The 60,948-nt window shown below is 35.5% G+C and overlaps 3 protein-coding genes and 3 pseudogenes across 3 annotated transcripts in view; 1 reads left to right on the top strand and 5 right to left on the bottom strand.

Annotated features, from left to right (window-relative positions):
* The first annotated feature begins 200 nt into the window (after positions 1-200).
* Positions 201-8,257, top strand: LOC110258862 (olfactory receptor 6C68-like). The gene is made up of 4 exons (XM_021082101.1): positions 201-728; positions 4,392-4,484; positions 5,624-5,705; positions 8,115-8,257. The coding sequence occupies exons 1-4, from the start codon at positions 201-203 to the stop codon at positions 8,255-8,257; spliced, it is 846 nt and encodes a 281-aa protein (XP_020937760.1).
* A 224-nt stretch (positions 8,258-8,481) lies between these two features.
* On the bottom strand, positions 8,482-10,090 carry LOC100151915 (annotated as a pseudogene).
* A 9,570-nt stretch (positions 10,091-19,660) lies between these two features.
* Positions 19,661-22,246, bottom strand: LOC100157159 (olfactory receptor 6C2-like). Its single transcript, XM_001928730.4, has one exon. It carries the CDS (start codon positions 21,390-21,392, stop codon positions 20,454-20,456), a length of 939 nt encoding a protein of 312 aa, XP_001928765.4. The 5' UTR covers positions 21,393-22,246; the 3' UTR covers positions 19,661-20,453.
* A 12,901-nt stretch (positions 22,247-35,147) lies between these two features.
* LOC100513857 lies at positions 35,148-36,384 on the bottom strand (annotated as a pseudogene).
* Positions 36,385-50,656: 14,272 nt separating this feature from the next.
* On the bottom strand, positions 50,657-51,580 carry LOC100155510 (annotated as a pseudogene).
* An 8,420-nt stretch (positions 51,581-60,000) lies between these two features.
* LOC100155959 (olfactory receptor 6C2-like) overlaps positions 60,001-60,948 on the bottom strand; it is a 1,089-nt gene continuing 141 nt past the window's right edge. Inside the window, exon 1 of the mRNA XM_001928759.3 lies at positions 60,001-60,948. This exon is cut by the window's right edge and continues 141 nt beyond it. Within this exon, the coding sequence (XP_001928794.3) occupies positions 60,001-60,948 (948 nt within the window).

The raw sequence follows: 60,948 nt of genomic DNA, 5'->3' as shown, positions 1-60,948 counted from the left end.
TTTCCTAAACAAAAGTCATTCAAAACATTTTTCTCACCCTCTTCTCAGGTCTTACCTTCTTCAGTTTTACATGCAGATTGGGCAGAACTCAGGACCCAGCAATGAGAAACCACACGTCACTAACCCGTTTCATTCTCCTAGGATTGACAGATGACCCACACATGCAGATTTTGATTTTTCTATTTCTCCTTCTCACCTACATGTTGAGTCTAACTGGCAACCTGATCATCATCCTCCTCATATTAGTGGATTCTCATCTCAAAACTGCCATGTACTTTTTTCTCCAAAATTTTTCCTTCTTAGAAATCTCCTTCACTTCTGCCTGCATTCCTAGATTCTTGTACAGTATATCAACAGGTGACAGGGCCATTACCTATAACGCTTGTGCATGCCAACTATTTTTCACAGACGTGTTTGCAGTAACAGAATTTTTTCTCTTGGCCGCCATGTCTTTTGATCGCTACGTGGCCATCTGCAAACCCCTGCATTACGTGACCATCATGAACCAGAGGGTCTGCCAAAGGATTGTCTTCTGCTGTTGGATGGCCACCTTGTTGATCATCTCCCCACCGTTTAGCTTCGGACTGGCCCTGGAATTCTGTGACTCTAATGTCATTGACCACTTTGTCTGTGATGTTAATCCACTCCTGAAGATCGCCTGCTCAGAGACAAGGTTCATTGAACAGATGACTCTTGCTGGCACTGTGCTGATCTTTATCCTGACTCTAGTATGTGTGGTTTTGTCCTACGTGTATATCATCAGAACAATTCTAGGATTCCCCTCTGCCCAGCAAAGGACAAAAGCCTTTTCTACCTGTTCTTCCCACATTATTGTGGTTTCCATCACCTACGGCAGCTGCATCTTTGTCTACATCAAACCTTCAGCAAAAGATGAAATGACCATTAATAAGGGAGTGACGATACTCACTACTTCCATTTCCCCCATGTTAAACCCATTTATTTATACTCTGAGGAACAAACAAGTGAAGCAAGCCTTTAACGACTTAGTCCAAAGAATTATATCACTCTCAAAGAACTAGGGGAATGTTGAAGTCAGGATCCCTAAGAAATTTTCTTGTGTGTCTCTCCTATCGTGTCTCTCTCTGAACTAGATTTAGTCTTCCGTTCTATATTGATTTTGATCAGGTCACTCCTGTTCTCTTCTTATAAACCAAACTCTTTCAGGATTATAAACTTTATACAAAAGAGAAAACAGTTGTTTCAGGAAATCTAAGGATGACCCCACTCTCAACTTTTCCTCATCAGTGCTGAAATGATTGCACATCATTTTTCCAAAAAAAAAAACCACCAAAAAACCCAAAAAACTTAGTGAATTATCCTTCCTTACAGAGAGAAATAATATTAAGAAGAAATAGTACTTTTAATATTAAAAAGAAACTAAGTGTGACAAGGAAAATAGTTATAAAAATCCCAAAACGTATTTTAAAATTAGGAATAAGTATAAAGATTTAGGATTTCAAAACAGCATTTACTACTGAGGAAACTTTAGAATCACAAGTTACATATTTATTGAATGGATCCAATTCAATACAAAAGTTATTCAAAAATTATTAACAGGATATGTATTAAAATAAATAATCAGCAAATCAGATATACGGGATGGAGAAAAATATTACAGTATAAATACTAATATCAATGACATTCTCTTTTTTAAAAAAATTGAAGGGTACTTGGTTTATGATGTTTCAGGTGTACATGTATGTCATTCAGTTATAATATGTACAGATATATCTATTCTTTTTCAAGTTCTTTTCCACTATAGGTTAATACAACATACTGAATATAGTTCCCTGTGCTATACAGTAGGTACTTATTTTTTTAATCTATTTTGTATGTAGTAGTGTGTATCTGTTAATCCCAAATTACTAATTTATCCCTCCCTCCTTTCCCACTTTGGTAACCATAAGTTTGTTTTCTATGTGTGTGAGTCTATTTCTGTTTTGTAAATGAGTTCTTTTGTATCATTTTTTTAGATTCCACATATAAGTGATTTCATGATATTTGTCTGATTTATTTCACTTAGTATGATAATCTCTAGGTCCATCAATGTTGCTGCAAATGGCATATTTTCATTCTTTTTTATGGATAAGTAATATTCCATTACATATGTGTATCACACCTTCTTTATCCATACATCTGTCAATGGACATTTAGGTTGTTTCCATGTCTTGGCTATTGTGAATAGTGCTGCAATGAATATTGGGTTGCATATATCCTTTTGAATTAGAGTTTTCCTATTTTTGATATATATGGCCAGAAGTGGGATTGCTGGCTCATATGGTAGCTCTATATTTAGTTTTTTAAGGAATGTCTGTACTGTTTTCCACAGTGCCTATACCAATTTGCATTCCCACCAAGTGTGTAGGAGGGTTCCCTTTTCTCCATACCCTCTGTAACATTTATTTTTTGTAGACTTTTTTTCATGATGGCCATTTTGACTAGTGTGAGGTAACACCTCATTCCAGTTTTGATTTTTATTTCTCTAGTAATTAGTGATATTAAGCATCTTTTCATGTGCCTGTTGATCATCTGTGTCTTCTTTGGAGAAGAGTCTATTTAGATCTTCTGCCTCTTTTTCAATTTTTTTTTTTTTTGAGCTGTATAGGCTCTTTGTACCTTTTGGAAATTAATTCCTTGTTGGTTTTATCATTTGCAAATATGAAATGATTTCCTTCTTGAAAATGAAAACTATAGTCATTTCAAATTTTCACCCAGTGATAGTGCTCAAAGAAAAATTGACACTTAATTAGTTGTTAAATTCTTCACCAACTTGAACTTCTATAGGCCAGCATATTTAAACTTCCTTTGTCATTGCTCTCTTACTTGAGCCTCCTGATCATACCATGGCCCTGGTAGGCAAGAATTTTCCACTTATTTCAAACACCCAATCTCAGGGTCCTCTGGTTTAAATGGCATTGCCACAGGGGCTCTTCGGTGTCCTTGTGTTACTAATCCTCTACCAACACTACCAGAAAGCCTGGATTAGTCCTACTCATCCACATTTACGTTATTGCTTATCTGCTGCTCTCATATCACTTAATTTCATGGTTGCTTACTTATCCTTATTCTACTTTAATATAGTAAATAGCTTAGAGAAGTCTATCTTATATGCCAAGTTCTAGGATGTTTTATGCTTGACATTCAGACAAATATTAGTTATATAATAGATAATCTTTTGACATGAAGTTTGATAATTTTAAATTTTTTGTATTAAAGTACAGCTGATTCACAATGTTCTGTCACTTTTTGCTGTATAACAAAGTGACCCAATCATACAAAAATATGATGTTTGATGCTTCTGATAATGCAAATGAGAATTTTTATATGAAGATCAAAAATAAAAAAGTTAATGCATGACATTAATCTGTGAACAAAAGAAGAAAGGAAGGCATGGGAATAGTATCTGTCCTGTTAAAATGTTTATTTTTAAATTTCCTTAAATTTAAGTTGAAATAGATTAAAAGTCAAAAGTTATGAAAAGTCATAATAATAATTAACCTGAAAATTACCCTAAAAGTGATTTATAGTCATAAAAGTCCATTAAAAAAGTGTAGAGAAATAAAAGTTTAGAAAAATGAACTATTGCTAACAAGTAGCATAAGTAGGATCCAAGATTCATTTTATTGATTTTGAAAGGAAAAGTTTGTTCAGCTAAATGTATGTGCTTCTCCAGAGACATCACGAGTATTTCCAGGAACAGCCCAAGAAATACCTCCTTGTACCACAGTTCCTGTTGTGGCTCATCGGGTTGAGAATCCGACCAGTATCCACGAGGGTGTAGGTTCTAATCCTGGCCTCGCTCAGTAGGTTTAATGGCAAGCTGTAGCTTAGGTTGCAGATGCGGCTCAAGTCCTGCATTTCTGTGGCTGTGGCATAGGCCAGCAGCTGCCACTCTGATTTGACCCCTAGCCTGGGAACTTCCAATTGCCACAGGTGTGGCCTGAAAAAACAAAAACAAAACCAAAAAACCCATCTAGTCCTAAAATTAAGCAAGCTGCATATTATAAAGCAACTACAAAGATAAAATTAAAATGTAATGCCTTTATACACATATATTATTAATACTATGATAATAAATGGTATTAATTATAATTGAATAATATACAATAAAACTGTGATTATATTAAAAAAATAAGATTACCAATACTCAGAATTAAAGAGCAAGTGAAAGTGAAAAATAAAGTAAAAAAATAAAATAGGAAAAAAAATAAAAATGGCCTTGTAATTTGGACCTTCAAGCTCACTGAGAAAAGTCTGCCTTCAGGCACTTTTTTTGGTGCTAATCATCTGTTCTCCTATGACACAGATGTCTACTGTGAGTCCATCAAGACACTAGAAAGCTCTCCAGGAATTTCTCAAAATCTTAACAGTGCTTGAGGGTGGCCTTCCAAGTTCAGGCCCCTTCTGACCAAAAATATTCGGTGGCATTCCAGATTTCAACCAGAAAGAAAGCATGTGGGCAGGTATCCTAACCTTGTGCTTATGGCTGTAGTTTAATTTCAGATTTCTAAAATATTTAGCTTCTCTGATTTTTTTTCCCCCTTAGAGCTGCACGTGCAACATATAGAAGTTTCCAGGCTAGTGTACAAATCAGAATGGCAGCTTCTGGCCAACACCACAGCCACAGCAACACCAGATGCAGGCCGCATCTGAGATCTGCACTACATATCATGGCAACACTGGATCCTTTAACCCATTGAGTGAGGCCAGGGATTGAACACATATTCTCATGGATACTTGTTGGATTCTTAACCCACTGAGCCACAATGGGAAATCCTCTGACTTCTTTAACCAAAGGGGCAAAATCATTTTTCACACAAGCCTGCTTTATCCTCGGTGCTCACAGCTTAGTCAAACATGTACATCGTATCCATATTAGTTTTCTAAAGGATAACAAGGCTGTTGATTGGTATTATTTAATCACACATTCCTCAGTATGAGTTCAGAACAAATTGAGAACTAGGCACAGGAGTCAAATAAGTCTAAATAGTTGTTTCATTCTTGATTAATGTAGATCGAAGAATATGGTTAAGATGAGAGAGTTTTCTTAAACTGGCCAAATTTACCTGCCATGTTAGGAACCAGACACTTCTGCCTCAGCCCTAGAGATGAATCAGTGCAGATGGAGGGAAGAAGACAGTGCCTGTTCACAGGGCACCAGCCGTGAGCAGTGATGTTATCTCAGTCTCGACTAGCAGGTACATTTGCTAGAAAATTATTCAGTCATCCAAATTTTTAAGCCATTTTCAAATGTCATTTTTAAACATTCACAGCAGGAGACCAGATGTAATGAACAGACAGGTACCCATTGTCTAGATTCCATAATGATTAATTTATTAAAATTATTGTTCTCTATCAAGCTCTGCTCTTTTATTTTTGAGTATCATTTTACCTTACAGCATTCATTTTATTTCACTCACAAGTTTATCAGTAAGTGTATCGAACTGAAAAGAAAATTGTCTTTTACACACCACCATCAAGCCATTGTCCCACATATCAATATTATCAACAAATTGTAATAGACTCTCCTATTCAGAGTGTCTTCATATTTCCCTGGTTTACATAAAGATGCTTTGTTTTCTGTTTCTGTTTGTTCACTTAGTTGTGTGGATCAAATCCAAACGAAGTTCACATCACCTTTGGTTTCTACGTTAATTACAACATTTTTATTCTTCAGGGAAGAGGTAAAGATTTTGTGACTGCCATATGGCTGATTTCCTGTTTAAATTCTTACCACTTTTCCTGGACCAACTTTGAATTGGATTACTATATGTTCACATCCTTTCAATCATTAATTCCTGAGCCAGGCTTCTGTGACTCAGGGGATACCTGGAAGATTACAGCTTTTCTACAAATCAGAGGCAGGCAGAGGACATGGGGGAGGGATCCCCTGAGTCTCCTGCTCAGTTATATATATATATAGTGTCTATATCACATTTTACTTTGCAGAATCAGCACCTGTTTGACTGCAAATACAGGGTGATCTTGGACTCAATACTAGAGTATACATACTTCCTTGTATCTTACATAATAACACTGCCCTCACTGTTACTATATCTGTTTAGTTGACAGTCCAACATGCAGGTTTACTTGCTACAAAATGTGAATTTGTCCTAACCTTCCTAGTTTTAAACAGAGACCTTGGACAGCTATTTTTAAAAATCAAATTGTGTCTTAATCTCTAGCGTCTTTCAATTCTAGTCTCATGACAATTCTAGGCATCTTTCTCTAGTCTCATGATTTTAGTAATCAATCTTGGAATAATTTTAGGCATTAGCTAAGTATGTTGGCTATTTTTTCTCAGAATAACCAGTTAGAAAAACACTGTTGACTGAAAAAAAAAAAAAGCCACAACCTAAAAGTTGAGATTTATGCTTTATTTGGTGGCCTTACTAAGGACTATAGTCAGGATGCAGGCTCTCAGATAGCTCTAAGGAACTGTCCAAATAGGTAAGGGAGGAGCCAGTATTTTTTTGCTGGAAAATAGAAAAAAAAGACATGTAGTTTTTTGTTCAGTAATCAAAAAATGACTGCTAGTTGCAACAGCAGACATCTCAAGTTACTGATTTTAGTGGTTTTCTATATGTGGGAAGATGCAAGAATCTGGGCTTATTTAGCCTATTCCATTGACATGCATTTTTATCCTATGGGAGGGCTGCAATGGCTGATGGCTTGATGACTGCAACATCTCTTGTTTACTTAAATGCCAGGTGGCATTCTTTGTCCACAGCCTTCAAGTTTAAAGCTTTAATTTTGACAGGCATTTTATATGTTAAATCTGTAGATTCTTGAGAAATATTTTGCATCTTATCTTTATTATTGACTAAAATATAGAGTTATAGTGTGAAATACTTTTTCAAACTCATCATCATATGTACATCATTTTTGTTCTATTAATAGAGCCAAATCTGTTAAATTTCACATAATAGTTTTCCAACTTACTGAATTGAATAAATCTGGGAAACATTTTTTTCCCTATTCTCAGATACTCCTATAAACCAATTCAAAATTCCAAAGAAATATAAAGGAGAAAGATTATATTATAACACATAATAAGGGTGAAAAAGTAAGTTGGTATATATATGGCAAGCCAGTTCTCAGCTGGATTTTAGAGAAAATTCAAAAACTTATCTCTGTCAGAGACTTGGAATTTGACTTCTGGCATTCATTTGATTGTTCCTTCAATGAGTTGCAAAACTCACTGTTTGTCTTATGGAATTTTAACTCAGGTATTTACACTTTTTTTTTTTATAAGGTATAGCAATAGTTTACTTTAAAATCAACTTGGTTAATAGAAAGAAAAAAAATTCTACTGACTTCACTGACCTTGCTGAGATTTAGCCTGTATTGCGATCATTACCAGTAACATCACCATGTGCTCAGCGAACTAGACTAGACTATTAAAGTGCAATTTAGTATTATATGGGAAAATAAGTGTTACATTCTAAATAGGAATGTTTTAGATAGAGAAAATAGCTTTATTCAACCGGGAAGATTCTGTGGAAGAAGCAAAACATACTTTAGGCTTTGAAGTAAGGCAATGAAGTAATTTCTTACATTGTAATTCAACTCACAGGCATCTATAGATGATATCTGTTTAATAAATTAAAAAACTTAGAATTTTAATTAAAATATTTTCATTTGTGGTCATATAGAATTTGATTACTTTTTTTCTTATCGCATAAACAAGGACTGTAATTTATTGTCTAACTGAATAAAAAAGTATTTCGTAAACTAAATTATTATAAACTATATCTCCAAATTCTTAATTTGTACAATCTGCTAACACATTAAAAATAAATGCAAAACATTTTCAGAGCATAATGTTATGTGTAATATAACTGAACTTTTTTTTTACTATATAATTGATTTTGTGGTTTCTGTCAAATGGTCATTTTTTTTCCTAAAAATATGATTCCGCATACAAACATTCTGTTTACATGCCAAGTTCCAAAAAGGTATCCAACTATTTGCATAGCAAAGTCTCATAAACTTTTATATTTAGATTTGTTCTCTTGTTGTTGTGGTCTCTAAGTTAGATTGAAGAAAACCAGAATAAATTTTTTTTTGTCCTGGTTCTGTCTGTTCATAAGGTGACAGCTATTGCAACGCAAATGATGTTCCCAACGATTTTTCAATGAAAAGTCATCATTTCAGGTGCTATGCATTTAGTTCTGTGTACATCTTTCTGCTTGGACTATACAGCTATGGAAATGAGGCTGCTTCTGTTCAGTAGAATCCTTTGGAAAATTGTGATCAGAGTCTAGATTTGGAAATCAAACCTCTTAAAGCATTTTTAAAATGGCATCTAACACACAAGCTCATATAGAGCCTTATTGAAAACATTTGTATCACACAAATTTTAGATTATATAAGATAATTTTATTATTATATAATTTTATGTTAGATTATATTATGCTAATAAATCTAAAAATATGTGCAGAAGATGACATTCTAAAACAAGATTAAAGGGGGAACATTTTAATTCATTTTTTTCCTTCATACTTTTTAGAATTTTCTCATTTGTTTGAACCAAATAAAAATTTTTGGACCATGTCCTTAAAGGCCTGTTTCACTTGCTGGTTCCTTAGGGTATAAATGAAGGGATTCAATAGAGGGGCAACGGAGGTGTGGAGCATAGCTACCCCTTTGCTTAGAGTCACTCTGTCATTTGCTGATGGTTTTATGTACATGAAGATGCAGCTTCCATAAGAAATGGAAACTACAATCATGTGGGAAGAACAGGTAGAAAAGGCTTTGGTCCTCTGCTGAGCAGAAGGGATTTGAGAATTGTCTTGATGATAGAGCCATAGGAGAGAATCACTAATGTCAATGTGACCATCAGTGTCACCACAGCCAGGAGAAAAGACATGAGCTCTAGGAAATGTGTATCTGAACAAGAGATCTGTAGGATGGGAGAAGAGTCACAAATAAAATGATCAATGACATTTGAATCACAGAATTCCAACTTGAGGGCCAAGATCACTGGAGGAAAGATGAGCAGGAATCCAGTTGCCCAGGAGCTGAGTACAAGTTGGTAGCAAACTTTGCTGCTCATAATAGTGGTATAATGTAGAGGTTTACATATAGCTGCATAACGGTCATAGGACATGGCAGCCAGAAGGTAAAATTCAGTTACTCCCAAAAAGAAATAGAAAAATAACTGAGCCATACAACTCATGTAGGAAATAGTCCGATCCTTTGTCACAAGGCTCTTCAGGAACCTTGGAATACAAGAGGTTGTGAATGAGATTTCTAAAAAGGAGAAATTGCGTAGGAAGAAGTACATTGGTGTCTTAAGGTGGGAATCCAGCAGAGTGAGAATAATGATGGTTAAATTTCCAGTCACACTCAACATGTAGGTAACAGATAGAGAGAGAAAAATTACAATCTGCCACACAGGGTCATCAGTCAGACCCAAAAGGACAAACTCTGTCTGCACTGAATGATTCCTCATTTCTCACTTATGGTCTAAAGTAGACAAAAAGAGTTAAAAAAAAATAATGGTCAGGATTAACTATTAGAATCAATCAGAAAGAACGAAAAAGACAAGAGAGAAGCTAACATTCGTTGATCACCGACAATGTGCTAGGAACTGTTTGGAGATGTACATGAAGTTTCTTATTAATATCTCCAAAGACTCTCTTTGAATAGAGTATTACCATCCCCACCTTGTGGAGAAGAAAACTGAGGCTCAGATTAAAGACTTTGTTTGGGGTATTATATCTAAGTGCCAGCATTCTATCAGAAAGCTGGTGAATCTTTAAACATAAATACCCATGACACAACCGATATAATCCATTTGAATCCCGTGGGTGAGTTCTAGGCATTTGTATTTCTACAAACTTTTCAAGTTCATAGCAAAATGGAGAAGTACTGCATTATTAATTTAGCTCAAAATTGAACTTAAAGCCTTGTATGTTCTACATCTTTGCTCTTTTTTAACTTTATCATACCAAATACAGACTGTAAGATCTGGGCCTTGAGCACATGGATAGATTTCAGAATGTTTGTGAACGCCCTTAAGTTCTATGGAAATGATGATGAGGAGGGGACATATAAGGGTTTTTTGTTTTGTTTTGTTTTTTGTTTTTTGTCTTTTGTCATTTTAGGGTCGCACCCGCAGCATATGGAGATTCCCAGGCTAGGGGTCTAATTGGAGCTGTTGCCGCCGGCCTATGCCAGAGCCACAGCAATGCCAGATCCGAACCGCATCTGCGACCTACACCACAGCTCATGGCAATGCCGGATCCTTAACCCACTGAATAAGGCTAGGGATTGAACCTGCAACCCCATGGTTCCTAATCGAATTCATTTCTGCTGCACCAATGACGGGAACTCCAGTTTTTTTTTTTTTTTTTTTTTTTTTTTAATAAAGGCAAATGACACACAATATGTTTAAGACTCACTACCATATATATTACTGCTTCAAGAATGGCAACGACAAGAACATAATTCAAAATCCATCTCAGGTGGGTGCCAAATCAGAAAATTGCAGACTGGACTTAAAATTCATAAAACATAGTCACAGCATCTAAGAGAGTTCATAGGTAATTTTTCTAATCTTGACATAAAGATAAAATTCTCTCTGCAAAATGAAGAAAGATATCTATTTACCAAGGTTTTACTTTTAGGAATGCAATTATGATAGTTAATAGATTTTACAAATAAAAATATAGAACATAAATATAAATAAAAGGGAGAAATCCTGCTATACATTTGGAAACAGACATAGTCTTGCAACCACATTTTCAATAGCAGTTTTCAATTCCCTTAACATAATTTTGAAATCAGCTGCATTATTTGTAAGACCTATATCAAGACTTTTCTTTGTTTTCAGAATGTTTTGTTAGCCAGATTGCATTTGACTTTGGCTTCTTCCATATGGAGTTCACCATTAACATGATTCCTAAGAAACATAAAAAAACCCAAAACACAAATAAGTTAAAAAAAAAAAGCATTTTCTGTTTTTTAGAATTATCTTTTTTTATCTGTGAAACTGAATTGCTGGTGACTCTTTTTCTCAATATGGTCAACTCTTCAGTTGTTTTCTGAAACCTATCATAGACCTAAAATTTTTATATCATTTTGTTTTATTTCCTTTTCCCATGGCAAAATTTATGCCAGCTCAGGACAATTACACATTGCTTCCTTAATAGTTTTCTCCTAGTTTGATTAAAAAAATAAAATTTGACCTGGTCCAGAGGGTTTATCTGAATATCCCAGTGATTTCCAGAATCAAATTTAAAAAGACTTAGAATAATTAAAGACAGTGTATGTGTCTAAAGCTGCTTTGTGTTTATTGGCCACCAAACGAAAGCAATGAATTCCTTCTTGCATCTATTCTTCCATAACCAGAATCTTGATAACTTCTATTTATTTATTAATGAATGGCAAATATATCTCTAGGAAGATATAACCAGGTGAAAAGAAATTGATAATTAAAATGTGGCAAAGTTATGACCAAAGAGAAGCTTTCTGTCTTTTGAGAGATTTTATTAGTCTTCTATTTTTTTCAATGTATCCATTCTATGTTAAATGTAAACAATCAATCAGAAAAAGCAATGAACAGATTTAGATGTATTTCATGAATAGGAACCCTTTATGCATTTTATACATTTATACAAAAAAAGATGTAAAACCATTAACCAGAAAAAAAAATCAAGCTGCTTATAAATATCTGCCTTTGATTTCCACAAAATTACCTTAATTTACAATTAAAAATAGAAGATCCAAACTCCAAAGCACTTACCTTAGTTCCTGTATTTTCTTCTAGGATGTGAAAGGGAGAAAAAAAATGCTAGTAATGAATTTTGAGTGTACTCAAATCTAGACAGTATATCAGGAAGAAATGGAATGAGAAATTACTTTTAAGTTTCACTTCAATGCAAAAATGTGGATTGTGCTCTGTGCTTCTCTAAAATTTTCACCTCCCACCTCACTCTTTATGTAAGTTTGAACTTAGGCCAACATTCTAGACTTGGGCCATAGAAACTTCTTTATTTTGTTCTATCTCAGGTAAGATAAGTTATCTAGCATTTACTGTGAATATATCCAAATGGCATCATAGGCTTTATTGATACAATACATTCTTATATTCTTTGCATTTGGAAATGGAAGTAGAAAAAAATTCAGGGCTATCTGATGGAGTGTTAGCATATCCTCCAAGTAGGGAGATATTTCATAGTTGATTTTGCACTGTGAAAAGTAAGCTTTCTTTTATTGCTTTTTTAATTGCATACTTAAGGGACTCATTGAGAAAAGAAAAAAGAAGAAAAACAGCACAAAGGAAAACTTTCCCCTGGGGTTTATGAACAGAAGACATGGATTATGTGTAATAAAACTGACTTGTACAGCATGCTGTAATAGAATGTGAAAGGTCAGTATACTTACAGAGAATTGAGGTTATTAAAAATCTGTAAAACAGTGATGAAGAGCAAACGGTGGGTCAGGATCACATTCACGTTACTGTTCAAAGATTAACTTTAATATTTCAGTGTAAGGGTATAAAATTCCATTAAATTTGCCATATTGAACAAAATTTTTCCCTTCAAAAGTCCTTGGTGAGAAGGTTGACAAGTTACTGATTTATCATGAATTGTGGTCTTCGCCAAGCTAATTAATTTGGGGATCAGTTGCCTCAGTATATAAGACCCAACCCAAGGAGACCAGTGCTTAAGACCCCAAAGAAATGTTACTGAAAGAAAATAAGCCTAAATGATGATGTGAGAATTATATCAAGGAGTTTAAAGTAGCATAGGGCACTTCCAGTGGCTCGAGAAATGACAGTAAGACATTCATAACTTTCAGGTATTTCTCTCAAGTATGTGAAAACTATTAGAAGAAAGGATGTTCCATCCATGGACTTGCTATATTTGAAAGAAATAGAAAACTCCTAAAGTGGAAAAGAAATGCAGCATAATCCCACTGACATACCTTAATAGAGCTGGCAAGGGCTGGATATCCCTATCCTGCCCCTCCCCCATTCCCTCTCACCACTGATAACCGCTAGTTTGTCTTCTATATCTGTAAGTCTGTTTCTCTTTTGTTATAGTCATTCATTTGTTTCATTTTATAGATTTCACATACAAGCGACAATATATAGTATTGCCTTTCTCTGCCTGACCTATTTCACTCAGCATAAAACCATCCAGGTCCTTCCACAATGAGAATCACTTTGCATCTATAGGAAGAGCCATAATCCAAAAGACCACAGATAAACCTTGGTGAGGATATGGAGAAAAGGGAACCCTAGTACACTGTTGCTGGGAATGTGAAGTGGTGTAGCCATTATGGAAAACAGCACGGAGATGCCTCAATAAACTAAAATTAGAATTATCATACAATCCAGCAATTCCACTTCTTGGTATTTGTCTGAGGAAAAGGAAAGCATTAATTTGAAAAGACACAGGCACCCCAATGTTCATAGCAGCATTATTTACAATAGCCAAGACCTGGAGGCAACCTAAGTGTCTATCAAGAGATGAATAAAGGATATGTGGTATACATATACAATGGAATATCACTCAATCATAAAAAAGAAAGAGATTTTCTTTCAAATATCAGTATTTGCTACATTTCAGAAAATCAAATTGAAAGATATTTTAATCTTTTTTTCTGAACAAATTTTGATATCCAAGGGGAGGGCAGGAGGGTGGCAGGAGGTGGTAGTGAGTTGCTTTGTTCTTTCTCAGGTTTTATTTTTTCCAGCTTTATTGAGATATAATTGACACATAAAATCATGTAAGTTTAAGTTGTACAACATATTTATTTGATACATTTATAAATTGCAAAATGGTTATAACCTTAGCATTAGCTAACACATCCATCACGTCACATAATTACCACTCTTTTTTGGTGGTGGGATCATTTAAGATGTTATTCTTTTAGTAACTTTTAGTATTATACACTATTATTAATTATAGGAACTATCCTGAGATCCTCAGAACTTATTTGTTTGATAACTGAAATTTGTCTAACTGATAATGCAAAATTTCAGTTATTTCTTCAGTTTATTTCTTCCATCTCCCTTGCTACCATTCTATTCTCCTTTTCCATGAATTTGGCATTTTCAGATTCCATGTATATGTGATATCATAAGGTATTTGTCTTTTTCTGACTCATTTCACTTACCATAATGCCCTCAAGGTCAATTCACATTGTCACCAATGGCAGGACTTTCTTCTTTGTCATGATTTCAAATGTATTTCAATCATGACAAAGAAGGAAGTCCTGCCCTCTTCCTCAGTCCACTGCCCTCTTCCTCAGTCCACTAGGTGCTCCTCTACTGAGGTTTCTTCCAGTGACTAGCCAAGTCACATCACATCTCTCTGTTATCCCACTTTTGGCAGAGAGTGATTGAAAAGTTTCCATGGCAGATGAAATGGGTGGGGAAAAAGAGATGCCTTTTTACCTTTCGTATAAAATTATGAAGAATATCTTGATGAGCTGCTGTGACAAAGTTAGCTTTTCCTGCCCAGTATTTTCCATATTTATAGCAACTGAACCCCAATTTTACTAAGGGTGTAAAGTACCCAGATATAATACTACCCAGCCCCCTTACAGTTTGTATGATCATATGACTAAGATTATGGCCAATGATATAAGAGCTGATGTATCAAGTGTATTTCTGAAAAGGCTTTTAAGATGAGGTCAGAACTGGGATGTGCTTTTTTCCCCTTTTCCATTTCTCCTTGTTTACTGCAATGTGGACACAATGTCTAGACCTCTGGCAACCACCTAGGACCATGGGGTAACTTAGGACTGTGAAACAGAGGCTAATGGAAGATAAGAAATGTAAGAGGACTCTGGATTCCAAATGACTGTTAGCCTACCTTCAGACTTCTCCATGAGATGAAAAACTAATTTCTAATGTGTTGAAACAATAGCTATTTGTGTTTTCTTCTAAATGCAGCTGAGTGATACTCCTACCTGTTTTTGGATGTGGGCTATGACTGAAATATCTCCTTCTGTGGAAGAAATATCATGTATTCATTGCTTGTTTCAAGCTTCATCCGTGTCTATCTAAACATTTGTTTCATGTCTCAGAGTCCCAGTCTTTGCAAAGAGTTCCCTTACCTTGGCATAAGGTACCTGGTTAAGTTGCAAATTTATTTTATTCTTATCATTATTATTATTATTACTACTACTAATGTTATTATTATTATTATTATTATTACTTGCTTTTCAGAGCCACTCCTGTGGCATATGATTATTCCCAGGCTAGGAGTCATACACCATAGCCAGCCTACACCATAGCCAGAGTAATGCCAGATCTGAGTTGCATCCACGACCTACACCACAGCTTGCAGCAATGCAGGATCCTTAACCCAATGAATGAGGCCAGGAATCAAACCCCATCATCATGGATACCAGTCGGGTTCTTAACTTGCTGAACCACAACAGGAACTCCAGGTTGCAAATTTAATTGTAGTTGAAGCTGCAATAACTTTAAAGAATGTCTTTGCAACCGCTGGAAATTTTATTTTTGTTTTCCATTCATGCTTTCATTTGTCTTTTTCTCAGAATGTCCTTAGGGCCAGACATCCCTCCCAACCCACAATTACATGTATATATATGAAATTCAGAGGTCTCCAGGCCAAGGATGGAATGCCTGCTACAGCAGTGACCTGAGTCACAGCATTGACAACACAAGATCCCTAAGCTGCTGCACCACCAAGAAACTCTCAATTTATTTCTATTTTAACTAAACTTTTGATTTGATATAATTGTATATTTGCATGCATGGACTTGTATGTGTAGATCAAGTAATTATTCTGGTAGTTACTAATGTGTCCATTTTGATTTTTAGATACGCAGCAACCACAGAAGTAATTACTAGGTGGAACTGTAAATCCTTTGGATCCACTGCAAAATGATTAGACAAGATTTCATCACTTGGCCTCCAAACACACAAGCTATAGGGACATTTGTTTTCTGTGGTGTTAGAATCAGTTCCAATAGAACTGAAAAGTCAATTTCAACAGAACTTGAAAGAATTTGGGAGTCCCTTTTTTTTAGGTCTAAAATTACTCTGCTAAGTGATCACACCTCTTTGGGGAAGGACTGATAAATTTGTCTATATTTTCTGTGGCTTTGCAGCATCCTTCCTCAAGAAGACATGATAGATTTGGTAGTTGGAAACTGGCTCAGGTATGAAATTGAGTTAGAGACTGAATTTCCATTGAGATGGCCTCCCTCAGCTTTCTTGAACCTTCTTGATTATATAGATCAAAAATACCTTCTTTTCTGCCCATGTCAGTCTTATGCTATTAGATGTTGCCATGGACACCTGCAAGACAATGACCCTGGATTACCATTCCTTGGTAAACAAAATTAGGAAGATGGAGTCCACTTTGCTCTTGACAGTTAAATGTTGTTGGCTGGTCTCTGGCACTCTGAATCTTGCCATTCGTAAAGAACAGGCTCTCTTACCCAAATCCTTGGTCTGCAAAGAACAGTCACTACTGAGTTCCCAGAGATGCTGGTGTTGTCTCTACCAGAACACTACTTACTTGCTTTGTGAAGGGAATTTCCTTTGGCTTCTCACAGCTGGTGTGTTCTCTGGTTTTAGTTAGTAAAGCCAGTCTAGCATTCCTAAGTCTTTGAGACTTTTTGCACCATTTTAAAACATGATGTAAAGCTGTTGTAGTTCATTTCCTGCAAGCTCCGGTGTGTCCAAACTTCAAGGACTGAGGATATAGCAATCCTTGCTCTGGGTGTTTTTGCCAGGATGCTAAGATATATCAATACTTTCTCCCTTATTCAGCATTTTGCTTAACCCTCACTCAACTCTAGCACCTTCACGATCCATTCTTAAATATGTTATCTTGACTCCTGCAGTACATGTTAGCTTTTTTGGTGAATAATTATTTCCCTTCTGTAAAACGAAAACTGCTTTCCTAGAAAGGCCAAGTTGAGACCTGGTTCTAGGTATTGTTATAAAAGCCATGGCTTGAAGTGAGGGCAGATTTTAAGGAAACTAAGTATTATCTTCCAATGCACTTGCCTCAGGTGAGGACTTTCATATATATTCCAAGTAGAAGGAGGCTGCTATTTTATAGCAAGGAAGAGGGGGATTGAAGATTCAATACTTGCTTCGGGTTTCTCTATGCTTTTTGCATAATCAATAATCACATTCATCCCTAAAACTCAATTACCAGTTTTCTCTTTTTTTCTTTACAACTTCTTATACCTTTTGAGCAAAACTTTTACTGTTTTCATTTAGGAAACTTGTGGTTTAAATAATTTCAGCATTATAGTTGAAGTCTGCGTGATCTCTATGTAATTTCATGAATTGCTGTTTTGGTTGCCTTTCGGGTAAATTTTCCTCTGTCGATGGACATTTATTTAGGTTGTTTCCATGGCTTGGCTATTGTAAATAGTGTTGCTCTGAACACAGGGGTGCATGTATCTTCTTGAATTATGGTTTTATCTGGAGTGGTCTTTTTTTTTTTTTTTTTTTTTGTCTTTTTGTCTTTTTGCTTTTTCTAGGGCCACTCCCACGGCTTATGGAAGTTCCCAGGCTAGGGATCTCATCGAAGCTGTAGCCAACGGCCCACGCCAGAGCCACAGCAACGTGGGATCCAAGCCGCGTCTGTGACCTGCACCACAGCTCATGGAAACCCCAGGTCTTTGACCCACTGAGCGAGGCCAGGGATCGAACCCACAACCTCATGGTTCCTAGTTGGATTCATTAACCACTGAGCCACGACGAGAACTCCTGGAGTAGTCTTTTTGATGATAGCCATTCTGACAGATGTGAAGTGATATATCATTGTGGTTTGATTTTCAGCTCTGATAATTAATGATGGTGATCATCTTTTCATTTGCCTGTTGGCCATCTGTATGTCTTCCTAGGAAAATGTCTATTCAGGTCTTCTGCACATTTTTTTTAATTGGGTTATTTTTTGATGTTCGACTTTGTGAGCTGTTTATATATTTTGGATATTAACACCATATCAGTCATGTCCTTACAAATATTTTCTCCCAAGTAGGTTGTATTTTTGTTTTGTTGATGGTTTTCTTTGATGTATAACACTTTTAAGTCTAATTAGATCTCATTTGTTTATTTTGCTTTTCCTTCCTTTGCTTTAAAAGATGGATGCAAAAAAGAATATTGCTAGGATTTAAGTCAAAGACTGTTTTGCCTTTGTTTTCTTTTAGGAGGTTTATGGTTTCCAGTCTTAGAAATTTAATTTGAATGGATTTCAGATTAGGAAAGAACAAATAATTTTAGTAACTTAATGATACCTGCTTTGAGATGCTAATGTATGAAAACTTGAATCATCAATTTTGGCATTCCTTTTCTTCTTGGAGAAGGTGATTCTTTTGATTGGGTCATTGAAAGCTTGTTTTTCTTGCTGGTTTCTCAAGGTGTAAATGAAGGGGGTCAACAGAGGAGCAATAAAAGTAGTTAGTTCAATTACAACCTTATTAATAGCAACTGATTCCTTTGCTGAAAGTGTGCTGTGGATGAAGATACAGCTGCCGTAGGTGATAGAAACCACAATCACAAGGGAATAATAGATAGGAAAGGCTTTTCTTCTTTGCTGAGGCGACAGAAATCTTATAATAGTCTTGATTATGCATATGTAGGAGAGAACTACAAAAAGAAATGTTGTAATGAAGGTCAGCACATCACAAACTATAACCATCTGCTCAATTACCCATGTGTCTGAGCATGAGAGTGTTCAGAAAGGGAGAGCCATCACAGAAAAGGCTATAAATGACATTAGAGCCACTGAATTCCAGATTTTGGCTCAAGCTAAATGGTGTAAGTATGATTAACAAGGCAGCCATCCAAGAACAAAACATGAGTCTTCTGCAGCCTGGTGCTCATGTGGTGGTGTAGTTCAGGGGTTTGTAGATGGCAACGTAGTGACCACAGGACATGGTGGCCAGAGGGAAAAATTCAGTTACCACCAAGCGTTTAATAAACAATGCTTGGATGGTACAAGCACAGTAGGTTATACAAGTATCTAGGAGTACAAGCTGATGTGAATAAGATCTCTTAGAAGGAAAAACTATGTAGCAAAAAGTACATTGGTGTTTATGGTGAGAATCCACTAATGTAAGTAGGATTTTAGCCAGGTCCCCAGTTACAGTCAACAAGTAGGTAATGAGAAAAAGTAAAGGCAGTTGTGGATCATCTGTTAGTACTAGCAGAATAAATGTTGTGAATATGGTTCCTCAAATTTGACTTCTGATTTTGGTCCAATCTTTATGAGAAAATCAGTGATTTTGTTAGAACAGAAAATGTCAAAATCCGTTGGTGATAAATAATGACAGGTAACCTTGAGCAGGAACACATAAAATGTATTCTTTAATTTTGTGATCAATATTGTAACTATACTGGTGGACTTTCTATCATTTTTACAGCTTTTAAGGATAAATTTCTTATAGATCAGTTTAACTGTATCACAATATAATAATTTATAGATTCTGTATCTCCATTGCATTTTTCCAAATTTATTTAAAAATTTTGTCCATGTTCTGGATTGGTTTAATTGACAGTGTATTGTGATGCCATCAATAATAATTTTTTTTTTTTTTTTTTTTTTACTGTTCTACCTTCTTACCTATTTTGAAGGTGAAATCTTAGAGCTCACTAACTGTTTCCTGCCATGGCTGGTAGCTTGGTCCTTGATAAAACACAATTACACAGTAAATAATTTGGACTCACTATAGAGGCTCTCCAAAATCCATTCATTAATTATTATTTTATATTCAATCCCTATAGCAAAATATTGATTTTTATATCTGATTTTAATATATGAGTATGCATCTGTGTGAGGTAAGTCTCCTGGAGCGTAGAAAACAATGGAAAAGGATTGAAAATAGATCTGGATAGGCCTAGAGAAAATTCCCAAACCTTCTGGAAGGACATGTCCTCTGCCTATTTTAATGCTGTTGTGTATTTGGCCATCCTCAATCATCAAAACTTATTGGCCAGGATTATGATAGAGCTTAGTTCCATCCAACTGTGTCTAAAATTTCATGTATGCATGGCTGAGGTAGTGGTGCTGAGTCTTTATTTTTTTCTTTTTTAGATTCAGAATACAACTTTCTTGTAGTAATGTTAATTCGTTTTGAACACATTTCTCATAAGTTAGGCAGTAATTTTTGTTTTGTTTTGCATCATGTTTGTTTTTCACCATTTAGAAATTTTGTAGTTTTGGTTAAGTTGGAAAGAAGGTAAAGTAATTAATAAATTTACTATGAACATATAGTTATTTTTTGATAAAGTGGTTAGCTCGTTTATAAGAAGAATAAAGAATAAACTGATATTGGTCTGAAGTCTAAAGGATGTTTTGAGGAAATTAGCCTAGATTAGAGCACAGATGAGAAAGACAGGATAATTTTGTCTTAGTGAATTTATATTTAGGAACCTCCATCTTTTGAAAACTTCATTCCTAGATTTCAGCATTCTTTTACTTCTTTGAGGGGAATGTGATTCTTTTGAATGAGTCCCTGAAGGCTCGTCTCACTTGTTTATTTCTCAGAGTGTAGATGAAAGGGTTCAGCATGGGGGCGATGGAGGTCATGAGCAATGTCACAGCCTTATTAATAGCCACGGATTCCTTTGCTGAAGGCTTGATGTAGATGAAAATGCAGCTGCCATAGGTGATGGAAACCACAATCATGTGAGAAGAACAGGTAGAAAAGGCCCTTTTCCTTTGCTGAGCAGAGGGGAACCTTAGAATGGTCTTGAGAATGTATACATAGGACAGAACAACACACAAAAGTGTTGTGATGAAGGCCAGCACAGCACAGGCTATCACCATCTGCTCCAAAAGCCAAGTGTCTGAGCATGAAATCTTTAAGATAGGAGATGCATCACAGAAAAAGTAATCAATTACATTAGAGTCACAGAATTCGAGGTTTACTATCATGATAAGTGGTGGGAGTATGATCAGCATTCCAGCTGTCCAGCAACAGAGGACAAGCCTTCTGCACACTCTGCTGTTCATGATGGCCACATAATGCAGGGGTTTGCAGATGGCCACGTAGCGGTCATAGGACATGGTGGCCAAGAGATAAAATTCGGTCACTCCAAGTGCATCAATAAAAAACACTTGAATAACACAAATATTATAAGTAATTGACCGGTCCCCTGTGGCTATGTTGTACAAATACCTAGGGATACAAGCAGATGTAAATGAAATTTCTAAAAAGGCAAAATTCTGTAGGAAGAAGTACATGGGGGTTTTCAGGTGAGAGTCCACTAAAGTGAGGGATATGATGGCCAGATTCCCAGTTACACTCAACATGTAAGTGAGAAACAGAAACATAAAAATTGGAATCTGAAGTTGAGGGTCATCTGTCAGTCCAAGGAGAATGAAGGCTGTTATTGTTTGGTTTCTCATCATTGATCTCCAATGTCTTTATTGCTTTCAAGAAAAATTCAGCAAGATTTCAAATGCATAAAGGAGTATCAAAGGCAAGAGGGGCAATACTCTCCCTTGTCAGGCTGTAGAGTCACACTGTTGATTCCTCCTCTATGACCAAGACAGAACAGATTAGTAATAAAATCATGGTTAAAAAAATCCTCTCAGGAGTTCCCAATGAGGTGCAGTGGGTCAAGAATCAGACTGCAGCGGTTTGGGTTGAGGTGGAGGCATGGGTTTGATCTCTGGCCTGATGCAAGGGTTAAAGAATCCAGCATTGCTGCAGCTGTGACCTAGGTCACAGTTGTGGCTTGGATTCAGTCCCTATGTTGTGGGTGCACCATAAAAAAACAATCCTCTCAGAGAGCTGAGGATCCAAAGACATCTACATGAAATAAACTATAAAGTCTTACTCACTTCCTGGGAGAGGAATGACCCTAAACTATCTGCATCTATAGCAGAGTTCTTAAAAATGAAGGGATTTGCCATAGGTAAGAGAACAAAGGAACCAGCCAGAATGTTAATACACTTATAGTGGCTGCATAAGGGCTTTTGTGTAGACAAAATTTCAAGTTTCCCCAGAGGGAATATTCACTTACCCCTTCCCACAAATTCACACTAGAGGTATTATATCAAAGTTTCAGAGGGGGAACAGATATTGTCTGAAATATAAATAAAAAGTCCTCAGAATACATTTCAAATGCAGGATAAGGAATGGGACAGAGAACTGAGAAAAACCCTTCCAAAATATGGCACATCTACACAGGATATGGGATAGCCTGTTCCAAAACTGGGACAGTTTATCAAGGCAGAGGAAAATCCTCCTGGAATCCAGAAAGCTGGAAATGGACTAAAAAGCAAACTCACCAAAATGAGGTCAACAGAATAACATCCTTATCATGCTGAAAAGAATAACAAAAAAACTGTCAATCTAAAATTATTTGGGAGTTCCTGTCGTGGCACAGTGGTTGACAAATCCGACTAGGAACCATGAGGTTGCAGGTTTGATCCCTGGCCTTGCTCAGTGGGTTAAGGATCCTGTGTTGCCATGAGCTGTGGTGTAGTTTGCAGACGCAGCTCAGATCCCGCGTTGCTGTGGCTCTGGTATAGGCCGGTGGCTACAGCTCCGATTCGACCCCTGGCCTGGGAACCTCCATATGCCGCGGGAGTGGCCCAAGAAATGGCAAAAAGACAAAAAAAAATATTTGTATAGTATCCAGTCTTGAACTTAGGTCTTTAATCTCTTTTGAGTTTATTTTCGTATATGGTGTTAAAGAATGCTCAAATTTCTTTCTTTTGTATAAATACTTCACATTTATCATAATTATGTCAGTGGAATTTCCAGGACAAGGATATTCCTAATTTTAAAGCATTTGAACAATGTTACCCAAGTGACATCCATAATGTTTTTATTAATATTATACATCTGGTCCACTATATGAATGCTTGATTTTTTGCCTAATGAAAATCACTACTGTGTTTTACTGAAACAAAGTTTTAAAGTGTATTGACACTTGGTTTGGAGTAGGACTTGTTAGTGGCTCTGACATCACCCATGAAATATTTCTTATTATGTCTGTGTGTAAAACTTTCTCATAAAATAGACCAGTACAGAATTTTTTCTCCTCCTACCTTCTGCAGATAAAAAAGTTTTCCTTGGAGTTTTCTCTTTGTTGTTTCCAATTATACTTTATCAATGCATTCTTCTGTAAGAGACTAACAAAACAAAAGCGTAAGGGCCTCATACAATGGGGTTTTGGACCAGACTGTTCCATCATAGTAAGTTATTACTAAATATTTATAATAGCAGCTAATCAAAAATTTCCAGTGGCCATAGTTTTCTTAAATTGAGAGTTTAAAGAAAATTTCCCCATTTAGTTTGTTATGTGAATGGTTTCAATTAGTTTCTTTAAAACACTGTCTTTGTATCGATATTGAGCTCTGTCAGTTCCCACTTTGTATACAGTTCCCACAGTTAAAACTGCTGTCCTGTTAGGGAGAGAGGACCGACCTAGGGCCATAGTTTTCTGCGGAGCTGTTAGGCTCACCAGCCTACTCTTGTGATGTACTTGATGGCACTAGGTCTGCAAGCCACCCATACTCTCCATCATCCTATCCTCAACCTAGACGTTCCTAGAGCATCATGTGAAAATGTTCTCAACTCTGAGTGATCTGGGCAATATCCAACAAACTTTTCTTTTCCTTTTCTTTTATTCTCTTACTTAAAACCTATTAAAAGGAGACTTTTGGGAAAACAACAGACCCCGAAATGTGACTGTTGAGTTATTGGCTTTCAGAAATTATTCTCATTCTAAAAATGTTTGTGGGTCATTAAATAAAGCAATTCTTGTCATATGCTTTTATATATCTATCTATATCCGTATCTATCAATCTAATGAAATCATAATGTTTTGGTGAACTATCTACACAAATATCATGCACCCTTGATGAAAACTTGCCAATCAATAAAGCTTTTGATTGTTTAAGTACAATTAAATAAGTACAATCATTTAAGGAGCTTTTTCATTACAATATTGGTGAAAACAGATACAATTTGTTGCTCAGGAGAAACTGTCGTCTAGATTTCTCAAAGGGAAAAGTGAGGGAAATTATAAGCATCATACTTACTTTTCCAAGTGCCAATACTAGTGTCAGCTGATTCATCACCCACAGTAGCCCCGAAGGTTAAAAAGATAAAGAGAAAAATGTTAAGTAAAACACTATTCAGAGGCTTTTAAATAATGATGAACTGTTTTTGGTTGAAGAAATGATAATTCTCATTGCTCTAATTTTATACCAATAAGATTGCCTTTTCTGGGAAAAGAGCTTTGCTGACAAAACTGAAACTAAGTATATAAACATGATTTCTTAGCGTCTTAGGGTAAGGAATCACTAATGAATCCCTTGGGTAAGCCACTCAGCAAGACGCCTGAAAGAAGCAACAGTGGGGACATTTCCTTAGAGACACGAATTCAAAAATAACATCAGACACACATTAAAAGAGTGAAAGTCTGTTGATAAGGAACCGGATAGACTTCTCTTTGTTTTTGTATCATTTATAGCAGCTAAATTATCACAAAAGACCTTTTTTTCTTCTTTATTATTTTTATTATATTTACTTGAAAGGTAAAAATACAGATAATTAAGAAGGGAAAATATAAATAACTGCAGAATGGTATACTCATTTTTAATATTTTTCAATATATATTTTCAATAATTTTTTTAAAACACACATTCTATGAACAAGTTCAAAAATGTAATCGCCATTCTGTTGGCATTATGCTGTAAGGATTCTACTGCATAGATGGTTATATGACACTTGAAGGTAGACGGTGGTAAATTGAAGATATATACTATAAATCCTAAATCAAATACAAAAATAATGAAACCAAGTGTAGTAGCTAGTAACCCATCAAGGAATATGTGGTAGGCCGATAATCTCCTCCAACCTCCAAAGATGTTTTTGTATGAATCCCAAAATTATTAATATATTAACTTACATATTAAAAAGTAAGTTTATAGATGAAATTATGGTTGTTAATTGTCTGCCTGTAAGATAGGGAAATTATCCTGGATTATGTAGGTGGGCCCAAAGCAATAACGAGGGTCCTTAAGTGAAAGAGGAAGGCATAAGAGAACAGAGATATTTGATCATAGGAACGTTTATAGAGAGACATGATGTTGCTGACTTTGAAGTTAGAAGAAGGTGTCCATAAGTTAAAAAATTTGGGCAGTCTCTTGAAGCCGAAGAGTCAAGGAAAAATATTCCCCACCCTAGAACTTCCAAAAAGGAACGCCTTGATTTTAACCCAGTGAGACTCACATTGGACATCTAACTCAAAAAAGGGTTAGATGAAACTTTTGTGTCATTTCAAGCTACTAATTGTGTTATTTGTTACAGTTACAGTAGGAAACTAACACAGGAGATGAAAGCAAAACTACAAAATTCACTTAATCCAAAAGTATGCATAAAAAAAGAGCAAAAAGGGGAGTTCCCTTCATGACTCAGTGGAAACAAATCTGACTAGTATCTGTGAGGATAGGGGTTCAATCCCTGGTCTCACTCAGTGGGTTAAGGACCTGATGTTGCCATGAGCTCTGGTGTAGTTGGCAGATGTGGCTCAGATTCCGCATTGCTGTGGCTGCGGTGTACTCTGGTGCTCCAATTCGATCCCTAGCCTGGGAACTTCCATGTGTCATGGGTGCAGCCCTAAAAAGCAAAAAAATAAATAATTAATTAATTAAATAAAGGAAAGAAAATAGGTAAGAGAAGAGATAGTACACAAAACAAAAAGCAATTGGCCAGGTGATAGATTTAAACTTGGATGTATAAAAACTGGATTAAATGATCTAAATATCCCAGCTAAAAGGCACAGATTATCGTATTGGATAAAACAGCAAAACCAATACAAGTTGTATGAAAGAATTCCCTTTTAAATATAAAGAGCATAAAATTAGAAGGATAATAGTGCATATCCCTTCCTAATACTAATCAAAAGAGGTCTGGAGTGGCTATATTAATATGAGACATATTAGATTTTAGGGCAAAGTTTACCAGAAATAAAGAAGGTTATTTCACAATGACTAAAGAGGTGAGTTTATTAAAATGACATAGAAATTCTCAAATTTAATGCTCTTAATAACAGAGTTTCAGAGTACATGAAGCAAAAACTGATAGATTACAAGAGGAAATAGTATTTCAACTACTATTATACATTTACAGTAGGATATTTAAATAAAATAATTGGTAGAACCAATGAACAGAAAATCAGTAAGAATATGGAATACTTGAGCAAAACTGCAAACTAATGACTAATGGATAAAACAGAAGATCAATATGGAAATTGAATACTGGAAGAATTCTGTAAACCACTGAGACCTAACAGGCATTTGTAGAACTTCCCACACAAAAATAACAGAATATATGTTCTTTTCAAGTGCAAACTGAAAATTTGTCAAGAAAAACCATATTCTGAGCCATATGATAAATCTCAAGAAATGTAACAGATTCAGTTCCACAAATAGTGTTTTCTGACAACCATAGAATTACACTGTAAATAAAGAGAAATTTCCCCAAAATTTCCAAATATCTATAAGGTAAAAAGCACACTTAAAAATGAATTTATGTTTCAAAAAAGAAATCTAAGGGAATATTATATAGAAGATGGCTTCACTGATGAATTCTACCAAATATTTAAAGAATTAAGGCCAACCCTTCTCAAATTCTCCCAGAATTTGAAGAAAGGGAAACACTTTCAAATTCATTTTACAAGGTATTATTATCCTGATTATCAAACTAGATAGAATACTACCAAAAAACTACAGGCCAATATTTCTGCTGAATATTGATGTAAAAATCCTTCACAAAAAATACTACTAAACCAAATTCACCAGCACATTAAATGGATCTTACACCATGTCCTAGTGGGATTATCCCTGGCATACAAGAATGGTTCAATATATAAAAATTAATGTGTGATACATGTTGTATTGAATTGGAATTCTCAATGTTGTAAAGACATGAATTTTACCCAAATTGACCCATATATCAAATACAGTCTTAAATCACTGAAGAGTATTTTTTACTTGCTTAGAAAAATTGCCAACATTTTTAAAGTGTTATGAAAAATAAAGGGCCAAAAAGAGCCCAAGTAATCTTAAGGAAACAGAAGAAAGTTGTTTGAATTACAATACTGACTATAAAAACTTATTTTAAAGCTGCTATAAATAAAACAGTAGCATACTGATTCAAATATAAGTATATCAGTGGAATTAAATGGAAAAGACTCATTCATGAATCAATTGGTTATGACAGGCTTGCCATTGGATGCAAGGAGAAAAGATCAATGGTCATTCTTTTCAGAAAATAATTGTGAGTTACTTGGATAGTCACGTGAAAAAACTGAACATTGTTCCCTACCTCAAGCCTTATATAAAAGTTAATTTCAGATGGGCAATTAGCCTTCATTTGTAAATACATGAGTGAAAATTACAGTCTAGAACATTGAGGTATACCTCCCTGGTACTGGGTTCTGCAAGGATTCCTGAAACGAAAAATAAAGAGCCCTAACAGAAATGAAATCATGAATTGACTTCACTACAGTTAGGAACTGGAGTTCAGTTAAGAACCCGATATAGTGTCCATGAGGATATGCGTTTGATCCCTGGCCCCACTCAGTGGGTTAAGGATCTGGCATTGCTGCAGGCTGTGGCATAAGTCACAGATGCAGCTTGGATCCGGTGTTGCCATGGCTGTGGCATCGGCCTGCAGCTGCAACTCTGATTCTGCCCCTAGCCCAAGAACTTCTATATACTGCAGGTATGGTTGTAGAAAAAAAAAAAATAAAAACAAAATTAGGAACTTTTGCTTTTTAAAGTCAAGATAAAAAACAATAGGAAAATCAAAAGAGAGATAATCAAAAATATGTCAGTACATAACCCTGACAAAGGACTGGTATATAGAAGATCACAAAACTCCAAAAAAAAAAATTAAAGAGGAAAGAAATCTAATAAAAAGTACACATTTTTTGAATAGGCGTGTCACAAAATAGGAAGTCTAATATCCAAAAAGCATACAATAAGGTGTTCAATATCATTAGTTAAAATATGGCTAAACTGGAAAAGTTACATGTTAGCAAGAATGTGGAGCAATTATTACCTTTATCCATTGCTGATAGAAGAATAAATTGGCACACTATTTTCAAAAATTATTTGACAGTGTCAACTAACCTGAGAATATGGCTACAATATAGCCTATCAATTCTACTGCTAGTTCTATATTCTAAAGACATGAGTGTGTATGTCTGCCAAAAACATGTAAAGGGAATTCTTAGCAGCCATTATGACTCATACTAGGAACCAGCCCAGATATCCATGAAGAGAAAATGATTAAATTGTGTTGTATTTTTATAATCGATTACAACATAAATTAAAAGAATAAACTATTGCTACAACTTGTCACAGACATAATGGGAGCAAATGAAACCAGACTCAAAAGAGCACATTCTCTGCATTCCTATTCATACAATGATCACGAACATACAAAACTAATCTGCATTTTATGTCAGTATAGCAGATTTATTCAGAAAGATATTGAACTGAAGAGGCATGAAAGAGGTTTCTGTGAGGCTGAAAATATGCTATATCTGGGTCTGTGTGATGGTTACATGAGTAACTACACTTACAAAAATTCAGCAATCTGTACACATTGAATTATGTTCCTTTTTTTTTTTTTTTTTTTTTTTTGTCTCTTTGCCTTTTTTAAGCGGCTCCTATGGCACATGGAGGGTCCCAGGCTAGGGATCTAATCAGAGCTGTAGCTGCCGGCCTATGCCAGAGCCACAGCAATGCAGGATCCGAGCCACCTCTGTGACCTACAACACAGCTCATGGCAATGCCAGATCCTTGACCCACTGAGTGAGGCCAGGGATCGAACCCACAACCTCATGGTTCCTAGTCGGATTCATTAACCACTGAGCCAAGACCGGAATTCCTGTGTTCTTTATTATAGATTTCATATATGCTACAACTTCATGTTTTAAAAATATTTATTCTTAGAGGTACATACTGAAATATTATAGGTGAGATAATATGTGTATCTGTTTCAAATAATCAAGTAGGATTTGTGAGGAATGGACCAGTTTGTAGATGAGACAAGATTGGCTATAGACAGATACTTGACAAGGTGATGGGTACAGCAGGGGGCATTATGCCGTTTTCTCAATTTATGTAAGTTTAAAATTATGAGAAATAAAGTATCCCCTTAAGCCATTGCCTGGCAGAGAGTAAGCACTCAAAAGTATGTTTTATTTTTTTAATTTTTTAATTTAAAAATTTTTTTAAATTTATTTTTATTTCTCTGCTCTACAGCATGGGGGCCAAGATACACTTACATGTATACATTTTTTTTCCACCCTTCATTCTGTTACAATGTAAGTATCTAGACATAGTTCTCAATGCTACTCAGTAGGATCTCATTGTAAATCCATTCCAAGTTGTATCCGATAAGCCCAAGCTCCCCATCCCTCCCACTCCCTCCCTCTCCCCCTGGGCAGCCACAAGTCTATTCTCCAGGTCCATGATTTTCTGTTCTGTGGAAATGTTCATTTGTGCTATATTAGATTCCAGTTATAGTGAAATCATGCGGTATTTTTCTTTATCTTTCTGACTTATTTCACTCAGTATGAGAGTCTCTAGTTCCACCCATGTTGCTATAAATGATATTATGTTGTTCTTTTTTATGGCTGAGTAGTATTCCATTGTGTATATATACCATGTCTTCCGAATCCAATCATCTGTCGATGGACATTTGGGTGTTTCCATGTCTTGGCTATTGTGAATAGTGCTGCAATGAACATGCGGGTGCACGTGTCTCTTTTAAGTAGAGTTTTGTCCGGATAGATGCCCAAGAGTGGGATTGCGGGGTCATATGGAAGTTCTATGTATAGATTTCTAAGGTATCTCCAAACTGTTCTCCATAGTGGCTGTACCAGTTTACATTCCCACCAACAGTGCAGGAGGGTTCCCTTGTCTCCACATCCCCTCTAGCACTTGTTATTTGTGGACTTATTAATGATGGCCATTCTGATTGGTGTGAGGTGGTATCTCATGGTAGTTTTGATTTGCATTTCTCTTATAATCAGCGATGTTGAGCATTTTTTCATGTGTTTGTTGGCCATCTTCCTTGGAGAACAGTCTATTCAGGTCTTTTGCCCATTTTTCCATTGATTGATTGGTTTTTGCTGTTGAGTTGTATAAGTTGCTTATATATTCTAGAGATTAAGCCTTTGTCAGTTGCATCATTTGAAACTACTTTCTCCCATTCTGAAAGTTGTCTTTTTGTTTTCTTTTGGGTTTCCTTTGCTGTGTGTGCAAAAGCTTTTTAGTTTGATTAGATCCCATGGGTTTATTTTTGCTCTTATTTCTGTTGCTTTGGGAGACTGACCTGAGAAAATATTCATGATGTTGATGTCAGAGAACGTTTTGCCCATGTTCTCTTCTAGGAGTTTGATGGTGTCCTGTCGTATATTTAAGTCTTTCAGCCATTTGGAGTTTATTTTCATTGCTTTGCATGCAGCTGTCCAGGCTTCCCCGCAATGCCTGCTGAATAGACTTTCTTGTTCCCATTTTATGTTCTTGCCTCCCTTGTCAAAGATTAATTGACCATAGGTGTCAGGGTTTATTTCCGGGTTCTCTCTTCTGTTCCATTGGTCTGTCTGTTTTGATACCAGTACCACCCTGTTTTGATGACTGTGGCTTTGTAATATTCTTTGAAGTCTGGGAGAGTTATGCCCCCTGCTTGGTTTTTGTTTCTTCAGGATTGCTTTCGCAATTCTGGGTCTTTTGTGGTTCCATGTAACTGTTTGGATTGTTTGTTCTAGTTCTGTGAAAAATGTCATAGGTAATTTGATAGGGATTGCATTGAGTCTGTAGATTGCTTTGGGTAGTATGGCCATTTTTACAATATTGATTTTTCCAAATCGTGAACATGGAATATCTTTCCATTTCTTTACATCTTCTTTAATTTCTTTGATTAAAGATTTATAGTTCTTGGCATATAAGTCTTTTACCTCCTTGGTCAGGTGTATTCCAAGGTATTTGATTTTTTGAGGTGCACTTTTATAAGGTATTGTATTTTTGTATTCCTTTTCTAATATCTAATTGCTGGTATACAGAAATGCAACTGACTTCTGAATGTTAATCTTGTATTCTGCTACTTTGCTGAATTTATTAATCAGTTCAAGGAGTTTTGGGGTTGGTCCTTAGGGTTTTCTATGTATAGTATCATGTCGTCTGCATACAGTGAGAGTTTTATCTCTTCTCTTCCTATATGGATGCCTTTTATTTCTTTTGTTTGTCTAATTGCTGTGGCTAGGACTTCCAAAACTATGTTGAATAGCAGTGGCACTGGTCAGCTGTTCCACAGGAGTGCAGCACCCCCCAAGGGCGGGAGCAGCCAGCTGGGCCGCTGAGAACCCATGGGGCTCTTCCCCAGGGCAGCAGGGATTGGCAGGATCACAGGACAATGGAAGTAGATTTGCACAGCCAGGCCAAGCTTGTACTAGCTTTTCTGGGCTGCGGGCCTTTTCCTGGGGGCTGGCGGTGCTGGGTGCTGCTCTGTGGGGGTATAGCCCCTCCAGAGGGCAGGCAGGCCAGGGCAGGGAAAGTTCCTGCAGTGGTTGGCTTCCTGCAAATGGTGAGGCCAGTCTTCTGGGGTGGCATGCAGCCTCAGGTCCAGCACACTGTGCACAGGGTCGGGGGAGGGGGGATGCACTGGGAGTCAGAGCTTTCTGATAGCTGGAGGGCAAGTGAGCTCATTGTGGTGTGGGGAGTATTCTATGGTGTCCCACCACTCCTCCTCTCCCCTCCCTAGCACTGGTGCCTTGTCTCTCCTGCAGATCCAGCTCTTCTCCCAGGTTCCCTCTGATGTGGCTTTCCACCCCTCAGCCCTTAGCGTATTGCGCCCTGCATCCACAATGCTCAGCTTCTAGTCTCCCAGGCAGTCTCTGCCCCGAGAACTGGACAGACCGGTTCCTGGTCCCCAAGTAGTCTCAGCACCGCCCATCCCAGCCTGTCCCATTCCCGGGGACTAACCTCCGGAGCCGAGGTCTCGGTGCCCAGCCCCCACCCAAGCGTCGGTTTTTGCTGACTGTGCCAGTAGTTGAAATCAGACTTACTGCTGCGCTCTTCTCTGCATCTGGAGATCCCTCCGATTCGGTTGATTTTTCCGTGGAGTAGGTGACTTTGCAGGGTGCGGGAACACTTTCTCCTCCACAGTTCCCTTTCGGGAGCACCCATCCAGCCCCGATTCCCCTTCTCTCACTCTCCTCTTTTCTCTTGTTTTACCCAGTTATGTCATGAGATTCTTGCCGTTATTGGAGTTTAGGTTCCTCTGCCAGCAATTAATTGCTGTTCTGTGCAAGTCGTTTAACTTGTAGATGTGGTTTTTTTTCTTGTTTGAGGGAGAGGCTGAGCGTGTCCTCCCACTCTTCCGCCATCTTCGAATTCTCTTTTTAATTTTTTATTTTTTTGGATTTGCCATAGTAGCTCAGCAGAAATGAACCCAACTACTATCGAAGAGGATTCAGGTTTAATCCCTGGCATCACTCAGTGGTTAAGGATCTGGTGTTGCCACAACCTGTGGTGTATTTGCAGATATGGCTTGGAATTGGCTTTGTTATTACTGTGGCTGTGGCCGGCCACTGGAGCTCCAATTTGACCTTAGCCTGGGAACGTCCTTATAACATAACTGTGGCCCTAAAAAAAGAAAAAAGAAAAAAGAAAAATCTGTTTTTGATATTATTTTTAAAAACACTTTTGGACATTAAATGCAACTTAGGAGACTAGTTGTCTGGCATTTTGGAACAAGGCCTGTAGAAGAGTGACTTTTCAATCTGGGCCCTCAGGTAAGCTCTTAGTGGGCCAAGAAGAGCAGAGAAAGGACTCTTATTCCTGCAGTGCAGGCCTCCTTCAAGACACCTGTTTCAAGATAGGTGAGGGATATTATTGCAATCTAAATTTCTAGAAACTTAAACTTTTGAATAACTCAGTAGTCATTAAGTTCACTGATGTCTACTTGGAGATACCCAGTGTGGGTCAGATCAGGGATTTAGGACAAGGAAAATATAATTGCAAATATTGTCAAACAAGCAGTGAGGGCATGGACTAGGCTAATTAAGGGAATGTAAGAAGGTTGGGCAAAGACACAGAAAAGATGTGGAAAAAAAATGAGTCACCCAGAGAGAGCTTTTGTAGCAGAAAGAGAAAGATACAATTTATATTAATTGTATCTTTTCAGTTGATACAAAGAATTGCCAAAAAGCTCTACCTGCATAGGAAAAGTTTCCCAAAGTCTCCCAACTCATTTCACTCTGGTGCTCTTTCTAACCACTTAATACAATGAGCGTTGCTCTAAGCAGCAGCATGGCTCAAACATTCAGATTCCCATTATTTATATTAATTTATATATATTTAGAAGTTCAGCTCTTTTTGAAGGAAAATTAGAGCTATTCTAGTGTTCATAAAATTTTCATTCAATAGCTCTTTCAGTTTTTATTCCACAGATTAATTTCATTTTTTCATTTTCAGTCTAATATTAAAAAGATGTATTGCATTTCATAGTTTAATCTTAACATTTTTCTTATTTTTTTTACTTGTAGAAGTTTTAATACATGTAGAGTTTGCTTGAGGATCTTTTTGAAAATATATTGCTCAGAGTGTTTCTCTGGTAAAGCTCACTTAAGTCAAAAACAAAACCTTGGGTCAAAAATACAGAATGTGAATTTTGGGTCTAGCAACCAGCTTGGTTAACTGAAGCATTTTAATATAAACAGAACATGAGCCATACCATACGTGTAACTTAGAATTTTCTAGTAGTCATATTGTAAAATAAAAATGAATTGATTTTAGTGTTATATTTTATAAAATCCAACATATTAAAATATGATTATTTCAACCTGCTACTGCTATAAAATACTTTTTGAGATGTGTCACAGTCAAGTTCCTTGAAAGGGTACTGACATCTTGTTCTACTTGCGTGTTTCTCAAGGTATAAATTGTAAAAGTTAATAAGAGGCAAACTCAACCAAAATAGAAGCAAGGAGACTTGAATGGGGTTTCTTAAGCCCTAGGACAATAGCAGAGCCCAACAACAAGAAGAAAGACTTCCTCTTCTTGCCTGGCCAGAGCTCAGCCAATGAGAGAGGGTCAGGACTCAGCCAATGAAAAACCGTGCACTCCTTGTTTACTACAGTCCTCCCAGCTTCCCTTCCCCTCTTTAAAAGCGTCTTCCTCTTCTTGCTGTGTGAGGACTTGCATGTGGATCACCATGGTTGCAGACCACAAATCAAAATTCTTCTTTTTTTTTTGCTGGAGAAATAATTGGTAGTCTGTGTATGTCAACAAAATGAAGTTCAGCATAGGAAGTAGTAAGCGCTAGTCACACCCATGGAGTTGCAATCATATTTGTGCCAAATCTAGATGCATTCCATGTTTTTCACTTATTTTCACTTTTTAGATTTTTACTATCTTCTAATTATTTTAGCTTGTTACCAGAAAATCCATACAGTTATAGATAAAAATATAGAAGCAAACACAGATGTAGCTATATATCCAGTTTCCTCACAAATTTACTTAGAAGAACTATTAACACTTTAAATTCACATGTTTTCTGTTTAAATTGATCTATTAGTCTGTCATTTTTAGATATTCAATATTGTAAGGGACTATTGTCATAATTCAGCTTCTGCATTAAGATATGATAATTTGGAAGAGTTTCCTTTTTTTTAACTGAAAAAAACCTGTTTTTGTTATTGTTCTTTGTGATGTTTATATTTTATTAAATGCCCTGGTCTTGGATCCCTTCTAAAATATAAGACATATAATGGCAATAAATTTGTGGGTTTTCTAGTCTCTTTTCCAGTACCAGTTTTTTTTTGTGCTCAGCATCAAAAAACACTCGTGAAATCTAGAAAAGTAAAAGGCAACAGCATAATTACCCTATATGAAATGTAAAATGAACTCATTGTTTTTGTTTCTTTTGTTGTTAGAAGTTTTGTAGTCTTGTTAAGATATAACTTCATGGTTTTGTTTCTTAGAAATGTATTTTCTATTGTTTTTAAGAGAGGTACCTGAGACAGTTTCCATCCTAGGATAGGAATGATTTGAAAACTTAAAGACACATGCTTAGGAACTAATGATCTTTTCATGAAAACTTTTTTATTCTACGAATGACTTACATTAGATCTTTGAGAATAATGCAATTCTTTTGATTGTATCATTGAAAGCTCATTTAACTTGCTTGTTTCTCAAGGTGTAAATGAAAGGATTCAGCATGGGAGCAATGGAAGTAGTGAGTAGTGTCACACCCTTATTAACAGCCATTGAGTCCTTTGGTGAAGGTTTAACATAGATGAAGATACAGCTTCCATAGCTGATGGAGACCACAATCATGTGGGAGGAACATGTAGAAAATGCCTTTTCTTTTTCCTTTGCTGGGCAGAAGGGAATTGCAAAATGGTCTTGAGGATGTATATGTAGGATAGAACCACACACACGAGTGTCATGATAAAGGCCAACACAGCACAGACTATGACCATCTGCTCTATGAGCCACGTTTCTGAACATGAGATCTTTAGGAGGGGGGCTGCATCACAGACAAAATGGTCAATGACATTGGAGTCACAGAATTCCAGCTTTAGGCCCAGGCTGAGTGGGGGGATGATGATCAACAAGCCAGCCAGCCAGGAACCAAAGATGAGTCTCCTACAGACCGTGTGGTTCACGATGGTCACGTGATGCAGGGGTTTGCAGATGGCCACGTAGCGGTCATAGGACATGGCGGCCAGGAGAAAAAACTCAGTTACAGCAAAGAGATCAGTAAAAAATAGTTGAGTAGCACAACTGTTGTATGTGATGGTCTTATCACCTGCTGATATGTTGTACAAGTATTGGGGAATACAAGCAGATGTAAATGTGATTTCCAAGAAGGAGAAGTTTTGTAGGAAAAAGTACATGGCAGTTTTGAGGTGAGAGTCTGTGGAGGTGAGGGAGATGATGGTCAGGTTCCCAGTGACGCTCAGCGTGTAGGTGAGAAACAGGAAGATGAAAACCAGAGTCTTCAGCTGTGGCTCATCTGTGAGTCCCAGCAGGATAAAAGTTGTTACTGTGTGGTTTCTCATCATTGAGGCCTGCCTCCTGCTCAGTCTGCATTTATGATTCAGAGACATTTGATATGAGGAGAGCAATGCTAATATCACATAGCAGTAATTAATTGCTCAACAAACTACACAAAACCATGCACTTAAAATTTGGTTGTAAATAGTATAATAGTAATTATTCCTAGGTTCCATCGAGGTATGTTCTGGTAATTTCAAGGTATATATTTTAAAAAATCAAGTTTCTTTATCTATATCACACTCCAACATGAGTCTTCTTGTTCATTGCTTTTTATTCCCAAGTTATGTTTCATTTTTATCGGCACATAGGTTTGGAATTGCTTATTTAGTTACATTTTACAGCTAACTGATGCAAAATCCTAAAAACAATTCTTAAACTTAAATGTTTCAATTTTTTTTTCATGGTAGTTTGGTTCTTCTCAAAGTGCAAGTATAATATAGAAAGTTTGGGCTTTCCATATTCATTGCTTGAGATCTGAGTGCTAGCATTATTACAATTTTTTAAACTTTTGTTTTCTTCTCTAAAAAACTTTCTCTTCATTCACCTCTTCCCTTGTCTCTCCCTCATGACTTTCTCGCTAAAATTTATAATATTTGTTATTATTGTGCAGAACACAGTGTTTTGGCAAGAAATTAGTTGTTTACAGTGTTAAGATACATTGGGTATGATAAGATTATATGTCACAATCACAATTGTTTATAACTTTTAACCTGTTGGGTTAAGCTTTTTTTTTTTTTTTGTCTTTAAAAATTTTTTAATTATAGTTTATTCACAATGCTCTGTCAATTTCTGCTGTACAGCACAGTGACCTGCTGGGTTAAGTTTTAAACATTCCAACATCTTGGTACCAATGTCATTAGGTACAAAAAGTTCAGATTTGGAATACAAATTAGATTCCACAATCACTGTTTTTGTTCCCTGTGATTCAGTTTTTCATCTATGAAGTGGAAATAATAACATTACCCTTTATATGCTATTAAAATTGAAATCTGTAAACATCGGAATTATATAAACACTTTTAGAAGTGCTTAATAATAAATAATAAACATATTATCATTCCTTCAATGTCCTGATTCACAGTGATTTTCCTTTTGTTATTCACCATGTATTCATTCTTCACCACTTTGTAAACACACTTTTATCCCCACCATTCTAATGAAACAATTTTTGACCAAGTTGATCAAAAACTCTTTTTTCGGAATAAAATAGTGGCAGATTGATACATAAAATGTGTACATTTGACCACAAACTACTCATAACATTTTCTCATAACTTATCTTTACATTACACCCATTGTTTTCCTCCTACCTTCTTATTTATGTTTTCTGGTTGTTTATCTTCTTGATTGTCTCTTTTACGTTTCTGTTTCTCAGTCTTTTAGTTCCTTTAATGTAACAAGTACACGTGGAGGATATATTCTTAAACTCCTAATTGCTTAATTTCCAAAAAATAATTGTTATTTGGAAACTTGGGACTGTTGGCAGATGCACCTGAAACATAAAAATGTCTACCTTTCCCTCCTTTATTTTTCCTTGAATTTCTTATAGTCAAGCTAATAGATTTGGCCGACTATTAAACTAATTACTTTATCTATCTGGAGAAAATTTCCCTCTGAGAGTGCTTATTCACTTTTCTCTATTCAAAGCCCCACTTTCACTTGGGATGCAAATAATTGGTCATTGGTTTTTAGTTTAAATATCTATTATGGAACTTCATGAAACTCTAATAGAAGGGCTGGTTGTCATTTGAAGCAATCAATTCCTAAACAAGGGATATCTCTTGCCATGCAGGGCAGTCACAGCTACAATGTTTAGCCACCCAATCACGAGGGTAAACAACCAGTGCACTCAGATCCATTCTGTACCCGTCTAACCAGTTTCTCTTTCACTTTCAGTACAGTTTTTAATAGATTACATAAGATATTCAACACTTAATTATAAAATCGATTTTGCGTTAGATGATTTTGCCCAAGTGTAGGCTAATGTAAGTGCTCTGAGTGTGTTTAAGGTAGGCTAAACCAAGCTATGAAATGCCATAGGTTAGGTGTATTAAGTGCATTTTCAACTTAGGATATATTCAATTTATGATGGGTTTTATGCAACCCTCTTGTAAGTTGAGAAAGGTAAGTTCTACCCTGAGATGGTACACTGTTTGGAGATTAAAGTACTTTTAAACTAGAATAGCATTTATAAATCACTCAGCTCTGTATGTACCCAATGCCTAAAAAAGGATTTAATGGCAAAAATATAAAGTCAAAATTTCCACTTTAGGAATAGTTGTGTATTCAAGAGGTGCCAGAGACACCTTTTTTATTTTTTAAATAATTTTTTATTTTTAAATTTTAAATAATTTTTTAAATCTCTCCCTTTTTTATTTTTTAAAACAAAGGCATGAACTTCAGTCGAGAGTTGCCGAACATTTCAACCGATAAGTTTAAAGAGGACTGGGAAAGACAATAAAAGCAGAATCAGAAGTAGAGCAGACACAGCAAGATCAATTAGCATAGAAGAAAGAGATTTGTGACCCACAAAACTATCAGTATTAGAAAACAAATCAGATGCTCTATTTTGAGCACCGAAGGCTTGTTCCCCCTGATTCATATCCAATATTTCTTGATGTAATTTAGAAATATCCAATCCAAGGTCAGAATGATTCCAAACTCCCTCAAGATGATTTTTAATTTTATCCCAGGTGTAGCGAGATGTATTTACCTGGAGAGGAGTAACACAAATCCATTTAAAATCCATGTGACAACGAAGAGCCAATTTAACTTTAAGAGAAACTATTTCCTGTCCCATTGCCATAACTGCCTCTTCTAAAGCATCAACCTTATCATTTAATTTTTTATCAACAATTTCTTGTGTAGTTAGAGCCAAAGTAATATTTCTAGACAATTGATCGGCAAAAGTCACAGTATGTGCTTGTTTTGTTAAAGCAACAGCCGATACTGTTAAGGAAGTAATTATAGAAATTAAGGCAGTAATTCCTAATATAAGAGCAGCAACAAATCGTTTGGTTCGTGTTAACTGATTATTAAGTAGCTGTAATGCCCTTAATCCCTGATTATCATACCAATCACCAGTAATATTTACAGGAGCCATTACATATGGAGGCTGTCTTACAATAAGCATAAACTTATAATTACCAATATTAGGACCAATACAATTTGTCAAAGTACAATTATCACATTGAGTAGTATAAATATTTTCTTTTTTACGAATTTTTACATCAAAAGATTTTGAAAAAAGAAAAGCTTAAGGAGCTTGTAAACAAGCTTTTACAAAATAAGTATCTTTATTATCAGGTCTGTGTAAAATCACAGGTTTAAGAACAGCAATCGCTTTCCATAAGTGAGGTTGAATTTTATGCCGATTTCCAAACGGAGCAGTAAGAATGGGAGGCACCCATCCATCATTAGTGATTTTACTTAAAGCGATGGGTTTAGGTACACTGTTGTCATTCCATCCACATTTAACTTTATTTTTGTTTAAATACCCATGATAGTCTACTTGTGGATCTGAAATACATCCTTGTACTTGCCAATAACCTAAAGACTAAGGTGCCATGGCATCTGTTTCTGGACGATGAAGATTAGCCTCGTAGAGTTATACATACACTGTTTCCAAGGTGGAAACCCAGTATTGAAATCAATTCCATCCCAAACTCTTTGAGACCTAGAGTCCTCAGACCATGGTGTACAATCAGGATCATTTCAAGGATGACGGTTACGAAGGGGCTCATAATTTGAAATTTGGATAGGATAACTATAAACATATTACGTTCAGTCCCAGGGCTGAGAAATACCAGTGACCAGCAAGGATGAGTTTGGGACCTTTAGCAACAGGCAGTGCACCTATAGCAACCATACCTGCTGTTTGAGTAGGTATACAGCCCGGGACGTTAGTAGGTCCAGGACCATTAGGAGTTAATGGTAAAGCAAAACAAATCGGCAATGCATGAGAGCTTCCAAAAAATAGTAATTAGAGGAACTAGCCATAGTAATTTCAAAAGGAGGGGGAGGAAGCCCCGGTCCCCCTAACAGGTCAGACTGGATGTATGTACTTGAATCATTTCATTATCCCAAGTAACAGGCTGGAAGCTAGGCTGGTTGGGAAAAAGGTCCCAATATGAGTGAGCAGAAACATTATTTGTTTGCCAAGCAAGAATTAGGAGCATAGCAAGAAACATAGTTATAGGGTTTAACTGTTGATTTTGAGCTCTCACCAGCCCCTCAGCCTCCTCAACAAGTCTTTCTATTTGTTCTCCGGTAGGTGGTTGAACAGTACGTGCCACTCTTGCAGGGCGACCTGGTCGTTGGCAGTGGTGGTTGAGGTTTAAAGCTCTCAGCCGTGTGGAAAGATATCTTTGTATTCATTCTTTTTGGAGTCTCCTTCTTTCTGTCTCATTAGGATAGCATTTCATTTTTGTTGGTTGTGGAAGCGACATGTCTAATCAACTGGTCTGGTATCCACGTGGGTGATGTGGTCTTCAGCAATGCAGGACACATCAGCCCCCGGGTCTGTAAGTCCTTTAATGACAACCCCTTGAACTTTTAGATCTTCAAAGGGCCTTTGGGTAGAAATTTCTTGGACCCAAAAGGCTAGATCACTTGATCCAAATCCTTGGTTTCCTCGAGGAGCACTTAGTTCATGACAGTGCCTTCTTCTGGAAACCATGGACATTGTTCCTGCACAAAATGTAAAAATCTAGCAATCTGAGAGTTAGTAACTTTTACACCTCTTTTATTCAACATATGAAGTAAGATGTCAACGAATAACCATCTCTCCTTAGATTCCATATGACCCATCTTTTATATTCTTGCAAAATTACTCACCCCTACTCTCCCTGTCTAGACCTACAGAGGGGTCCCGGGCACCCCAGGTGAGAACCTAACCATCCCAAAACTTACTTTAAATGCTCACCCCTTCAGGTCCCTGTCCCGGCACCACTTGCCGGAGACCAGCTCCAGCAGCCAGGGAGTGCACACCCTGCCGGGGATGGACGGTGTCCACACGGAGACAGCCTCTTTGTCCCTTCTTTCAGGGCGCTGAACTGCTTGAATTTTACTGGCATAGGTGATTGTTTATATAGTTTAGTTGTGGCTTACATCATAGTTTCCAGATTTTATGGCACAGTAGATATACATTACGTTCTAAGAATTTTTTTAACAAACCAAAATTAATGGGCATAAAACATCATGTGTAAATGGATACCAAACATCATGTGGAAAAAACGTCATGTGAAAATAAGGAGATTCGGTACAAAGCATCTTGTGGTTACTACCTATTATTATGTTAAGTTAATTGGTAACAGCCAGAAAGGTCACAGACATAAGAATCTGACATTAACAAAGTTCATTTTTAAATTAAAACCTAGGGTAAAAACTTCAAAGTATTATGGCAAGGGGACAGAATAAGAAGTTATTTTTATTTCTAAATCAACCAATTTATTAAAACTTAAAAGCTTCCCAGGAAATTAAAAACAAGATTTATTATTATTATGTTTTTCACCATGAATAATGCATACCTAACCTATTTTTGACCTATTGTGTACCCCAAAATACCTCACTCTAAGACCTGTTGTTACTTATAACAAGCTAATGAATATAATTTCTTATTTTAACTAAATTAGATTTGAATGGGGGGAATTCTACCAGGGTGAAACTCGTTCTATTATTGTTCCAGTTTATTGAGTCACAAGTCAATATAGGAAAATAAAAATAACAAACAAAACAACAGGAGAGACTGAAACATCCAAGAAATAGTTTCTATTCTTGCGCTGCTAAGCAGCCCCTTCGTTTTGTTGTTGCTAGGTCAGCAGGTGAACCTTATTGTCTTCTAGGGCCTGTCCTCGGAATTGGGCCCTACAGGCAGGCATTTCCTTGTTCAGGAACCTGCCCTCGGGATTGCACCGTTCAGACAGGCCTTTATCCCGATCAGGAGCTAGCCCTCGGAATTGTACCGTTCAGGCAAGCTCCCTTGCTCAGCTCCTTGTATCTTCTTGGCTCCCTGCAAAGAGGAATAGTTGTATTTCATTGATTCCACTTTTGCCTTCCTGATGCATCTCTCAGTAGGGTATTATAACCAGAAGCCAGACACTTTGTTTCTCTAAATTTTGGTGATATATTATCTACAGAATTCCCCCCCCCCACCAATTAACACAAGCTAAATACTAGAGGTGTGCTTCAAATATTTTCAAAATTGAATCAATGCTCCCCCAGTGGAAATTTTCCTACAATTTGTGCTATAGCCTTCGTTTCATTTATTATGTGAAAAGTTTTGGTGTACTACTTATAACGTTCCCTCCATGTTAAGGTGGGGTAGCGTGGGTTCTGATCATGTGGCTAAGTTCCAGAGTTAAATCTTAGGAGTGAGCATCAATATCATAGAGAAGTAGCCTGGACTTGCTCATGGTTTGCATGAGAGCTAGGATGCACACACGGAATGTTGGACCACACTTACAAGAGGTCATCTTGAGATGCAGTGAGGAATCATTTCTGCAGCCCACCCTCCTCACTGACTTTTCTTCTTCTCAGTGTACAGAGACCTTTGCTTATCGGTGGCAACTAATGCAGCCCAACTGAATCTGAGTCATATTCAGTTATAAAACCTTTTTTCCTTCCAGTTATTAAAATTTTATTTCCTGGTGTTCCCATTGTAGTGCAGCAGAAATGAATCCAACTAGGAACCATGAGGTTGCGGTTTGATCCCTGGCCTCGCCCATTGGGTTAAGGATCTGGCATTGCCATGAGTTGTGGTGTAGGTCGCAGACATGGCTCAGATCTGGCATTGCTGTGGCTGTGGCATAGGGTGGTAGCTGCAGCTCTGATTCAACCCCTAGCCTGGGAACCTCCATCCATATGCCTTGGGTGCCACCCTAAGAAAAAGGAACAAAAAAATCCAAAAAACAAAACAAACAAAAAACCTTCATTTCCATGAGAATTCTCATCCTAACAATGCAGATGTTGAGTAATGAAGTCATCTGAATTGTTATTGACTGATTAATGTTTATATTATATTTAAGAGATTTAGAAATTTGGTGTCTAATGAGATAATAGAACATGAGCCAAGTTGTCAATTGACTTTTTTTTTGTTATTTTGGGGGGATTATTGCTTCTGTACTACCTTTACATGACTTTCTACTAATTGTTGAATAAAAATGATCACAACAGTGATAACAAACTTTCCAATAATAGTACACTCTAAAAATAACATTTATTTACTACCCATATTAAAATTGATATTTCTCATTTTACACAGAGAACACCCATTCTCAGAGAAAAATATCACTCAATCCCACCAAGAGAGAATATAACTGAAGAGACAGACATCATATTCATACTCTAGCAGATAATCATAGCCTCCCTTGAAGAGTTATTTAATTATACTTATGGCTACCAGTTTGAAAATGAAAGTCACGTTGAAAACTTGCATGAGAGTTCCTGCTCACTCCTCATTCAGTCCATGCCCACAGTTATGGAAACCTTGAATGATTCAAGTTTGTGTCTTCAATCTGTTGAGTAAACTTCAAGATAGATGTGCTGTCATAAATCCAAGAAATCTTTTCTTTTCTCTTTATCACTAACAAGAAATACTAATACAAAGGAACCTCCAGCAGTTTTGGAAGAGTTGATGTCATGAGTTATCTTTGCTCTGAAAGAGGTTTTTCTAGTTTCAAGCTCAATATTTGTTTATTTGCCAAAGCTGGAAAAAAGTAACTTATGAACAAAAGAGTCCTCAGTGACCAGGTTCAAAAACCATTAATGAATCATTTGTGTAAATAAACTTTGGGGAAAAAAATCAGACAGCACAGTAACTTGGGGAGACAGTCGTTGGAGACAGGCTTTGGAATCATTTGAAAGAGATTGGTAGGAAAACAAGAAGAATCTGATTTTTTAAAAGTTCAATTTCTTGTAATTAATCACTATCATACTAGATCTCTCTTTTCTTCTTTATCAATTTTAATAAAATGAATAATTACATATTCCTAAGACATTTGATAAAATAATGAAAAACAAGAAAATACCAGGCTGACCAATAAGGAAAAAAGCTTTTTACAAAAGATAGCAAATGCTAATACTTTGGAGCATATCCTTACATATTTTTCCTCCTACAAATATGCCACTATGTATCACATGCAGTCTTTACAAATATACGAACATTAATTCAAAAAACATGTATTGAGATACATAGCTTGTCCCATGCTATTTTGAACTTTGATATACAGGAATCTATTTTTAACCTAATAATATTGACCTGAATCATTTAAATTTTGATTCATTTCTGTCCATTGTATTAGTGTAACATCCAAGTTTAAATCAAACTTTGTTGTTATGAATTTATACTCTATCATTTTTCACCATTTAAAAATGGATTTCTAAGGTTATCCACCAGTTTATTTTGTCCCTTATGAATCAGTTTACATTCTTTTTCATTTTTATAATTATAAAAATATTTAAAGAAGAATAATTATACAAACTAATTTTGGGAATGTGTCAGAATAATTGATAGATGTAAAATTTCTTCAGTAAATTGGACATTTCTCTTTGGAATTATAATGCACTAGTCACATAAGGAAAAGTAATAAAAACTTACCTTTAAGACAAGAATATGTGAGAACTTTTGGATATATACTCCTGTTATCATTAGCTGTTAAGATGTCCTTTACAGCGCATGAGGATCATCAATTTGACCAAAGTGTGATCTGAATCAAGACTGAGTGGCAGGATTTTTGATGGTATAATTGCATAGAGTATGCCTATTTTAGTTGTACAGTTTGATGAATTTTAGCAAATTCACTCACCTCTGTAATCAGAACCACGTTAAGAACAGAACATTTCTGTCTCCCTCAAAAGTTTCTCTAATACGTTTTTCTTCTTATCATTCCCCATAGCTCCTATCTCAGGCAAACACTCATGTACTTTCTGTCATTATAGAGTCAGTTTACAAAAAGTCTACTGTGTTTTCTGGAGTTTTATACTGTTAAATTATATAGTACATATGCTTTTGAGCCTGAATTTCACTTAGCATAAAGTTTTTTGAAATTCCTCCTTGTTATTGCATGTATCTGTAACTCATTTTTAAATTAAAACTTTATTTAAAAGGGTGAGGAGTTCCCGTTGTGGCACAGCGGAATGAATCTGACTAGGAACCATGAGGTTGAGGGTTCGATCCCTGGCCTTAACCCCTTGCGGTGGGTTAAGGATCTGGCATTGCCATGAACTGTGGTGTAGGTTGCAGATGTGGCTCAGATCTGGTGTTGCTGTGGCTGTGGCGTAGGGCAGCAACAACAGCTCCAATTAGACCCCTAGTCTGGGAACCTTCAAATACCGTGGGTACGGCCCTAAAAAAGACATAAAGACCAATAAATAAATAAATAAATAAATAGGTGAATAACATAAAATTTATTCTTTTAAAATATATAATGTGGTGGATTTTAGTACATTGATAGCATTTTTTTAATCATCATTATAAAATGTTTTAGGATGTTTTTATCACTCCTCAAAGAAAACCATTAACAGTCACTTCCATTTTCCTTACTGCTAGTTGCTGGTAACCAATAATCTATATTCTTTTTTTCATGAATGAAATAAGATATGCAGTCTCCTGTGACTGGCACTTTTACTAGCATAATGCTTTCAAGGATCATTCATGTTGTAGTATGTATCAATCTTCATTTTTTTTTTAGACAAATAATATCCCACTGTGTTGATATATCACAGTTATCCATTCATCCAGTGATAGGCATTTTTTTCATTTTCTGGCTAATATTATGAATACTACTACTCTGAACATTCAGGTTCAAGTTTTTGAGTGTATATACATATACATATATTATATATATATATTTTCAATTCTCTTTGGTATGTACTAAAGAGTAGTAGTAGGTCATTTTGGTTACTCTATGTTTAATTTTTGAGGAAAAAATTACCATCCCAAAATTACAAAATTTTATTCCAAAATTGCAGTACTATATTATGAATAGTGAGCCATGAAAGATTGTTGCAAGATCTTCATATCCTTTACAATTTTTTTTCTTTTACGGCTGCACCTGTGGCATAAGGAAATTCACTGGCTAGGGGTTGAATCCGAGCACAGCTGCTGGCCTATGCCACAGCTCAGTAAGGAGGGATCCAAGCCACATCTGTGACCTGCACCCAACTCACGGCAACACCAGATCCTTTAACCCACTGAGCTAGGCCAGGTATGGAACCAGCATCCTCAGGCATACTGGTTGGGCTTTTTACCCCTGAGCCACAACAGGAACTTCCTGTCTGTCTGGTTTTTTTTTCAGTTTGCTTTTGTCATCCTAGTGTGTGTGAAGTGGCGTCTCATTGTGCTTTTGATTTGCATGTCCTTAATGACTACAAGTGTTGGTGTTCAGCATAATGACTTGAGTTATGTATGCTGTGAAATGATTACCACAATAAGTTTAGTGAGCACCCATCATTTCATATAGATACAAAATTAAATAAATAGAAAAGAGATATTTGTTCCTTGTGATGAGAACTCATTCTCATTCTCATCACATAAATAACTATAAATAATGTGTTCTCATCACATAAACGAATAAATAAAAAGAGAATTCCTTCCTTCTGAGTTTACTCTCTTAACAAGTTTCAAGCACAGCATATAGCAGTGTTAACTATAATTGCCGTGTTCTACATTCCATCCCCAGCACTTATTGTTTACATAACCTATAGTTGTACTTTTTGACAGCCTTCATCCAATCCACTACAAATCTTGTCTCTTTATCTGAGATTTTTGTTTGTTTTTTGCTTTTGTTTTTTAGATTTCACATATAAGTAAAATTATACAGTATTTGTGTTTCACTGTCTGACAACTTCTCTTAGCATAATTCCCTCAGGGTCCATCCATGTTGTTACAAATGGCATGATTTTCTCCTTTTCTATGGCTGAATAATATTCCATTGAATAATGTGTAACATGTACACCTTCAAGGGGTTTTCTTCTTTGCATGTTTTTATTTTCAGTGAACTAGTTTTAACAAAATAAAGTGTAATTTATTTTTTTTTCACTTGGCAATAGACATTTGATATTCTATCATTTTGTAGATAGAAATGCATTTGAAAAAAAGTTTTTTATTTACATCCCTATATCAAACTCTCACATAAAAGTGGGATTGTATAATCAGTGTTTGATTTTGATTTTTTTCTTTTGTCTCATTCTACATGTGATTATTGATGACTGCATCACTTAGTTTCTGTTTCAGATAAACTGAATTAAAACTTGTCTTCCTTTAATATTCTATTTGCTTAGTAACTATCTACAGATAAATAAATGTTTCTACAATACATAAGTAATCTATAGTTAAACACATACACATTCTCATGTTAAAATTTTCCAACCAAGAATATTAATGGCCTTTCTTTGTTTTAATTTTATATTCTTTTAAGAGAGTCCATGCATTCTTTATAGTACATTTACTTTTATGTTAAATTTATTCCACTGTTATTAAAATTTTGACTATCATGACTAAAATAAAACTTGCTCATTTATTTCCTGTTGCTTATTTCTATCACCACCTACTGCTTTTTAAATAATTTCCATCTCTTTCAGCTAGGACATCAAATTCCATTATTAATTCCCCTACTTTCCAATTCGAGTTTCTTGAGTTTTCTGGATCTATAAGAATGTCCTCAGGTTAAAAAAGCAGCTATATCTAATTTCATCAATTTTAAGACATCAATTGTAAAACATTCTATGTATCACTATTGAAAAGAAAATGTTGCCAGGTAAACTATGAACAATGATAGATGTCATTCATTGTTTGACATATCCCGATTTCAGAAAGGCAAAATGTGAATAAAATAATTTAAAATCAGAGGTAATAATCAATAGTTTTTATTTATTCTTTCCAATATTTATCCTTATTATTTTGTTTTCTAGAGCTATTACATCCCCAAGATCTTCCAATAAAATATTGGCCATTTCTATGTTTTACTCATCACATTCATTCAGGAAGAGTTTACCTATGCTACTGGATTTTTTAAATAATTTGTTTCATTTCCTACCCATAAAAGTTAAAGTTTCCACTTACTATTTTTAATTTTTTACTTTTTCAAGTTTAGTAGCATATGTATAAATTCCTCTCTTTGGGGCTATCTTACATTTTTAAATAATAAATATAGTTAAGATGACAGAATTCCTACTCAATAGCAGGAAAGCAAACAGCCAAATTGGAAAATAGGCAGAAGACCTAAATAGACAGTTCTCCAGAGAAGGCATACAGATGGCCAACAGGCACATGCAAAAATGCTCAATATCACTATTTATTAGAGAAATACAAATCAAAACTACAATAAGGAACCACCTCACACCAGTTAGAATGGCCATCATTAACAAATTGACAAATAACAAATACTGGAGAGGGTGTGATGAAAAGGGAACCCTCCTACATTTTTTTGTGGGAATGTAAATTGGTATAACTAGTATGAAAAATAGAATGGAGGTACCTCAGAAAACTAAACATAGAACTACCATAAGATCCAGCAATCCCACTCCTGGGCATATATCCGGACAAAACTTTCATTTTAAAAGATATATGAACCCTATGTTCATTAAAGCACTAGTCCCAAGAGCCAAGACATGGAAACAACCTAAATGTCCACTGACAGATGACTGGATTAAGAAGATGTGGTACATATACACAATGGAATACTACTCAGCCATAAAAAGAACACAGTAATGTCATTTGCAGCAGCATGGATGAAATTAGAGACTCTCATACTAAGAGAAGTAAGTCAGAAAGAGAAAGATAAATACCCTATGATATCACTTATATCTGGAATCTAAAATATGGCACAAAAAAACCTATTTACAGAACAGAAACAGACACACAGATGTGGAGAACAGACTTGTGGTTGACAAGGGGAAGAGGGAGGGAGAGGGATAGACTTGGGGTTGGGGTTACTAGATGCAAACTATTACATTCAGAATGGGTAAGCAATGAGGTCCTACTGCACAACACAGGGAACCATATATCCAGTCATCTGTGATAGAACGTGATGGAAGATAATAAGAGAAAAAGAATGAATATGTATATTTATGACTGGGTCACTTTGCTGTAGAGCAGAAATTGACAGAACATCATAAATCAACTATATTTACTCTAATAAAAAAATTTAAAAAAAACACAGACTTCCTTTACTACAGCTTTTCCAGTGTTTCAGATGATTTGTGATGGTATGCCTTCATTGAAGTGCTTTCCAGATATTAGTTAATTTGTTAATCAGTGAATCCTTTCCAGCAATTAGTTAATTTGATAAAAATAACTTAATATCTCAAAAATCATATTTGTGTATTTTTTCAGCTCTATCATTTAAATGCTTATAACAGAATTTGGATTACAAAAGCTTAATTTGTGTTAGATATTGTCATCGGCTGTAAAATACACTGGGGAATGTTTTTCTCTTGACTCACAGCAGAAAATACTTTCCAAAAAAAAAAAAATGTAATCTTTCTTTGAAAATGGCATGGTTTTCCAATCCAAATTTCATGAATATGCAGCTCTTATTTCACCAAGTGCTCCAACCGCACTAATCCTGAGACTTCAGACCTAAGTCTCTGATCCGTAGTGCAATCCAAGCTCCCGTAACCCCTGTCTATACTCTCCTGAGCACCCTTTCCTTTCATAATTATTGCTCTACTTTTCATTGCGTCTTTATTTCTGAAATCTTCAATTTACAACTTTGCAATGATTTCAGCTATGCACACAAAGGGATGTTTTTTAAAAATTTATTCAGTATTTCTGTGTGTTCATAACAGATATATAGATTTACATCTATTTTCTCAGTATTGAGAAATGCTGTTATCTTTTCTAAGTATTTTAAGTTATATGCTTGTTCACCTACTTTAAACATTTACATAAAATTCCTCTTATTACATGTTTACATATCATTTGTGTGTATATTTTAGAAGAGCTACACAAATTTTTACCCTATATTTTAATGAGTTGTGATTTTATTGTGTTTAACTAATATTATGAATTTAATTTCCTTCCAAAATATTTTTTAAAGAAATTGACATATAAACTATTGGGTACTGATTTGAATAATGAAAATACAAAAATGGCTTTAGCAACGCTTAATAGAATCTAGGGATGAGAAGTATTGAGAAAATTGATATGACCAGTGTAATTATTAAAAAATAACTTCAAAAGATTAAAAAAAGATACAAACTTCAAAAATATTCAAAGATTACAAACTTCAAAAATAGAATATTATGGAGTTGCTGTCGTGGCGTAGTGGTTAACAAATCTGACTAGGAACCATGAGGTTGTGGGTTTGATCCCTGGCCTTGCTCAGTGGGTTAATGATCCGGCATTGCTGAGAGCTGTGGTGAGGTCGCAGATGCGACTCAGATCTGGTGTTGCTGTGGCTCCAGCGTAGGCTGGCGGCTACAGCTCTGATTAGACCCCTAGCCCGGGAACCTACATATGCTGTGGGAGTGGCTCAAGAAAAGGCAAACACACACACACACATACACAAATAGAATATTAGCGGCCATTTATTCTTGACTTGAGATGGTATTTTAAAAATATTATTTTCTTTTACTTAGTTGAGAGCAAGGCAATTCTTTTGATTGAGTCTTTTAAAGGCTTTCTTCACTTGATTGTTTCTCAAAGTATAAATGAATGGATTCAAAGTAGGTGAAAGAGAAGTAACAAGCAGTGAAACAACTTTGTTAATGGTCACTTCTCCCTTTGCTGTAGGATTCATGTAGATGAAAATGCATGTTCCATAGATGATGGAAACCACAATCATGTGGGAAGAGCAAGTCAAAAAAGCCTTTTTCTTTTGCTGCACAGAAGGGAACCTAAAAATTGTGCTGATGATGTAGGCATAGGACAGAACTACACAAGTGAGAGTCATATTCAGGCTCAGCACAGATTATAAGCCATGAGCCATGTGTCTGAGCATGAGATTTTCACTAAGGGAAACGTATCACAGCCGAAATGATCAAGCCTGTTAGAGTCACAAAATTTTAAATTCAAACCCAGGCTAAGTGGTGGGATTAAAACACACAGACCAGCCATCCAACAAGAGCTGATGAGAATTCCACAGACTCTGCTGCTCATGATGGTCACATAATGCAGGGGTTTGCAGATGGCCACGTAGTGGTCATAGGACATGGCGGCCAGGAGAAAAAACTCTGTTACTCCACAGAGGTCAGTGAAAAACACTTGAATGACACAAGCGTTATAGGTAATGACCTTGTCACCTGTTGCTATGCTGTACAAATATCTAGGAACATAGGCAGTTGTGAATGAGATCTCCAAGAAGGAGAAATTTTTTAAGAAAAAGTACATGGGTGTTTTGAGATGGGAATCCACAAAGGTGAGCGTGATGATGGTCAGGTTTCCAGTTACACTCAGTGTGTAGGTGAGAAATAGAAAGATAAAAATCAGAACCTGTAGCTCGGGGTCATCTGTCAGTCCCAGCAGAATGAATGTTGTTATTGTTTGGTTTCTCATCCCTGACTTCTGACTTCTCTTCAATCTGTAGATGATATTCAGAGAAATTTGCTTAGAGATTACAGATCATTTTAACTGATTTAAAATTTAATGTATTCAAGCTTTTATACTTTGGAACATATAAATGTGTATATTTACATTTTATGTCTATCCTGTGCTTAGGGTTTTCCCATATGACTAAGCAGATTTTTGGGGAGGTATAATTTTATGAGTAGCACAAACGTCTTTTTACTCTCAAGAATTCTCTATTCAAGGAGTTCCTGTTGTGGCTCAGTGGGTTATAAACCCAAGTGTATCCATGTGGGTGCAGGTTTGATCTCTGGCCTCTCTCAGTGGGTTAAGGATCTGGCATTGCCATGAGCTGTTGTGTAGATGGCAGATATGGCTCAGATATGGCGTTCCTGTGGCTGTGGCATAGGCTGTGCAGCTGCAGCTCCAATTTTACCCCTAGCCTGGGAACTTCCATTTGCCATAGCTGCAGCCTGAAAAAGGAAAATAAAAACAAAAAAATAATTTTCTACTCAGAAACTAAATCATGAAATTTCAACCTTGATTTCATGTCTTTTCTTGAAATTTTGGGTCTTTTTCAAAAAACAGTGACAGTATAACTCGGGTTCACCACATAGACTCTAGAGCAAAAGTTGAGATCTTTGTTCCAAAAAAATTTTTGTTCATTGGTTTGTTTTTCAGTTAAGTGTGCTTTATTCTTATTAAAGACATAAACCCTGCTACTCATCCTCTACTCCCTGTTACACAGTCATCCCCACATTTTTTCCTGAATATGTGCAACACTTTTGTTGAGTTCATGTGTTACCTCTACAGCTGTCACAGAGATGACTGCCTTCTCTTCCTTCTTTCAATCAAGGAACTACCTTCACTGATGCTGCATAATAAGGACTCAAAGGCTCCTAGCATACAATCAGTATTTCAAATCTTGAGGTTTTGTGACCTCAGTGAATAAAATATAGTTCCCCTTTGTATATCTAGTTTGTTGGTTTCATGAGCTGATTCACGTTATTGTTTCACATATTGCATTCTCTTCTCACTGACCTTGGGGCAGAATTGATTATGACTATTTACCCAGCTCACAATGTTTCCAATAGAGAGAAAAATCACTAGCTGAGGATTATGCCTCACTCAAAAGTTAGAATTTTCTTAAGACATTTATTCTCTTTTTCAACAACTATCAAGTATTTGTATCAAATTGAGATGTAAAGGGATATACATACATATACATTTCCAGCCCACCTACCTTCCTTTCATCTTTTCTCCTAATCTCTCGGGTGATAGGTGCTTCATTGTGAAATCATACTCAGAACTTCAAACTTTGAGTAAAAATTTCAGATTGTATCTGTTTCTGTCCGAGACATTACGACTTATTCTATAATGGAAGATAGTAAACAAACTATCAAAAAGTGTGAGCATCTGTTTCCTGATGGTCCCATCTGTCAAACCAATGCTCAAAATGAACACAGGAATTGCTAATGAAAAGTTGTCATTTTAAGTGTATGAGAGGGCATTCTGATCTACTTCTATATACAGGAAGACACTATTTTTAATTTGAGGTTGATAGCTAGTCAAAGTTACCTTGAATATTTCTACATTCAGTTAGATACAGATTTTTAAAAACATACCTTATTCATAGACAACTCCCAGGCTATGACATTTAGCTACACGAAGGAAATTCATTCTAAAAATTGACATCTCAAAATCTAATCTTAAATACATAAAAAATGTGAATTATTACTGCAATCCATTTTTTTTTTTCTTTCCAGAGTAAAATATAAGCTAGAACCTATGAAGGGAATCACAATCAAAGAGACAACTTCATCATACTCACTTTCTGTTCATAAATCAGTATCTGTTGGTTATCGAAACATAGCACAATTAAGACTACAATGTTAAAAGGTCATATTTTAATAAAGGTCTGTATGTCTTTACTTCCATTGGCATAGCTGGGAATGCCTGGAACTCTCTTTGTTCACCATCTCCAACAAAGTGGAGACTTGTGTGGGATGGACTTAGTTCTATTCAAAATCTCCAAATATTTTCTTACTATCTTCATTATTGAAACAAAAATAAATTATAGTAAGGGTCAAGGAACTCTCTCCACTGGTGGAGGCGATGAATTCTAAAGCATCAGGACAGAGAGAAATGCTTTTACACTGTAAATATGACTTTCCTTTATAATTTGCAAAAAATGCCACTGAGTAACAAAAAGCCAATAGTCCTTGTGACCTACATCAAGGGTTGTTACTTAATTTTCTGAGTAATGAAGTTTGGGAAAAACACAAGTAACACAGGTGTCAGTGGGGACTGTGTCCTTGGAGACAGGAAGATGTTATAGCAGCACGTAACACAGGTTGGGAGGACAACTGTGTCATTTCAACTACATAGCTAATTTTAAAAGAAAACTTTCACAATAGTAAGGCATTTTGAAGATTTTAATTCTTTTTACATTAATAAAATCCTTTATTATATCAATGTTTTATTATCATTGGAAAATTTACTTCAGATAAGAAAAAGTTTATAAAATTACCCATCTACTAGATACATAATAGATCTTATCCTTCCAAATATTTCTTTCTCTGAATAAACTGACTATATTATAAACATTATTTATGAATACATAAAAATTTGCAATCATATATTGTAATTGGATCCAAAACATGCTTTCATGGTTGCACAACTATATGAATTTGCTTATTGTCACTGAATTTTATATTTAAAATTTGTAAAAAGGGTAGATTTTGTCATGTATATTTCATGATGATAATTTTTCTAATTATTCACCATTAATAATGTTGGTTCTATGAATATTTCAGCCATTTTAAAACCAATACCTGAATTATATGTACAACCATTTTTATTTTCTGAAATTATCAACCATTCTATCAAAAGTATGTCATACAAATATTTTTCATGTGTGAAAATAATTATAGAAGTGAAATTTATTGATAAAATATTATTTTACTTAGAAAATTTGTGTAATATTATAGAAGCCATAAGATTTGTTTAATCAAACATTTGCTACTATAATTAAATTTTAATATAAATTATTTTTATTTCAATACATCTTCATACCTTATTCTTTTAAATATGTTATACGTGTATTTTAAGTTTTTGAGTCGTTAAAAGTGTCAGTATTGATTTCTGCATATAGTTCATAGTTTTATATAGTCAAGTCTATCAAGTGTTTTTGCTCTTTAATTTTTAACTGTTATTGTGATGTAATTGGCATACAATGAACTGCACTATTTAAAGTGTACAATTTGATGTTTTGCGTATGTGTATGCTCAAGAAACTCTTGCCACAATCATGCTAATAAATATCCATCATTTCCCAAAGTTTCCGTGGGCCCCCTTTTAGTCCCTTTTCCTGCACATCCCTTACTGCTGCCGCTCACAGCAAGTCACCCATCTGTTCTCTGTCATTAGAGATAGTTTGCTTTTCTAGAATATTATATGAACAGAATCATCAGTATATATTCATTTTTCAAAAAACATTTTTCACCTTTACTGAGGTACAAATGACAGCAATTATATGCATTAAGAAGTAAAATCAAATGGATTCTCATAAATATACATTGAAGAATACCCACCACAATGAAGCTCATTAGCATTCATTGCCTCCGTTACCACTGTTTTTTTTCTAAACTGGTTTATTTTTGCACTTTAAATTTAATACCATTTAAATACAACCTGTTTGTTGTGTGAATAAAAAAATAAAACTTTTTCCTTTGAGATTTTTTTCGTGTGACTGAAGTAATTATTAAATAAATCATGCTTTTCCTAATGAACTGAAAATTCTTCTTTATATAACAAGCAAAATAAGCCTTTATATAAAAATAAGTGCTATTTATTATCTATACTTGCATGATCTCAAATGTCCTATTGAACATTTTGTTTTTTTTTTTTTAATTTTCCGCAGCTGTTTTAATTTTAAAAATAAGTTTGAGCATATAAGAAGATATTTTCTATTATTTGTACAATTAAAGCGTATTTCTGTTTTTGACAATTCTGAACAAATGATAGTCTACTGAAAAAGTGAATGAATTATCTTGACCTCTGTAGCGAAACATCAGTTTTGAACCATTGGTAATATAAGTAGTGAAATTCTGATCTTTTGATCAAACAGGAACACAGGTACAAAAGTAACTGGATCTGGGTCTAACATTTGAAATACAATTAAGAATGATACTGCAATATATTTGGAAGTCCTGCCTTTTTGGAAAAGTCACAAATGACATTTTCACATTGTTCTTGATTTGCAGAATATCCTATCTAATTACTTTTTAATGGTTTTTATTTTTTCCATTATAGTTGGTTTACAGTGTTCTGTCAATTTTCTACCATACAGCAAAGTGACCCAGTCACACATACATAAATACATTCTTTTTTCTCACATTATCATGCTCCATCATAAGTGACTAGATACAGTTCCCAGTGCTATACAGCAGGATCTCACTGCATATCCATTTCAAAGGCAATAATTTGCATCTATTAACACCAAGCTCTCAGTCCATCTCACTCCCTCCCCCTCCCCCTTGGCAACCCCAAGTCTGTTCTCCAAGTCCATGAGTTTCTTTTCTGTGGAAAGGTCCATTTGTGCCATATATTAGATTCCAGATATAAGTGATATCATAGGGTATTTGGCTTTCTCTTTCTGACTTACTTTGCTTAGTATGAGAATCTCTAGTTCCAACCATGTTGCTGCAAATGGCATTCTCTTGTTCTCTTTTTATGGCTGAGTAGTATTCCATTGTGTATACATACCATCATCTTAATCCATCATCTGTCAATGGACATTTAGGTTGTTTCCATGTCTTGGCTATTGTGAATAGTGCTGCAATGAATATAAAAGTGCATGTATCTTTTTCAAGGAAAGTTTTATCCAGATACATGCCCAAGAGTGGCGTTGCTGAGTCATAAGGTAATTCTATGAATAGTTTACTAAGGCACCTCCATACTGTTTTCCATAGTGGTTGTACCAAGTTACATTTCCACCAAAAGTATAGGAGGGTTCCCTTTTCTCTATACCCTCTCCAGCATTTGTTATTTATGGACTTATTATTGTTCATTTTTTCTTATGTCAATGCCATATTAATTTGACCATTGATCTATAACATGTTTTGATATTATATAAAGTAAGTTTCTGTTCACTAGTATATTTTTTTATATGTGTTGTACTTTCATAAAATGTAATTCTTCATAACAGCTTTGAGATAATTTGTGCAAATAGAAAAATTTTAAATGATTCTAATTAAAGTGTGTTAGATCTAAATATTTAGAGTGGGCAAATTGGTATTTTTGAATGTAACACTTTGAATCCATAATAAGACCTATTCCTTGGCAGTCATATTGATTGCTTTAATGTAACAGCTTATTGCTGCTGTACTGTCACTGTCTTTGGTTTCCTTTTATCCCTTCTTCATCTAAGTACTAAATGTTCTTATTAAGCCTGTAATTCTTCTATTATATTTCATTGACTCTAATTAAGTCCGTGTCATTATTTCCTGTACTTTATTTAATGAGAATGTTAGTAATTAAAATATGCACAATATTAAGATGGCAATCATGATAAGGCGCATTTACTTTTCAAAGATGTAAAAATTTAAAATGTGGCTTTCCTAATTTCTAACTACAGTAGTTTTATAAATTCATTCTGATAATCCCACGTATTTTATGATTTATTATGGCATTTTGAAGATGGCAATGAATGCTGAATATTAGTGATAAAAGTGAGCAACTCATCTTTTGTTTCTCATTTGCTTTTTTTAATTAAGTATAGGAAACAATAAAATTATGCAAATTTTATTTTTTTAGAAAATTTTATCTTATTTAATAGTCCATCATATTCTCATTTTACTATAAATTTATTAGGGATTATTGATTTTTATCCAGTGGTCGTTTGATCAATTATTCAAAACCCGTATATAATGTCCCTTCCTTAATTTTTTTTACAAAAATTAAGCTGTATTTCATATATAAGTATATACATACATATGTATTTCTTTATCTATATACCTTTTATTGTCTCTATCTACCTATCTCCACTTTTGTATTATTGAAATAAATTTTGATCATAGTATACTTTTTGGCATGTTTTTAGATTCTATCTGAAAGAGTATCAGTGATTTTGTTTAATAGTTCATCTTATCACATCAAAACCAGATGTTTGTCAAAGATAAGACGTTTTCATAAAATTCAAAGGGAGAGGTTTTTTTTATTGTTTGTGTAATTGAAATTGTAATGTGATTATCTAGTGTATTGGCATGGTTAGTTTTGAAGTACTCTGGTTCTTTTATCCCTTTAAATGTAAATTTTATTTGCTTTCTTATATGTTTTATGGAAATTGATACATTTGTTTTCCATATTGTGAATTAATTTTTAAAATTCTGTTTTGCTAAAATGTTATTCATTAACTCAGGGTCTTCACATATTTTTATTGTTGTTGTTGAATTGCTATAATATAGCCATAAAGTTATTCTAATTTGCACTGCATTAATATCTATATTTTCCTTAAGATTTGTAACCTGGAGTTCCCGTTGTAGCACAGCAGAAACGAGTCCAACTAGGAACCATGAGGTTTCAGGTTCAATCCCTGGCCTTGCTCAGCAGGTTAAGGATCTGGCGTTGCCATGAGCCGTGGTTGTAGGCCACAGACACGGTTCAATCTGGCGTTGCTGTGGCTGTGGTGTAGACCAGCAGCTGTAGCTCCATTTCAACCCCTAGCCTGGGAACCTCCATATGCTATGCTGCGGGTGCAGCTCTAAAAAGACAAAAGAAAAAAAAAAAAAAAAAGAAGAATTTGTAATCTTACACATTTTGCTCTCTCTGTTTTGTATTTATTCACATTTCTGAGAAGTTTGTCAGTTTTCTTGACATTTATAAAAGAATCAACTTAGAGATTATTAATTATTTAAATTTTCCTAATCTATTCTTAGTAAGATCCATGTTTACACACTTTGAATTAATTTTATGGATTTAAAGTTTTATAATGAGCAGAAAGAAGTTGCTTTGTTTTTTGTTCCATTTGTTTTTTTATAATTATGAATATATTTATTGAGGAATAATTATTTGATTTCTTCTGAGTATAGTTTTTATATTTCTATTAATTATTGTGAAGTGTCTCCATCTCATTGCTTATGAGAGTTCCAAAGAGTTAATTAGAATTTTTTATTTAATTTTTATGTATAGTATTAGTAGCTTATTTTTATAGAATTTGGGCTATAAAGTCTCTCTCTTGGATAGAAAGAGGAATAATAATAGCCCCATGTCCTCATTTATGTCACATAATAAAAGAAGAAATAGAGAATTTCTTAGAGAAAATTGCTAATTTTACAAGAGTGGCCTTTTTTTTTTTTTTTTTTTTCTTTTACTCTTGGGTCATATTTTTTAGTCTGGACTGTGTTTCATTTCTTTTGCCATTTGGAACCTGACATTTCATCTGCCATCTCCATATGGACTTTTAAACCCAAGTATCTGACCCATACTCCAAAAGCTTCCCCCTTTCCATCCTCATTTTTTTCTTTCCTGAGAATCCATGGGCCATAAATGGAATTATTTATATTAATTTCTGATAACTTTGTATCTTTGATATCTTGTGATTTCCCACATTTTAATTTTCTCTCTTCGCTATAGTCAAAAAAATACTTGTGAGATTTTAGCCAATTTTTTTATTTTTAATTTGTTTTCCTAAAATGCCTTCACACTTCCTATTTGGTATCTTACCATAAAATTTCAATTCTTAGTTGCATTTTTGTAGAATTTCATGCACATTTGAGTAGAGTAATCACTAGTATTATGCTTCCAGTTTTATGGAAGATTAAATAATTGTTTTTATTACTAACATAAAATTTAATTATATGGGATTATACTTATCCGCAAATAAATATATGAGAAATCTGCTTTTATTTTCTTTGCTGAGACAAATCTCCTTCAAGAAATTGAGTAAAAACCTAAGGAAATAATTGAGTTCATTAAGATACAATGTAAATAAATCTAGGAGTTCCTGTCGTGGCTCAGTGGTTAACCAATCCGCTAGGAACCATGAGGTTGTGGGTTCAATCCCTGGCCTTGCTCAGTGGGTTAAGGATCCGGCCTTGCCATGAACTGTGGTGTAGGTTGCAGACTCAGCTTGGATCCCGTGTTGCTGTGACTGTGGTGTAGGCCGGCGGCTACAGCTCCAATTCAACCCCTAGCCTGGGAACCTCCATATGCCACGGGAGCAGTCCTAGAAAAGGCAAAAAGACAAAAAAAAAAAAAAAAAAAAAAAAGATACAAGGTAAATAAATCTAAAGAGGATCAGAGAAATAAAACATAACTGAAATAAGATTATTAAATAAAAAGAAAGTATAAGTTTCAATAGAAAGGTTTAGCAGCCATTTATCTTTTAACTTTATTGATTACTATTTTCTTTTACTTTTTAAATAATGATGCAATTCTTTTTATCGAGTCATTGAAGGCTTTCTTCACTTGCTTATTTCTCAGTGTATAAATAAATGGATTTAATGTAGGCGAAATGGAAGAAATGAGTAGTGAAGCCACTTTATTAGTAGTCACTTCTTCCTTGGCTGTAGGATTCATATAGATGAACATGCATGTGCCATAAGTGATGGAAACCACAGTCATGTAGGAAGAACAGGTGGAAAAGGCCTTTCTTCTTTGTTGGGCAGATGGAAATCCTAAAATTGTCTTCATGATATACATATAGGATAGAATTACACACATAAGAGTCAAAATGAGGGTCAGCACAGCACAGATGAAAACAGTTTGTTCCATGAACCAGGTGTCTGAACATGATATCTTGAGGAGAGGAGAAGCATCACAGAGAAAATGATCAACAACATTTGAGTCACAGAATTCCAGATTTAGCCCCAGGCTGAGTGGGGAGATTATGACCAACAATCCTGCCACCCAAGAGCAAAAAACAAGCCTCTGGCAGACTCTGCTGCTCATGGTGGCCACATAATGCAGGGGTTTGCAGATGGCCACGTAGCCGTCATAGGACATGGTGGCCAGGAGGAAAAATTCTGTTACTGCACAGAGGTCAGTAAAAAACACTTGGATGACACAAGCATTATATGTGATGATATTGTCACCTGTTGCTATAGTATACAAATATCTGGGAACACAGGCCGTTGTGAATGAGATTTCTAAGAAAGAGAAATTTTTTAAGAAAAAGTACATAGGTGTTTTCAGGTGGGAATCCACAAAGGTGAGTGTGATGATGGTCAGGTTCCCAGTTACACTCATCGTGTAGGTGAGACATAGAAAGATAAAAATCAGAACCTGCAGCTCAGGGTCATCTGTCAGTCCCAGCAGAATGAAGGTGGTTATTGTATAGTTTCTCATCACTGATGACTT

Source organism: Sus scrofa, unplaced genomic scaffold (assembly GCF_000003025.6).
Source record: "Sus scrofa isolate TJ Tabasco breed Duroc unplaced genomic scaffold, Sscrofa11.1 Contig524, whole genome shotgun sequence".
In the NCBI taxonomy this organism is placed as follows: Eukaryota; Metazoa; Chordata; class Mammalia; order Artiodactyla; family Suidae; genus Sus; species Sus scrofa.
The sequence above is the reverse complement of the archived record's forward strand: the minus strand, read 5'-3'. Positions and strand labels throughout refer to the sequence as shown.

What these genes read in the sequence shown, in the direction of transcription:
- LOC110258862 (XM_021082101.1), top strand. Translation starts at nt 201, where the DNA reads ATGTTGAGTCTAACTGGCAACCTGATCATCATCCTCCTCATATTAGTG. An exon ending in TGATCTTTATCCTGACTCTA is followed by an intron (nt 729 to 4,391) that starts GTATGTGTGGTT and finishes AAATCTTAACAG; the next exon opens with TGCTTGAGGGTGGCCTTCCA. An exon ending in GAAAGAAAGCATGTGGGCAG is followed by an intron (nt 4,485 to 5,623) that starts GTATCCTAACCT and finishes TTGTTCACTTAG; the next exon opens with TTGTGTGGATCAAATCCAAA.
- LOC100157159 (XM_001928730.4), bottom strand. Translation starts at nt 21,392, where the DNA reads ATGATGAGAAACCAAACAATAACAGCCTTCATTCTCCTTGGACTGACA.